This window comes from Elgaria multicarinata, chromosome 3, assembly GCF_023053635.1.
Source record: "Elgaria multicarinata webbii isolate HBS135686 ecotype San Diego chromosome 3, rElgMul1.1.pri, whole genome shotgun sequence".
NCBI lineage: Eukaryota > Metazoa > Chordata > Lepidosauria > Squamata > Anguidae > Elgaria > Elgaria multicarinata.
In genome coordinates, this window is record NC_086173.1 from 254,725 (window position 1) to 315,921 (window position 61,197).

Here is a 61,197-nt window from a genome sequence, read left to right on the forward strand (position 1 = left end):
AAGTAGCCTGACCATATCCACCAGAGAAGTCTGGACTCTTCCAGGAAAAGAAGGCCAACCGGAGTAACCAGAGTTGAGGGCCAACTCACTGGTAAAACGGGGGACGCCCGGCCCTGTAGTTCCCAAGGAAATTGGAAGTCTCACAAGACTTCAGGCGAGACTTCCCAGACGAGATCTCGCAAGATTTAGAGTGCACTGAAGACCCGGCTGGCTGGCTGTTTCTGTGCCGCCGCCGCCGCCACAGCAGCCATTGTGGTGGGAGCAGCAGCAGCAGGCGGCATGGCAGATGACGACCAGCAGCATCAAGAAGGTAGGTGGCCGGGAGTGCAGCCATCCTATGCCCCATCTTCAGATGTGGGCTGGGGGCGGCTCAGTTGTCCAGCTCGGGCAACTGGGGCTTGGGCGTGGGCCAGCAGCGTGGCCATCCTAATTTTCTTCCCCCCTTCGCCTGGGAGCCAGAGGTGTGTGTTTCCAGTTTTCCCTGCCTGTGGCCTCGTTGTGGTTTCTATGGTGCTCTGAGGGGCTGCTACAAAGGCTGCTTAGGGTGGGTGAGTGATTGAGTGAGTGAGGGGACGGTAGGTGGGTGGATTTTCCAGAGGTGAGTCTTCTGGAGTTTCCCCCTCCATAAATGCCTCCTCTCAATCTAACAGTCTCCCTTAAAAGTCTTCTCTATTGCCCTCCTTTTTCTCGGGGTTGTGTGCTACCTCTTCATGGGGATAATGAAAATTTCCCCTATGATGTTGGGGTCCCACAGGGACCCCACATATCACTGCAATGCACTCTACCTGGGGCTGCCTTTGAAGACAGTTCGGAAGCTGCAGCTTGTGCAAAATTCATCAGCCAGATTGATAACTGGGACCAGAAGGTTCAAGAATTTAAGACCCTCTCTGGCCCACCCGACATGAACCTACCCAAACACTACATTCAACATCTAAGGTCCTCCTCAAGGTGCCTACTCTGAGGGAAGCTCAGGCCTTCTCTGTGGTGACCTCCCAACTGTGGTGGTCCCCCAACAACCTACAATATCTGCTCTCCCTTTCTAAAATCCCTCCTGGGTGACCATTAAACGAATCTCAAATCCATTTATGTGCCTTACTTTTGCTATCCAGAAAAAAATGGTCACCATATCTTTCCCCATCAGAATCTCCAATGCTACCCTTCTTTTATTAGACATGGAGATAAATATGCCCAGTTTGAAGGGTGGGACAGGAATAAGGGACTTTATAGATAAGGAGCAAGTAATTACTGAAAGTAAGTTAAAAGAAAAGCTAAACGGTATTAAACCTACCTAGTTCCAACTGTGGCAAGTAAGAACTTTTCTAAACTACAGGTTTGGCCAGGGAGAAGGTCTTCGCCCCCTCACTTATGTTTGAACACTTATGTTTAGGCCCTAAGGGAGAAGATAAGGGTTTGCCCTCAGCTATGTATGATTTACTGCTAGATAAAGTGGGAGGCTCCTCTCTGACACTGAAAAACATATGGGAAGCAGACCTACCCATGCATATAAAAGATGACATGTGGAAGCAAATATGGACAAACCCTCCACTTAGAACTAGATGGTCCCATATTCAGGAGGCAGCCCTAGAGGTGCTACTAAGATGGCATAAAACCCCAATCCAACTTTCACACATAATGAGCCCTATCTCCCAGTTGTGTTTGGAGAGGGTGTGATGAGAGGGGCATCTGCTTGCCCATGTAGTGGGGCTGCAAAGCCCTAAAGCAGTTTTGGGAACTAGTTTTCAAGGCAATCTCAGAGGCCACAGGCTCTGCCCGAATTCTGCCTGAACCTAGCTTGGCTTTGTTGTCCCTGCTGAATGTCTTAAATCCATTCCTCATTCACAAAGAACTTGTAACTTGTAACAGCAGCACATTTAGAAATTTCTGAGCATTGGAAAGACCCAAAGGACCCCATGCTAAATGGATAGAAAGGGAAAGTGTGGGACATAGCTCTTTCTGAAAAACTAATGTATCGTTTTAGGGTCTTGTGGGGTCAACTGAAAAAGGGTCCTTTTGATACAATATGGTCCCCGTTTGTCAATTATGTTAATGGTACTGCTGGTAGATCTAGGCCCCTGTTCACTCCACTCCAGGCCACCTCAACTATTGAATCTTGATTGTAATTAGACTTGGCCGAAATATTCTTGAAAGTATGCATTTTCATCATGAAGGAAACCACCATACTTGTAATGTCATTAATGTAATTTTATCTTATTTTGAAATAAAGTTTTTAAGATAAAAAAGTATGTAAAATTTGGCACCACCATCATCTTTATAACCAATATTCTGCTCAATAGCGACAGGTTCATTTTGTTCCATGTTTTAATATCTGCTATTATTTGGTTCCAGATTCTTCCATAATTTAATTGGAAGGATTTGTTCATATTTTTTTAAAAAAATGGACTTCTAAATAATGACATGTGAACTAATGGGATTTTTAGTTGATTAGACATGTCAATTTGATCTTTGGGAGATATGTTGTAACATAGTAAATCTGATTATGTGTAGTTGACTTTCAGTCCTGATGTTTTCTGGAAACGTTCTACTTCTTTGATGAGTCTTATGCTTGTTTTTGGATTTTGTAGCATAAGTACCATGTCATTAACATACAGCTTTTGCTTCCTTTAAAATCAGGAATTCAAGTATGATGTGGTCACCTTCCCCCAGATTTCAGTATCAAGTCAAGGATCCTCTACTTTCTTCCTCCACTTTCTGTAGGAGAAAGTTATCAGTCACACATGTCAGGAATTTCTTGGAAGGGCCACTTTTGGTAGAATTTGTCCCCAACAGATAACAGGGTAATTGAAGTCCCCCATCACTACTACCTTGAAACACTGGCAATTTGCTTTTCAAAAGTTTCATCCTCGTCTTCTCCTTGATTGGGTGGCCATTAGTAGACTCCGGCTATCATGTTCCTTTTATTCCTTGCCCCATTTATTTTAATCCAAAAGCACCCTTGACTTTCCTTGTTGTGCAACATGTAAGTGTGCAAGTCCCTGCCTGTCAGACATGCCTGTATACAATAGTGATGCACTTCCCTTCTTGTTAACGAGTGTCTTTGGTTTTTCTTTATATGTTTGAAACAGTTCTTTGTGCATTCTCCTGTTTTGTGACTCGAGTAGACAAATGCTTATCTGCCAACATTTTATAAAAGGAATTAAAGTGCTCCAATACAGGGCCTGAGGTGGAATAGTGGATGCCCCCCTCCCACCCCATGCCCAAGTCACTGTGCATAAGCCAGACAATTTATTTTGGCACAAGACCAGCTGACAAAAGCTTGCTTTGCTATAATAAATTTAATAAATTCAAGATGCCAGAAGACACGTTGTAGTTTTTGAACCCAAAAGAAAAAGTGGTCCCTCTGCTTCTTCACATCTGTTCACCTTTCTCTAGCAATTACTAACCCCTCATATCAAGGAGGACAGTGCACCCACCAGACCCTGACCTTGTGGGTGCAGTGTAACTATCAGGTGCAGTCCAGAAAGATGCTTTCAAAGTCAAGGAGATCCAGACACACTCTATCAAATCAAGTCAAGCCACACTACGCATTCCCATATTACCTTGCCCTCTAGTCCAGACATTGCTGCTCACATCCCTTTTTGCTGCAGGATCGCTTCCGTCCCCTTGACCTAGATAAGGGGCCTGAGCCAGCTTGGAACAGGTCTCTGGCACCCATTGACCATGTCAGCAGTCAGCACTCTTGCTCTCCCCCTTGCCAGGAGCCTCACTGCCTTTATTGGCAAAGTGTTGTCATTGGCTGGGCGCCTCTCTCTGCATCATCAGGCACTAGTTTGCAGTGGTGCCGTTAAACAATTTTAGGTGTTGGATATAATAGTCTTATATATGCCTGTCCAAGACTTGAGATGTGTTGGAGGAGCCCTTCTCCGTATCCCACCAGTGCAACACATATGCTGTGATGGGACAAGAGAGAGGGCTTTCTCTGTGGTGGCACCCCCAATGTGGAATGCCCTCCCCTCGGAGGCTCAACTGGCGCCAACGCTGATTTTATTCCGTTGCCAAGTGAAAACATGGCTTTTTAACAAAGCCTTTGATGGTTAAATTCTCTAAGATGGCACATTGTTTTAACTGTTTTAATTGTTTTTACTGCTTTTAAATTATATATTGTTTTAACTTGGTTCATGGTTTAATTTGTTTTTAGCTGTGTATATTTATTGTTTTATACTGTATGCTTTTATCTGTATGCCGCCCTGAGATCTTAATGATATAGGGCGGGATACAAATATTTTAAATAAATAAATATAGCTTAAAATGCATCATTTCACTTCAATCATCAGCGACACCTTCCATACTGCACAGTTGCTACATTCCTGATGCTAGAACAATAATATTTTTAAAAGATTCCACCCATGTGCAGAGTTTTACATTTTAAACTCACATAAGATGCAATTCTATGCATGTTTAGAAAGAAAAAGCGCTACAATACTCGGCATGCCCTGCCCCAGCCAGCTAGACTGGTTAGGCGATTCTACGGGGTGGTGGGACTAATTTCTGTCTAAACATGCATAGGACTGTGCCTATCATCATATAACACTAGCATGACTACAGGAATAAAATAAGATTTCCTTCTGCTGCCCTGATGTGGAACACACTTACTTAAGAGTAAGCAACATTTTGTTATAGTAAAAAGATAATATATATTTAATTAAAATCTAAAAATAAGTATGTACAGAGCCTTCCCATGGAAAACTTGGCTGTTCACTGTTGTGACTATTTGATTGGAACTGAAATGCAGCTGTATGACTGAAGGAGTGATACTCAGTATATGTTTAGGGACAGTAATCATTACTGTACTTTTTATAGACTTTAAATACGGTTAAACTGCCGCAGTTATCTTGTTATTCTATTTCTGTAACGCTTTCATCTCTAATCCCTTCTCCTGCCTTTTCTCTACCCTCCCTTCTTTTCTGGCTGAAACCCCATGCACACTTATCTCAGAGTAAGTCCTATTGATCACAGTGGGGCTTACTTCTGAGTAGACATACTTAGGATTGTGCTGCAACCCAAAATACACACACACACACACACACACACACACACACACACACACACACCCCTGCCACGTTTACCAAAATAACAGCTTGCTGGTTACTGCATCATATTTGCTTGGAAAAAAAAGGGAGCCTGAACACCCTAAAATAAACAGGAGCAGTTAAGAATTGTTTTAGCAAGGGCTCCTGTAGCTGGATGCAGAAAGGTGCTGCTGGATCTTCTTTAGCCAGGAAGGGCCTCTCTGGCCCTTGCAATTCTTTTATCCCTCTTTCTTTTCTCTCCGGATCCTGCTGCTGGAGTCCACATTTGGGGGTGCGGTGGGTGGGGGGGCTAAAAAGAGAAGACACCTAGAGCATTCCCCCACCCCCACCATAACAGCAGGGACTTCAGGGCTGGTTGGGGGACAGAAGGGCATCAGCTTAGCAGGGGAGACAATGGTCCGATCTGCAGCTCTGAAGGAGGATCCCCACTTATCGCCAAGGAGGGAATGATATGGGGCAGCAGCAGGAGAAACAGCCCCGCTTCCCACCCAGCTGGCTGGCCTGTTGCTGCTCTGGACGGCGGCTCTGGGCCCTCGCTCTGTCTCTCTGTGTTCCCTCCTCCTTGCAGTGTAGGCCATCACTCCCGCCTTGGGCACCAACTGCCCTGAGAGATCAGAAGGGCTGGGTGGGGTCTCCACCTGCAGCGGCACCCCATTGAAAGGAGCTGCCACAGGCCCTCCTGAGCAGGGGCGGGGAGAGCTGCGGGGTTGGCCAGCCCTGTCCTGCCCCTGTGCCTTGCGTAGGCAGCCGCACCCTCCTTTTATTTATTTATTTATTTATTTATTTATTTATTTATTAAATTTATATACCTCTCCATAGCCGAAGGTCTCTAGGCGGTTTACAAAAGTTAAAAACAATAGACATTAAAAAAAGTATACAAAATTTAAAAACCATCAAAAAATATAAAAACAACAGTATAAAACAGTATCCATTTTAAACAACAACAGTTCTGGGGTCCATTAAAAAACAAACAAACTTAGCATATGTTGTTAAATGCTGTTAAATGCCTGGGAGAAGAGAAAGGTCTTGACCTGGCACCGAAAAGATAACAATGTTGGCGCCAGACGAGCCTCATCGGGGAGATCATTCCATAATTGGAGGGCCACCACTGAAAAGACCCTCTCCCTTGTTGCCATCCTCCAAGCTTCCCTCGGAGTAGGCACTCGGAGGAGAACCTTAGATGTTGAGCGCAGTGTACGGGTAGGTTCATGTCGGGAGAGGCGTTCCGTCAGGTATTGTGGTCCCAAGCCATGTAAGGCTTTATAGGTTAAAACTGGCATCTTGATTGGGCTCGGAAACGTATAGTCAGCCAATGCAAGTGGGCCAGAATCGGTGTTATATGTTCGAACTTTCTGGTTCCAGTTATCAATCTGGCTACTGCATTCTGCACAAGCTGCAGCTTCCGAACCGTCTGCCCCACGTAGAGGGCATTGTAGTAATTTAATTTCTAGGTTACCAGAGCATGGACGACTGAAGCTAGGTTATCCCTGTCCAGATAGAGGCGTAGCTGGGCCACCAAACAGAGTTGGTAGAAGGCACTCCATGCCATCAAGGCCACCTGGGCCTCAAGTGACAGAGATGGTTCTAGGAGAACCCCCAAGCTACGAACCTGCTCCTTCAGGGGGAGTGCAACCCCATCCAGAATATGTTGAACACCCACCATCTGGCCAGAAGAAGCACCAACCAGTAGCATCTCAGTCTTGTCTGTATTGAGTTTCAGTTTATTAGCCCTCATCCAGTCCATTGGCACAGTGAGGCACTGGTTCAGCACATCCACAGTCTCACCTGATGAAGATGAAAAGGAGAAGTAGAGCTGCGTGTCATCAGCATACTCCAAAACTCCGGATGACCGCACCCAACGGTTTCATATTCATGTTAAATACCATGGGGGACAAGACTGACCCCTGCGGAACCCCATACTGGAGAATCCACGGGGCTGAGCAATGTTCTCCAAGCACCACCTTCTGGAGCTGACCAGCCAAGTAGGAGCAGAACCACTGCAATGCAGTGCCGCCCACTCCCAATTCAGCCAGATGTTCCAGAAGGATACCATGGTCGATGGTATCAAAAGCTGCTGAGAGATCAAGGAGAATCAACAGAATCACACTCCCCCTGTCTTCCTCCCGACATAGGTCATCATACAGGGTGACCAAGGCTGTTTCCATGCCAGCCAGGCCTGAAACCTGACTGAAATGGATCCAGATAATCAGTCCCATCCAAGAGTGTCTGGAGCTGGCCCACAACCACCCGCGCAAGGACCTTGCCCAGGAATGGAACATTTGCCACTGGCCTATAATTGCTAAGATTTTCTGAGTTCAAGGAAGGTTTCTTCAGGAGTGGTCTCACTGACGCCTCTTTCAGACGGCCTGGGACCACTCCCTCTCACAGAGAGGCATTAATCACTTCCTTGGCCTAGCCGGCTGTTCTATCCCTGCTAGCTTGTATTAGCCAAGAGGGGCAAGGATCCAATATGGAGGTGGTTGCACGAACCTGTCCAAGCACCTTGTCAACATCCTCAAGCTGTACCAACTGAAACTCATCCAAAGAAACTGGACAAGGCTGTGCTCTGGATACCTCACTAAATTCTCCTGCTATAACATTGGCGTCTAAGTCCTGGTGGATGCAAAAGATTTTATTCTTTGCCCCCCTCCCCCACTTCCTGGCCAGACCGGCTTTGACCCGATGCTTTGGAAGGCTCCTGCACATTTCCTCTCTTCTGCGCTTTCAAAAGGAAGAGCAGCTGGGCAGGAGCACAACTCCTTGCTTCATTCTGCAGTGAGCCCACAGCCCACTAATCTACAAGGGATGCAGAATGCAGCCTTTGCTGGAACGAGGCCCAGGTGGGTATTGGGCAAAGGACACTCAATGGAGCTACGCTCGGCTCCCAGTAGAGCAGGGAATCACGTTTTGAGGCTGGGTGGGTGTGCTGGTGTGTATGCTATAAGAGCAGCACCGGGCTACAGCTTTTCCCTGCAGCTCAGCCCACTGCTCGTTTCTTATTTGTCAAGAAGGCCAGGAATGTGAGCCGTTCAGGAGGGTACTTGTGTAACTGGCCTGTCCAGCCTATCCTGCGTCCTTCATGTTGGGAGACTGACCTGGAACAGAACTTGCTGCTGGTGGAACTTTTTTCTGCCTGCAGGCAAGAACATGCAGCAGCAGTAGCAGCTCATATATCAGGCTGGTGCCTGGATATAATACAAGGCTGCTGGCTTGAAAAACAGGAGGGGTGTGTCTTCCCTGTGGAGAGAAAACAATATCCAGAGCAGCAACTGCAGGCACTACATGGCCAAGGCTGAGCTGGCTCCCAAGGCAGCCTTTTTGCTGCCTACAAATTGCAGTGCTCCCTAGATTTAAGATTTTGACAAAAAGGAGCAAAAGTTTGGGGGCTGCAAAGCAAAATCACACTCACACACATCCCCCAGCCCCAAATACTGTTCCAGATTGCTGTGCGGTGTGTGTGTGTGTGAGAGAGAGACAGAGACAGAGAGACTGTCAGGAAATCAGTTTTTCCCAGACCAGGGCATGTGGGGATGACCCTCCTCATGTGTCATCAGAACATAAGAAGAGCCCTGCTGGATCGGGCCAAGGGTCCATCTAGTCCAGCACTCTGTTCACACAGTGGCCAAATAGCTAATTGACCAGGAAGTACTTTCTTTGATCTGTCCTGAATCTCCCATCGATCAGCTCCAAGTTCTAGTATTATGAGAGAGGGGGGGAAATGTCTCCCTATCCACATTCTCCACACCATGCATAATTTTGTACACCTCTATCATGTCTCCCCTTACCCTCCTTTTTTACAAGCTAAACAATTCCAGCTGTTGTAACCTTTCCTCATAGGTGAGATGATACAGATCTTTGAACATTTTAGAGCTCATCACACTTTTTTCTCCCCGGTAGGATCCGCGGTTTCCACCTTCTTTTCATTAGTGCGTCAAGCGCTGGTCCCTTTCACGTGCCTTCCTGATATCACCATTGTACCAGTGAAATCTCTTTTCACTTGGGGGGAATCCGCACGTCGTACCGAGATCGCTTCTAAGCGACCCCAGTGCGGCGTGAAAGCGATCGTGTAACTTGCCTTTGGAAGAGCCGAAGAAAAGACGTCTTTGCCGCCGCCGCCGCCACCCACAGACCTCCTCGCCAACCGGTGAGGAGAGCTCGGCTGAAGAAGGCGGGGTTGAGAGCAGAAGAAGCTCTCCACCCCGCCTTCTTCCACCGAGCTCTCCGTCCCAGCCAGCGAGGAGGGAGTTGGGTGGCGGCAGCGGTGGCGGCGGGGGGAAAGACATCTCTTCTTCGGCTCTTCCAAAGGCAAGTTACACGATCGCTTTCACGCCGCACTGGGGTCGCTTAGAAGCAATCTCGGTACGACGTGCGGATTTCCCCTTGTTCGCTCTTCTGCCACTGTGCCCCTTCTCCTTCCCCCTCCAGTTCATTGGTTCTTGTGGTTGATGGATATTGTGATGGGCATGGGCACCTTCTCCACCCTCTGGTTTTGTTTGCTCGTGTTTTAGCATTTCATTGGCTGGGTGCCGTTTCTGCCTTTAGAGGTGAGATGATGCCTTTAGAGGTGAGTCTTCTGTGTGGGGTCTTCATGCACCCTCTCCCCCCTTCCTGGTTGAGTGGTTCTATGGACTGGAGGAGAACCGCCCACACCCTCCTCTTTCATCAGCAAGACCGCCCTTCAACACACATGCCTTCAAGAAGTGAGGACAGCAATACATGGGAACGGAAGGGCAGTTTTATCCTGTGTGGAGAAAAGATACCACACTTTCCCTGCGCTAGAAAAACATGGAAAATGGAAGGGAAGAAGCAAGATGACTGCAGGACAGGAACGACGTCATGTGAGGATTGTGGGGCAAAACGGTAAACAAGGCAAAACGAAAGTGCCAGAAAATGCTGGTGTGGTGGAGCTGTTAGTTGCCACTTTCTGCACTGAGCTATCCACCACAATCTTTCTTGTTCAATCATCACCAGCTCAGATCCCAATAGTTTATACTTGAAGTTGGGGGTTTTTTTTGCTCCAATGTGCATCATTTTATATGTGCTTACATTGAACTGCATCTGCCATTTAGGGCATTTTTACATGAGGCTTTTCAACCTGGAACTGTACCACTGGTTCTATTCCCTCTTCCATCATGGGACCTTTACACTGACTGGTTTTATCCTGGAATTTTCCATTTCTTTTCTTTTCATGGTGAGCCTGCACCTCTTCTGAGTTGTTGCCAGTTGAGCCTTTATACAAAGGTTTGACTCGAGCATTTATCTCTGTGCCATGACTGACACAGCCTTCTGGTAGCCCAGCCTCACTGTAAAAAACTTCCTAGGTCTAAGGGAAATCTCATGCTCCCAGAGGTAAAGCAAGTGGAAGGAAAATGGATTTTAGTATGAATTGGATGCAGTTGAAATTAATGGGACTTACACAACCCTGCAACCCTCTCCAGTTCACGCTCCAAAGCCTCCAGGCAGAGTGAAGGGAACGGGGGTAGCCTAGGCAACAGGGAATAACCAGAAAAGTATACAGACAGAGTTTTCCCAAAGTGAGTTCAGTAACAAGAGAAGCTACTTCCTAGGAAAAAGCAGTGCAAGACCAGGAGTGCCCCATGTTGATTACTAGGGAGGGCGAGGTGTCCAACTACCACCAACTGATGAACTGCAGGGGGAGGTACAAAGGAGATCTGAGCATGCATCTCAAGGAAACAAAAGTGATATGCTGGTGCGCAGGAGAGGAGAGGTGTAAAGATGGAGGAAATGTAAAAGCGCAAAGGTGCAAGGGCTCAGGCTTTCATATGCTGTGGAAACAAAGGCGGATAATTCGAGGGCAACCATGTAGGTGTGGTGGAGCTCTTAGACAGTTAGACTTTGAAAAACATTTAAAATGATTTTAGAAGTTAAGCTGAAATAGAGTAACGGTCTTCTTGAAAATTTTATATTGAAGGGCATGGTAGAAATATTTTAAATTAATAATAAAAAGTGACTTTTTTAAAATAGTGAACAGCTTCATTGAGTCATGTGTACAAACATAAAGAACAGTAGCAAAAAGGAGGGAATCATGTCAAGGAATATATACCACCAGTCTCTTTGTTAAATCTAGTTATTTATTACAGAAATTGCTTATCTAGAACAATAAATCCTCTGACATGTTTGCTTAAGAAGAGACTCTCTTGGAATGCCAGACTGAAGAATGTATCAAAGATATGGCTGATATGTAAATTCAAACAGGTGGGTGCAAGATGTACTAATGGTCCAACCCATCTGAGACAGGGCAATCGTGTGATATAAGCATTAGGGGTGCTCCTCTCCCACCATTGCCCTGCTTCACTTACAGGATTTTATGGGGTTCCAGAGATGGTCATCTTTCACTCGTAACCCTACTGTGTTTTTCCACAGGTTCTCTAATTGCAGAAAATCTATCAAGGATAAAAACCCAGAATAGCTGCAAAGTGCATTCTGATTTCTGGTGCTAGGAATCCTCCATGCTTGGGGAAGGCTGGCTGGCATGCGGACAACAGGTTCAAAGAGTTCAGCTGAACACCCTAATCTGCCACCACTGCCTCCATGTTGCAGTAGCTAGCTGTAGGAAAGTAGGCTGAGTTAACAGTTGCATAGAAAAGGGAATTTCAGCAGGTGTCATTTGTATATATAGAGAACCTGGTGAAATTCCCTCTTCATCACAGCAGTTAAAGGTGCAGGAGATATACTAGAGTGACCAGATTTAAAAGAGGGCAGGGCGCCTGCAGCTTTTACTGTTGTGATGAAGAGGAAATTTCCCCAGATATACAAATGACACCTGCTGAAATTCCCTTTTCAATACAACTGTTAAAGATACAGGAGCCCTGTCCTCCTTTTCATATGGTCACCCTAAGGAAAGAGCAACAAATTCAGCTGCTTCCTACCCCACTCCTCCTCCGGAAGGCTTTTTTCACCGGTGCAGCTGCTGCCCCCCCCCCCCCAGCTTGCTTGCTCGCTCTTTCACTCATTCACTCACTCAGCCGCTCCCTGCTCTCAGCTGCTCTGCCTGACCTCTCGAGACAGTTGCTGAACAAGGTGGGAGCAACAGCCAGGAAGCAGCACGTGGTGGAGATGAGGAGGGGACTGTTTCTGTAAGTAGTAAGATTGCCCGGAGGTGTGGATTGGGGCCCTCCCCCCTTCGGAGCTGCTGCCCTCCGCTCCTCATCAGCCCTGCAGGTACTGTAATGTTTGGGAGAGAGAGAGAGAGAAGCTGTATGTTTACGTGTCTCCTCTCCTCATCGCTGCCCCACTGCCCACCTCCAGCGAGAGAAGGGGAAGGGGGGAGAACTGCAATGCCCCCCAGGACCTCCTGGCTAAGGAGGGTTCATTCAGCAGCACCTTTTTCAGAATGCATGCTAAAACAATTCCTATCTGCCCTTGCTTACTTTAGGGAGTCCAACCCCCTTTTTTCAAGCCGTTCTTTTGGTAAATATGGTATGCGTGTATCTTGTGTCACTTTAAAACAGAGCTGCAGCACAATCCTATGTATGTCTACTCAGAAGTAAGCCCCACTGAGATCAATCAAACTTACTCTGAGGAAAATGTGCATAGGATGCAACCTGAAAACAAGAGGATGAAAAAAAGATAGGAGAAAAAGAATTGTAGAAATAGAATAGCCAGGTAACTGGGATATTTAACCATATTTAAAGACAATAAGTACAGTAAAATTAGTGCTCCTCTACTTCAGGCCAATCAAATAATTACAACAGTGCAGTACAGATTACTTGTTAATTTAAAAAATACAGTTTACTTCAGTTTTCGTTTATTTCGTTTGTTTGATGAATGAAAAAAAGTCCTTTATTACTGTATATTCAATTAATGTTTACCTTAAAAAATAATAATTCCTGGCCGAACCACCTAATGAAATGTGCTGTGCATGCCTGGCTGCTATGTACAAATGTCACTCACATTACAGCAGGTTGCCAAAGAACAAATCCCAGCGAAGGAATAGGCAGAAAGCTGTGATCTGCTCACAACTGATTCATGAAAATTAGCTAATATGATTCTCCTTTTTGCTAGAATATGGCCCAGTTTGCATGATTGTGGGTGGAGAAAAAAGCCACATTTTCCATGTCATGTGTTCCGGTGACATGCAGGGTGATTATTAGCATAATTACCCTCAGCAGCATGGCTTGTCATGTCATGCGACACCCGAGTAGTGTAGCTTGTTGCCATGGGTAACAAGCCACCCTGAAATCATGTGAACCAAGTCAATGTGAGCCTTTTTTATTTTTAGAGTGTTTGGGTGGAAAAAAAGCAAAAGAGTTACTTGACTTTCAAGGAAGAGCTGCTACTAAATGCACCTTTCTCTGCATTTCTGTCATTTTCAGGCCCACCAAATAATTGCAGTTAGATTACAGGCTGAACTCTGCTTGTGTCAAAAGAACCAAGACATTGGCAACCCATATTCATTGCTCCCACTTTCACCAGTTGGACAACAGCACAGATTGAGATGGGAACTTAGAGTGGAGCACTGGCAAAGCTGCTTCTTCAATTGTGTGTGTAGCAAAATAAAGAGGCAGCTGGACAACCATCTCTCAGGGATGTTTTAGGGTGGATTCCTGCATTGAGCAGGGGGTTGGACTCGATGGCCTTGTAGGCCTCTTCCAACTCTACTTTCTGTGATTCTGTGAATACTGCTGTGGAAGCTTCAGAGTCACTCCAGGAGAGCAAGGCCTAGGGGCAAACTGCAAATTAAGCAGCAAAGCTCACTCCCCACATTGACCCTGCCCGAGGGACATTACTTTTCTCATTGTCATCTTGCTATACTCTGTTCCCACCAGCAAAGGCAGAAGTGGGTGGGCTCTAGAATGATTCCCTAAAACGGTCGACTTCCTCTTCCTGGTGCACCCTTCAGCTCCCCGCTCCCTCCAGTTCAGAATTCTTGCTCCCTTGTCCTCCCTGTTTTAATTCCATTCTTGAGGAAATGTGTAAAAAGCCTGTCTCTAGTTCTTCATGGTTCCAAGGAAAGCTGAAAATGTGCCAGCAGTGACTTCAGCAGACAGAATAACCTGCTTAATTCCCTTTCTGTACTGATGACTTCTAGACCCTAGTAATAATATTGACATAAGATATTTGCTAATATGCACATTGCATTTTGAAGATTTTTGTTCAACACAGACCTCAGATGTATTTTTTTGGGGGGGGGGGTCTTTTTAGTGGCATGCATGCACTGTGAGAAATAAGGGCGAGACAGTCTCTCCCAAGAAGACTGCCACTTACATGAAACACAGGAGCCTTAAGGCAAAAAAGGTCACCCAGGGTCCAAACCCAGCTGAAGAGCAGGTTTGAACCTGGATTTTGATACAGTCCTGTTAGTCAACCATTTTCCAAGTTAACACGACTCTCCTCTCCTCCAAATGCCTTTCCACCTGTAGGCTTTCCTTCAGAATGAAAAATAGGGTTTGAGTGGAGGCGGGGAAGCCAGAGGGGAAAGAGTTAAGAAGAGGCAGCTGTACTGGATGTGCCAACTCGTTTAGATGTGGGAAGGCGCGCCAGTGCGGAGTTGATGCTGCTGCTGCTGGTGCTGCTGCCGGATTAAGCACCGAGAAGGGGGGAGGACCAGGGCAGTCGGATCTCCTCCCTCTGACCTTCCTCTGGCTGCCCTGTTCCTTCCTCTGTTGTTGTTTTTAAATATATATATATATATAAAAAATGGGGGGGGAATGGGGCAGCCAGAGCCAGCTGCCCAATTCCTCCCCCCTCCCCGGCGCTTGGCCCGGCAGTGGCAGCTAGCTCCCAGCAGCCTCGTTCCTCTCCTCCCACCCCCATTTTTAAAATTATTCATTCATTTATTTATTTTCAGTGCAGAGGCTGAGTTGGAGCTCCCAGTCCTCCCCCTTCCCTGTCCAGCCCAGCTGATGGTGACCAGCCAGGGGGCGCCATCAGCACTACAACCACAAAAGTTGGGGTAAATGCTCAACTCCTTTTCAGCGGAGTTTTTGGGGTTTGCCCCCAGATGGCTTCACAATGGCGGCAGCATCATGTAGATGACCCGCTGCCACTCTGAATCCACCCTGGGGCAAGCCCTTCAAGGCAAGCCCTTTATTAAGGAAAAAAACTAAGGCTTTTTAGGAGGCTTCCCTCTCCCTTTCTTCTTTGTCTTCTTTGGATGAAGAAAGGAAGAGGGAATACACCTGAAAAGAGTTTTCCCTTGATAAATAATCAAGTCCAAATGTGTTGGAAAAAACCAGGACAGCTGTCTCTTGTTTGTTTTTGGTCTTCAGCTTTACAGCTGTTTTTCTGATCCCTATTGCTATTGTTGAAAGTGTTAAGAAAACCCACCCACCCCCATTCAACCTAAATTTCTCTCTAATTTTAACCCCTTTCCATGGCTATCTTTGTTAAGAGGAGCAGGAGCAGTCACTGCTAGGGGACTATACACTTGATGAATTGCAAATGGTGCGTCAGGAATAAAAATGTGGACCGTACAGTGATAATTACCAATGATAATTCGATAGTTACCAAATACGTTTAAGGCGCTACGAGATTCCCTGTTGTTTTTACCATTAGGACGTTTCTCCTAATGTTTAACTGAAATTTGTTTCTCTGCATTTTCCACCTGTCCCCTGGTTTTAGTCCTGTCCCCTGGAGCAATAGAGATTAACCCCACTTCATCTCCTGCATGACCGGATTTCAGACATTTGAAGACCACTTTCATGCCTCCCATTAATCTTTTTTCCTTCAGGCTAAGCATACCCAATGTGTTCAATCATTCCTCAAAGGTCTTGAGCCTTGTTTCGGCATTAAACAGGGTAGCTAATCATGTGAGTAGACTTTCAGGGCTGTGTATGTTAGCTGCCCTCCCCATGTCACTGTAAACAACAACAACAACAACAAATTTATTTCTTACCCATCTCTCCATTTTGATCGAGGCAGAGAACAACATTAATATAAAGTACATAAAATACTGATTAAAAACATAGTATACATTGTTAAAACATCCTAAAAACATCCTAAAAGCATCCTAAAATTCTACTGGATAGGCCTGCCAGATCAGTTTTTATAGCTTTCTTAAATGCCAAAAGACTGTTAAGTTGACAAATCTCCTCCGGCAGGCCATTCCACAGTCTGGGAGCAGCAGAAGAGACAGTCTTCTGGGTAGGGTGACCATATGAAAAGGAGGACAGGGCTCCTGTATCTTTAACAGTTGCATAGAAGAGGGAATTTCAGCAGGTGTCATTTGTATATATGGGGAACCTGGTGAAATTTCCTCTTCATCACACCAGTTAAAGCCGCAGGTGCCCTGCCCTCTTTTAAATCTGGTTAGTATAGTTCCTGCAGCTTTAACTGTTGTAATGAAGAGGGAATTTCACCAGGTTCTCCATATATACAAATGACACCTGCCGAAATTCCCTCTTCTATGCAACTGTTAAAGATATGGGAACCCTGTCCTCCTTTTCATATGGTAATACCTGTCAGCATAATTTTGGCTGGCTGAAGGAAATTTCATTACATGCCATCCCCTTATCAGAACAGGAATTCTAATCTCTGTGTGCTCTTCAAACAACCGGAAGCAGAACTCCTTTTCCAAACAGAAAGGTCAGAGCTGAGGAGCTGTACACAATGAGGTGATACAGGGCGAGGGCGGCGTGCATAAGCTCATCTCACACTTTTTTCTATCCTGTTCACGCTTAACACCTGAACAGTGCTTAGGTTTTCAGGTTCCTCACCATCCTGATGGTGCTCTTAGGGACATGAAACAGCTTGTCAATGTCCTTCTTAAAATGTGATGTCCAGAACTTGGCACAATGCTCCAGATGTGGCCTGACAAGCACAGAACAAGTGAACTTACTTTTTGTGATCTGGACACTATGCTTCGGATAATGTAGTGTTGTTGTTTTAACTTTTTAAAAACACTGCTTATGATCAACTAAGACATTTAGATACTTTGCACACAAGTCTCCCCCATTCTATACTTCTGCCTTCAGTTTTTTGTACTTAAATGCAGTCCCTAAAGGTACTTAAATGCATTGCTTTCTGGTGAGTTTTATCTTGTTGATTTTAGACAAGTTATTTCTGTCTTGCTAGCTAGTTCTCCGAGCTTCATGCCACCTGCAAATTTGAGAAGCATTGTTCTACACTCTTATCCAGGTAATTTATAAAAGAGTCTTAAGGGTGCAGAGTAGAGCTGGGTGGCACTCTGCTCCAGGCAGACAGAGAATCATTCATGAGCGCTCACTGGGTCAAGTTGCTCAACCGGCTGGTAGGAATACATGGATTTGGTTAAATGTGTTCCATCTGTGTGTCATGGATTGTCAGGCATCTTTCGTTGTGTTATCTGCTTATTGCGTGAATTGGATTTTCTTTTAGGGGTGTATGGGGAATTTTGTTCCACTTGCAGGAATGCTTGTTAGTACCAAATCTGCACTTGTGCTAACATGTTTTAGTGCAACTGCAAATCTCCCCCCAAAATAAAATAAAAAAACATTCTGGAAGTCTGCAGAATCTACAAGTCCCAGAAAGAGCTGGTCCACTACAAAATCCACAGGTTGATACAAAGAAATCCAAACTCATTTGAATCAGTTGAGGATTTCTCCAACAGTTAGATCCAGCTAACTCCTTTTAAATTGGGATCTCAGTTTCTTAGCATAGTCTACAGGAAGTGTGAACATTGGAATCTGTTGGCTGGGAAGTCTCTTTGCTAATAAATATGCTTTTGAGCAAGCACCAATGATTAGGAGCTCCATCACACCAGCAAGTTATTGCACTCTTGCCATGTCCAGTAGTTGTTTTTGCAGCATTGTCCCTGTCCTGCGCTCATCCCACCTCTTTCCCTCGGTTTTCCATCCTATTTTGAAGCGGGGAAAGTCCAGTTCTTTTCCCCTCCATGCGCAATAAAGCTGCTCTTCCATCCCATGTATTACTGACCATCACGTTTTTTGTTGCGAGCGTGAGTGTGTTTTGTCTTGCTGACAAAAGAGGAGGGTGGGGCAGTTCTCTGCTCAACTGCTCAACCAGGAAGGGGGAGGGAGAGAGGGCATCCAAACACTCTGCGGAGACTTGCGAAGCTGCCTGTGCCTGGGACTCAGCCCCATTCAACTCTATGGTTCTTACTTCTGAGTAGACATGTCTAGGTCTCCTGACCTTGTCAAGTCAACATTGAGCACAAACTTCTCCAAAAACTAATTGTAATACTTTCTCTTCAGTTATATTGTTTAATATGATCTTAGTGGAAAGCATAGTGTGTTGTTTTACCGTAATTGTTCAGTTTCAGGCTGCTGTACAATTGTATTTGCGCAGAAGTAAAAAATAATTTTAAAATATATATAAAAAATTAACTGCAGGGGGAAGGAGAATGTAGTGGGGGATTTTGCTGGCATAGTAGTGGCAAGGTGAAAAGAGACATGAACTGAAACAGCGCAACAGCGCACAGACGTGGACGCGCCCAGCTCTAGACTTGCTAAGGAAACGGAGGGGGAAACCGCGGACTCAAACCGTGGGTGGGGGAGGGGGAGTAGGTGTGATGGAGTCCTAGATCTGGCAGGGAGAGGAAAGCACTCCCATCTGAAGAAAAGAATGACCTCTAAGAGATTTTGAATGTCATACTGGTCCAGATCCCATTCAGTCATCCAGTTTGCCCTGCAGACACAGGTCGTAGAGATATCATTACAAGGCTTGATATCATCAGTAAGCAGATGATATAAACCATACCCTTGCCCGTCGAGTCTCGGCAGTTCTGCTTCTGCTCTGGAAGGTATGCCTATAGCAACAGGAAGGCACAAGAGCTCTCCTTTTCTCTGTCCAGGAAACAGTTAAGTCATGATGGCAGGGAGAGGCAGCCACAATCAAGCTGCCCTTTGCACTAGGCCCCTGAACATTGGGTGGGCAGTCTAACGGCATGGCTCAAAGAACTAGAGCACTATGCTCAGCTGTGCTCTTTCCACAAGATCGCAGATACTAGGTTTTAAGCCTGTCTTTTTTAGCTGTGTAATTTAGGCTAGCCCTTATTTGACATGCCCTGGTGCTAATCAGAAGTGCCTTTTTATTTATTATTTATTTTTATTTAAAACATTTATATCCCGCCCTATATCAATAAGATCTCAGGGTGGCGCTTTCTAGGAGCTTCAGGAGATCCTTTCCCCTTTAAATTGTGTGTTCCATTCACTGCTTAATGTCAATGACAAGAACACTGAGAGTGTGCTGATGTTGAGAAGTTGTCTCATCATCAATAATGCAGCAAAGCTGCCACCATGTGGCAGGTAAAAGGCCTGACAATGCTCCACAAGTCAGCAGGGTACCAGGTGACCCATTTAGAACTCGTCTCTTGGTAAAGTATATTCAGTATTCTCAGACCAAGCTTATGTAAATACACTTTGGAATGACTGGGTCTAAAATAAAGGATAACTATATTGTTACTAGAATACCCTTCTGTGTGATGCTGCCTTACATTCCAAAGCCCTTCTCAAAATCCACTTTTTTAGGAAGCCTTTGGCACAACTCACTAGTCCTCACCCCTCATTGAAAAGAAGCCCCAGTACAGGAATTAAATGTATATTCTTCCCCCTATTATCCCCCTCCTCCATTTTCCTCCCCTCCATCCTGTGCCCCCACATCCCTCACAGCCTGCATTAAATGTTAGATTGTAAGTTCCTTAGGAACTTTACTTTGAGTTACTTCTCTGTAAATCAAAGGTTTGCAACTTGTCACTGTCCAGATATTTTGTCCTACAACTCCCATCAGCCCTCTCTGGGCCCATTCAGAAGACACCTTAAACCATGGCTTTCATCAGGGTGGTTAAGCCAGAAAGCCAGGCCGTGTTCAGAAGATAGCTTAAACTATGGCTTTAACCATGCTGAATAAGGCTTTTGGAAAGGCGGAACACAAAAGATGCTATTTATTTGTCTCTCTGCTCCTACGCATCACCTAAAGGGATAACCACACAGAGGAATTAAGGAAGAGGGCAAAGGCTAGCTCAGAAGCCCCCCTTCCCGCCCCTTCAGTCTAGGGGAAGTCGAGGATTCTCTAAGAAGATGGCCAGCTGGGCTGCCACCGTGTCCAGGTCAATGGGGTTGGCATACTTCAACAGGTTGGTGCCCTTGAGGAAGTAGTGTTTCAGGAAGTGCTGGCTGACACATTTATGCAGCTTCTGGACTATCCGTAGGAAGCCTGTGTGGAAACAGCACCAGTCGTTGGAGCGAGGGTACTTCTCACAGGTCCAAAAAAGCACCATCTGGAATCAAACACAGAAAAAACAAAACACTACTGAGCACAATGGAGTAAATTCAACAAAAATACAAGAAATGCTGCATGGAATGAATCAGCCCTGCCCAGTATAGCAGAATCACACAGAAGCACTGTTTCATGGCCCTCACTGCTGCTTGCTGACAGGGTGGGGGAATATAGTGAGCTTGGGCAAGGAAAGCAAGTTATAACCTGCTGGAGCCTTTTAAACCGGGCATACCCTGGAGAAGTTAAGGTAGTCAACTCACTAGAGAAACATAGCAACTAGAGTTTGCATGATGCGGCTAATTCATCATGGGTGACTACTCACGAGGAGTTACATGCTGGAAAGGGGCAGCTCCAGACAACAGCCAAGCTGCAGCATTTTGCACTAGATCCAGCTTCCGGAGCAGCTTCTTATCCACATGGAGCACGTTGCAGTAATCCAACCTTGAGGTTACCAATGCCTGTACCACTGTGGCCAAGCTATCCCTGTCCAGGAGAGGCCGTAGTTGGCAAACCAGCCGAAGATGGTAAAAGGCACTCTGAGCCGCAGCGGCCACTTAAGCCTCCAGCGACAGAGGTGGGTCTAAGAGTACCCCCAAACTACGAACCTGTTCTTTCGGACTTGGGAACCACTCACCCACAGGGCTTCCGTCTTGCCAGGATTCAGTCTCAGTTTATTGGCCCTCAACCAGCCCATTACTGAGTCTAGACACTGGTTCAGGACCTGCACAGCCTCACCTGATTCAGTTGTCACAGGGAGATATTGTCATCAGCGTATTGATGGCATTTAGCTCCAAATCCCCTAATGACCGCTCTCAACGGCATCATATAGATGTTAAATAACATTGGGGACAAGATGGTGCCCCGCAGCACTCCATAGCTCAATTGCCATGGGGCCGAGGACTGGTCACCCAATGCTATTCTCTGAAAACGACCCCGTAGGTAGGACTGGAACCACCATAACACAGTGCCTCCGATGACCAGCCCACGGAGTCGATCCAGGAGGATACCATGGTCGATGGTATCAAAAGCCGCCGAGAGGTCGAGCAGGATTAACAGGGTTGCATTCCCCCTGTCCCTCTCTCGATAAAGGTCATCCATCAGGGTGACCAAGGCTGATTCAGTCCCGTAACCAGATCAGAACCCAGACTGGAATGGGTCCAGATAATCAGGATCCTCCAAGAGTGCCTGCAGTTGCTCTGCCACAACCCTCTCAAGTACCTTCCCTAAAAAAGGGGTGTTTGCGACTTTGCGGTAGTTGTCTAATACCACTGGGTCCAGGGTGGGCTTCTTCAGGAGTGGTTGCACTACTGCTTCCTTAAGGAGAGCAGGGCCATCGGGCCGGGGGGGGGAATCACGGGGGGGAGATGGGGGCCGGGGGAAAGACCGGACCCAGCAGGAGAGGGTGGGGAGAAGAACGGGGGCAGGCATCAGGGACGGGAACAGGGCCTGGCGAGCGGGGACAGGGGACGGGCAGGGGGAGCGGGGAACCCTTTATTTTTTAAAAAAAAACACTTACCTTTTTCGTGGGTGCACTCCTGCGCACATAGCCCTTTAAGCTTAAAAAAACCGGAGCACGCGACGGGGCTTTCCCTTGCCCCGTTGTGTGTTGACGTCTGGCTAGGGGCAACGGGGCGCGCTAGCTGCAGCGCGGCGGCGCCCCTACTCCCGACCGGATTATCTCGTAGGTCTAGCAAGGCCCTAAGTGACTTGTCCAAGTAAGCTCTACGGCTGAACAAGGAACTGAATGTGTCTCTGCCATATCTAAACCCAGTGCTCTAGCTGCTACAACACACTGGATCTCATTGATAATTTAATAGCCCAAATAAGTTACATTAAAAAAACCCATTAAATTAACATTAAAAATAAATAATTGAGCCCTTTTAGTCAAACTGTATTTGCATTTGAATGAAGCCATTCTGTGGTGTTGGGTTACCACAACAGCAGTTATTAACAAAATAAGATAGTGGTTCTCTCCAGTCCTGGGTCTCCTTTTCTGCACTGAATACTTTGTGTAGACCCACATCAGGTTCAACTATATGTTATGGGAGAGATTTCCCACAAAACATGAAGTTTGGCTCAAAGCCAAAATGACAGGAAGTTCCAAATCTCAGCAGAAGAATAACTAGTCAATAGCAGGAACATGACGTGATGACCCGTCATGAAGAACAGCAATCTGAACCACTCCTGCTGCACAACTTTGTAGGCGACCAAAATAATCCACGATGACCAACAGACAACATGATAACCCGGGATGTGTTAAATAACTTTCTGCAGACTGTTTTGAGCAAATTAATATACAGTATATACAGAGCTGTTTCCATTACTAAAAGCAAAGATTACATTTGGATGAAATGATAACCCACAATATGTTATCATGATGTATGTTGGGATTTTTTAATCCAGGTTGGCTTATTTGCTCAAAACAGTCTGCAGAAAGTTATTTTTTAAAAATAAAGGGTTCCCCGCTCCCCCTGCCCGTCCCCTGTCCCCGCTCGCCAGGCCCTGTCCCCGTCCCTGATGCCTGTCCCCGTTCTTCTCCCCACCCTCTCCTGCTGGGTCCGGTCTTTCCCCTGGCCTATGAGCGCTGTGCCCAGTCCGTGGCTTCTACTGGCTACTCGCAAGTAAGCGAGCAGCCGGGAAAAGCCACAGACCCTGCTAGACTTTCCGCAGCCCTGGCCTCAGCTACGGAAAAGCCGGGCCATAACTGCATCCGGTTATCCCGGGTTAAGGGAGGACTTAGCCCGGCCTGACCCCAGGATCCCCTGTGCGTCATCTGGATGCACAGGAGGGAGACCGGGCCTCACACCAGGCTAACGCCTTGTCTAACAACGGCCTTAGTCTAACTTACCTCTCAAGGTTATTATGAGTATAAAGCAGAGTTATACTAACCTGAGCTTCTTGGAAGAAGTTATATTTTTTTTAAAAAAAAATAACCTCATATTTTTAAAGGTGTCCTTGTTTTTACTGTGCATAGCATCAGTCTGTAAAATGTGTGATTACAGATAATTCATTACTGTGCATAGATCGTGAATTTAAAAAGGCTCATTTGGCAGAATCTAGGGGATTCTAGAACCTATTTTATTTGGAAGGGGCCATAGCTCCCAGCACAAACTTTACAGGTAGAAGATCTCAGTCAATAGGATCTTGAATTAGCAGGAGTGGGAAAGGTCTGTTGAAGGAGTCAGGCTAGACAGGGCCTAAATGGACCAATAGTCTGACAAAGTTATAAGGCAGCTTTATTAGGGTGACTATATGAAAAGGAGGACAGGGCTCCAGTATCTTTAACAGTTGTATTGAAAAGGGAAATTCAGCAGGTGTCATTTCTATATATAGGAAATTCACCAGGTTCTCCATATATACAAATGACACCTCTGAAATCCCCTTTTCAACACAACTGTTAAAGATACAGGAGCCCGGTCCTCCTTTTCATAGGGTCACCCTAAGCTTCATACACTCCTCTGGAATGGAGCACAGATTGTTTTTAGTGCAGCTCCTTGCAAATCATTCGCAAGGAGCAAGTCCCCCCAATAAAGCAGGAGCTCCCGCACTACATATCTTTATCTACCCATTCCAGCCTCCCTGCTCTTGTTGGCTGTACTCACCTTCAGGTGGAAGGATGTGAGGATTGGCTTATTTCCCACACACCAGACATCCTCCTTCATTTGCCGCAAAACCCGGAAGCACATCATGCGACAACCACCATCCTCATCAAGTCCTGCCATTAATATGCGCTCAGCTCGTGAGAAGCTCAGGTGCCAGTGGTAATTGGAAGAGGCCAAGAGATCAAAGCCAAAAGACTGCAGAAAGAAGTAGAAAAAGTCATGCTGGAAAGGATGGGGAAAGTTGACTGAGGATATCTTAGTCAGAGTGTAGCACCAGAGACAAGTCAAGCATCTCTGTAAAACTGCATTTGTAATCCCAAATTTAATCATTTATTTTAGTCAACCCTATCCCAAGGGAGGGTACTTATACTCTGAAGCAGATTTAAAATGACAAAATGTACAATGAAAATATTCTGAATTTAAAGAAACTCATACACACTTAGCTTATTGCCCTTAGCTCATTGCCTCTAGAAGATGATATGCTCAGGCTTAGGCTTTGGTAAGTCTCTACTAGAAGGAGCTCTATACATATCTGGAGAGGCTTCCACAAGTGTCTTTCTATTTGCCTCCATAGGTTATTAATTGGTCCACTGGTGGAGACAGGAGAACATGGGACTGGTTTTAGTGGCTGCAAGGGGAAAAACCAGAGAAGACACTGTCACTATATTGTAGAGTAAATTGAATGGAACATGGGAGTGGCCATCTTCCCTGACCCTACTAGCAGGTATTGGATTGGTGCCATTCTCCATATTTTCATGGGCTGTGTACATTTCCTCTCTCTCCCGAAATATGGAGGGTTGAAATGCAAATACGACTCACATTCTTCACTCTAGTTCACAGGAGATGTGCTGCTTGACCCCACCCTCCCATTTCATTTCTGGCATGGCTGGAGGAAATCAGTGAGAAGATAATCCCTGATATTAAGTAACATTAACTGCGGCCAGATTTACGCCAAGCAGGATAGAACGCATTGAAAGCAGTTTGGAAACAGTATATGGAATGAGTCATGGGTCCCAACCGTTGTCAATACCATTATAAATCCTCATTGCCAAATCCTGCTGTCAAGTGCCTCTTTTTGCTTCTCTTTGGAATAAAACCACAGCCCATGAATATCATCTCTCCTGATACCTTAACACACTGTACTTTTTCCTGGCAAGGCCAGGGCTTGAAGCATCGGGGCCACTTGCTTTTCTGAGGCCAACATGTTGGGATCTCAATCGTTGGAACCAGCTCAACCTCCACCTGGGAACTGGGTGTCTCGACAGCAACATGGACCACTGAGCTGAAGCCTTCTACAATGCTGACTTTGTCTGGGGAAGGGACATCAAGAGCATATTGTCAGCAGAGGATAGCCCACAGCGCAAGCAAAGCAAGTTATAGTAGAGCTATTAGCATTGACATCAAAGGGGAGAAAAGCATTGCTCCATATCAAAACCACTTTGGGGTCAAATTAAGGCCCTGAAACCAGGACAAGCCTGAGTCTAGGGATCTATACACCCTAGAGCTACACAGAATAGCACTCTTCAAATACTTGAAAGGTTGTCACACAGAGGAGGGCCAGGACCTCTTCTCAAACATCTCAGAGTGCAGGACACAGACTAATAGGCTCAAGTTACAGGAAGCCAGATTCCAGCTGGACATCAGTAAAAACGTCCTGACTGTTAGAGCAGTATGACAATGGAACCAGTTACCTAGGGAGGCAGTGGGCTCTCCCACACTGGAGGCCTTCAAGAGGCAGTTGGACAGCCATCTGTCAGGGATGCTTTAAGGTGGATTCCTGCATTGAGCTGGACTTGATAACCTTATAGATAACATAAAAGGTAACAAAACTGCTTAGAAGGGCCACCCTGTGAATTGGAGGCCCATAATTGACTGGGAAGATCAGTCAATTAATTAAATTGTCAATTAATTGGTGGGGAGATCAGGAAACCATAGTGTCCAGTATGTGTTCTTCTTTCCACATCCCCAAAGAAGTCTTGATGTGAAGCATTGATTGTCCTTTTGGAGCTATTGCTAGCTCCATCACACATTTATCACGCTCTTGCCATTCCTGGCATGTGTTTTTGCAGCCTGGTTCTCACATGACATTGTTCCTGTCCTGCGCTCATCTCACCTCTTCCCCTCCATTTTCCATCTTATTTTGGAGCAGGAAAAGTCCAGTTCTTTTCCTTCCATGCACAATAAAGCTGCTCTTCCATCCCATGTATTACTGTCCTTGTGCTATATCGGACCATCACGTTTTTTGTTGGGGGCATGTGTCTTGCTGACAAAAGAGGAGGGCGGGGCGGTTCTCTGCTCAACTGCTCAACCGTGAAGGGGGAGGGAGAGAGGGCGTCTGAATATTTCACGGAGAAGGTGAGCGAGGCTGCCAGTGGCTGGGACTCAGTCCCATTCAGTTCTATGGTTCTTACTCCTGAGTAGGCATATCTAGGTTTCCTGACCAGAGCAGTGTCAACTTCCAGTTGCTATCCCAACGTAGTCCACAAACTTTTCCAAAAACTAATTATAATACTTTCTCTTCGGCTATATTGTTTAATAGTGTGTTGTTTTACTGTAATTGGACAGTTTCAGGCTGCTGTACTATTGTAATTGTGCAGAAATAAAAATAAAAAAATATAAAAAATTAACTGCAGGGGGAAGCAGAACTGGGGGGCTGGGGGGGGGAGATTTTGCAGGCACAGTAAAAGATACATGAGCAGAAATAGCTCAACAACGCACAGATGTGGAAGTGCCCAGAGCATATTGGCAAGGCAGAAAACATGCTAACCAAGAAGAGTCTTTTCCACAGTATGAGCTCAGCAGCATTCTTTACTTTCAGTGTGAAATCTCCCTTCTCTCTATTTCTTCTCATCTGACAGCTGTTCTGCGCTTCAGACACAAAAAAGACAAGAGCATGCGAATGAAATGTCTCTTTGCATTCTCTCTTAGGGATATGCCCCTTACGTAAATAAACTCGTGACAGATCACTTGAACGCTTGCTAAGGAAGCTTTCCGCTAGCCTGGTACTGTAGTCAGAAGGACAGTTGCTTGCAGATGTGTCAGAGAAGGCAGGGGAACGCTGCTGCAGCTGGAGAGGCTGTGGCGGTGTGGGAAGGCCACAGGGAGTGCCTGCAATTGGTCGTGGAAGCAAAGCCCTGCCACAATAAGCAGTTCCTTTCACACCACCTACAGTGAACTCACCCATGAGATTGCAAGACACAATCGATTTCTCCACAAGTTCTCGGAAGACAGTAAGGACTTTGGCAGGCACAAGGTCACCCTCAATGTTCACCTCTGCCTCATGCCACTGCTGGAGGCTCTTGGAGAACTGTTCCACTTCCAGCCACTGCTGCATCTCTTCCGGGTCTCTGACAGGAGACAGGAGTTTTGTTCCGTGGACCGTGTAGTAACGCCAGCGTCGTTTCTGGCCCTCTTTGTATCCAGACAGGCCAAGTAGTGGCACAGTGAAGAGCAAGTGGCTGGGCGCTAATACCTACACAAATTCAGAAAGGTTGGAACAGGAAACTGGAAGGGGATGGCAATGGAACTCCAGAAAGCAGTGAGAAAGGAACAGCAGCAGCCTATGTCAAGTTCCCCATGAGGTCAGCAGTCAGGCAAAGTCGGCTAGTATTGTGATGGAGGGGTGGAGGGATGTGGGGATTAAGGCTGAGAGAACAGTGGCTGCTATAAAGTGACCCGGTAAGGACGTGGCTTAGATTTGGATATACGTTTAGGATTCCGGCCTTCGCTACTACTCTACATCTGCTAACAGTGGACATGTGTTAACATTATTGAACCACTCCCTCTTGGCATAGACACATTCAGGGTTTTGTCAAGCAGAATGGTATATCTGCTATCTACAGTCAGGAATAAAAAGTAAGATTACATACTAATGCTAACATGCAATAAACAAACTGATCACACAGACAATGGGCTCCATTATAACAGCATTCTACCGCACTCTCATCGTGCCTGGTTTGCTGTTTTGCAGCGCAGTACTGACATGATGTCGTGCCTGTCCTGCAGTCACCCTGCCTCTTCCCCTCCATTTCCTGTATTTTCCTAGAGTGGGGAAAGTCTGGTTTATTACCTCCATGCGGGATTAAAGCACCCTTCCACCCCCATGTATTGCCATCCTCGTACGTTGGAGGTGTGTGCTTTGAAGGGAGGCCTTGCTCACGAAAGAGGTAGGCAGGAGGTTCTCCTCCTCCAGCATGGTAAAATGCTAGACAACAAAGCCACGGTGAGGAGGGGAAGGTGCCCATCCATCACAATGTCCAACAATGACAATAACCAATGAACTGGAGGGGGAAGGCGAAGGGGTGGGGTGGAGTGGGAGAGCAAACCAATACAGTGGTGATACCACAAACACATGTAAAAGGGACCATTAGCTTGACACATTAACGAAATGGAGGTGGAAATCACGGAGGCAAATCAGGAAAGAAAAGTAGGTGTGATGGAGCCCAATAACTAAAGGCTGTGGTAATGGATCCAAAAACCTAGCCCTATTCTCTTTTGCAGTTATCAAACACATGTCCAGATACAGAAATTGTGGTTCACATCACAGACTTTGGATTTATTTATTTTTTCAGTAACTTAAGTGTCATGTCCCTACTTGAGGAGCCCTTGGAGACAATTGGGGCACACCCAATTCAGGTACGCACAGACCACCTGAGTCTTGAATATCTACAAACAGCTTGCAAGTTAAACCAGCGTCAGATTCGGTAGTCCTTTATCTTTTCCCACTTTAACTTCACTGTAACCTACATTCCCAGTAAAAACCGGCAAGCAGATGCCCCGTCCCAGAAGCCAGAGTACTCCCTGGTTCGGGATGAAAACTCAGTATCCACAGTTTTATGCTCTGAAAACTTTTTGGCTATCCAGATCCCACTGTTCATGGCTGACCAGGTCCATGACCAACAGCAGCAGGATCCTTAAGCTCAGACCCATCTCCTTCAGTGCCAGAATAACCAATCTTCAGGAAAGTTTCTCAGTCCAAAATGGATTGCTATCCCATTATGTTCCACCAGATGTCTTTATGGTCCACCAGGGGCCCTCTGAGCAGAAGTACTTCAATTATGCCATGACAGCCAGGACATTTTGGCCTATACAAAAGACTCCACTTGCTTACTAGGTAATTTTGGAGGCCAAAAGGTACAGAACGCTGCGTTGCAGCATGTGATATCTGCCAGCGATCCAACCTGGAAAGCCTGCAGATCTTTTGCTCCCCCTAGAAACCCCTTCTTGGCCATGGAAGATGCTATCTATGGACTTTATTAAAAAATTGCCCATTTCCAGAACCTACAGCACCATCCTGGTGGTAGTAGACCTGTTTTCAAAGATGGCCCACTCCATTGCCTGCCCTGGAATCCCCTCAGCCAAAGAGACAACTCAGTTGTTCAATCGAAATATCTTCCAACTACATGGTCTGCCAGAACACATTGTTTTGGATCATGACACTCAATTCACAGCTCATTTCTGGCAGTCTGTGTTCAAGTCCTTGGACGTGTAGCTCTATCTCTCTTTGGCCCATCATCTTCAATCTGATGGGCAAACTGAGTGCACTAATGCTACACTGGAGCAATACCTCCATTGCTATGTGAACTTACAGCAGGAGAAATGGGCAGAGCTCTTGCCTTTAGCAGAATTTGCATATAACAACTCCCTACTCTCTTCTACTCACCAGACCCCTTTCTTTGCAAATTATTGCTACCATCCCTGTATGGGATGGCTGTCAACCATCGACCCATTCACAAGCTCGATGCCCATTTCATTGGACACTTTCCCATTGTTGCACAAATCAACGCAGTAGTGTTCCGCCTAAAATTGCCCTCATCTCTACCTATTCACTCAGTTTTCCACCGCTCACTTCTGGTTCCTGATTTACCAACCCATCTTTCTGGGGATCGTCCATCACCACCACCACCCATTACAGTGGATGGGGAGGATGAATATGAAGTGGAGGACATACTGGATTCCCAGCTATACTGAGGCTGCCCCCAATATTTCATAGACTGGAAAGGTTATGGGCCAGAAGACTGTTCTTGGGAGGATGCCATGAATGTCCATGCTCCAAATCTGGTCTGGCAGTTCCATTGCTAAGATCCAGGAAAACCTGCCCCCTTGAAACTGTCTGGGAGGGAAGGAAGCCCCTACTTCCTGACTTGGAGCAGAGCAGAAGCAGAGAAGAGCAGCTGGCCTAGATGAACTAGAAGCTAGAAAAGAAAGCCAGCTCCCAGAGAGTGAGCGATCAGAGCGAGTGAACAGGGGGAGCAAACAGGAGTTTGACAGGGGGAGTGTAGGGGAAAAGGAGACCAAGGCAAGCGGGAGAAGAGAGGCCTCAAGGAAATCCAGAAGGTTGCCAGTTCAAAGAGACCATGTGCTTGCCATGTGCTCCTGAGTGCTGAGTGAAGAAGGGAAGGGGTGTGTGGGGACAGTGTGTGGCCTGATTGTTCTCAGCAATCAGTAGCCTGATTGCTGTTGATTGTTGTTGGCCTCCCAGTGACCTCATTCTACTTCCTGACTTGGAGCTGAGCAGAAGCAGAGAAGAGCAGCTGGCCTAGCTGAACTAGAAGCTAGAAAAGAAAGCCAGCTCCCAGAGAGCGAGCAAACAGGGGGAGCAAACAGGAGTTTGACAGAGGAAGTCAAGGGGGAGGTCTCTAAGGGCAAAAAAAAAGAAAAGAAAAAACCAAAAAACACAAAACAAAACAAAAAAACAAAAAAAATATTTTCTCTCTCTCTCTCTCTGAAGACATACTCATATAGTTGCGCACCTTCAGAGAGGACAGGAAAAAGCACAGGCAATTTCACTATAATCAGAAAGGAAAAAAACAAAACAGAGATAGACAATATAGACGGAAAGGAATCTCTAGTGGTAGTGATCTGCAAAGTGTGTGCATTGTTCGTCTTCCTGCCTCAGATCGACATGGCATACACCTGCAACAAATGCAAGCTGGTGGCACTTTTGGAAGAAAAAGTGAGAGGACTTGAGCGGTGAGTACTCTTATTCCAAGGAATAAGAGAAGATCTTAGACAGAACGGTGGAACTGCAACGGCAACAAGAAGTACAAGAGATTGAAGAGCAACAGCCAACTGAAGCAGAAGTGGAGTATGCTGAGGGGAGGAAAGCCAATGAAGAGGAAACTCCCTGGAAAAAAGTGACAATTAGGAGCAGAAGAAGTAGAAGACATTTTGCACCAGTGGAACCATTAGAGTTAAGCAACCGCTTTTAGCTACTGGATGCTGAGATTGGAGGACAGTCTGCAGAGGAAGAATTACAGGAGACACCATGCAACAGTGAACAAGAGGCAGAAGGTCGGTCGACCAAGAAGAAGAGAAGAGTAGTCATTGTGGGAGACTCTGTGCTGTGTGGGATTGAAACCCAAGTGTGTCGTGAAGACCCATGGACTCACCAGGTATGCTGTCTCCTTGGAGCACAGATTAGAGATGTGACTGAAGGGTTACCAAAGCTCATAAAGCCCACAGACATATACCCTTTTCTTCTCATCCATGTGGGAACAAATGATGTTGCCAAGCGGAGCTACAAAAAAATAATGTCAGACTTTGAAGCTCTGGGAAGGAAACTGAAGAACCTTGGGGCCCAGGTAGTTTTCTCATCCATCCTCCCAGTTCTTGGAAGAGGATTAGAAAGGGAAAGAAAAATACTCTGGGTGAACGACTGGCTACAAAGGTGGTGCCAACATGAGAGTTTTGGATTCTGGGACCACGGGCTATGCTGCTTGGAAGATGGACTGCTGGCAAGGGATGCGTTGCACATCACAAGGGCTGGAAAGAATGTGTTTGGCCACAGCATGAAGAACTTGATCAGAAGGGCTGTAAACTGAATCCTATGTGGGTGGGAGACATAAACTTTGAGGCAACAATGGATGAAGGCCCATGCACCACAGTACAGAGAACAGCTCCAATAGTGCCCAAAAATAGTGTCCGCAATAATGTAGGAACAAAGCCAGACTATAATACATATGGTCTTCGATGTCTATATACTAATGCCCAGAGTATGGGAAACAAACAGAATGAACTGGATTAAAATAAATGGGGCAAGGAATAAAAAGAACATGATAATCGGAGTCTACTACCGACCACCCAATCAAGGAGAAGACGAGGATGAAACCTTTGAGAAACAAATTGCCAGTGTTTCTAGGAAGTCTGATGTAGTAGTGATGGGGGATTTCAATTACCCTGATATCTGTTGGAAGACAAATACTGCCAAAAGTGGCCCTTCCAAGAAATTCTTGACATGTGTGGGTGATAACTTTCTCCTATAGAAAATGGAGGAAGGAACTAGAGGATCGGCAATCCTTGACTTGATATTGACCAATAGGGATGACTTAGTGGATAAAGTGGCAGTTACAGGAACTCTGGGGGAAAGTGACCACGTCATACTTGAATTCTTGATTATGAAGGAAGCAAAAGCTGAGTGTAGCCATACGGGTACTCTGGATTTTAGGAAAGCTGATTTTAATAAACTCAGAACTATGATAAGTAAGGTCCCGTGGCAAGTGAGCCTAATGGGAAAAGGAATGCAAGATGAGTGGGGGTATTTAAAAAAGGATATTTTAAGGCACAATTACAAACAATTCCAACAAGGAAAAAAGATAGAAGACAATAGAAGAAACCAATGTGGCTCCACAAAAAGCTTAGAGATGACCTGAAAACAAAAAAGGATACATATAGGAAGTGGAAGGAAGGCCAGGCTACAAAAGAAGAGTACCGACAGGAGGCACAGAAGTGCTGAAATGATGTCAGGAAGGTTAACGCTGAGAATGAGCTGAGATTAGCGAGGGATGCTAAAAGCAATAAAAAGGCCTTCTTCAGATATGTGAGTAGTAAAAGACAAAGGAAAGAAATGGTGGTTCAACTGATAACAGATGACAAAGAAAAGGCTGCAGTGCTCAATTCCTACTTTGGCTCAGTCTTCTCTCAAAAGCGGGTCTATGACCCCCCTGGAAAATGTGAAGCACAAGTTGAGGGGGCAGGATTGCAGTTTGTGATTGATAAGGAACACCTACTCTCTTTGAATGAGTTCAAATCTCCAGGGGCTGATGAATTGCACCCTAGAGTAATGAAGAAGCTAGCGGAAGAACTCTCAGAACCGCTGTTGATTATCTTTGCAAAATTATGGAAGACGGGTGAGGTGCCGGACGACTGGAGGAGGGCTAACATTGTCCCTATCTTCAAAAAGGGCAAAAAGGAGGAACCTGGGAACTACAGACGAGTCAGTCTGACATCCATGAAAACAATGCAGTGATTACTAAAAGCCAACATGGATTTGTTAGGAACAAATCCTGTCAGACTAATTTGATCTCATTTTTTGATTGGGTAACCTCCCTTGTGGACTGTGGGAATGCTGTGGATGTAATATAACTTGACTTCAGCAAAGCTTTTGACAAAGTGCCCATGATATTCTGATTAACAAATTAGCTAAAAGTGGGCTAGATGAAACAACTATTAGGTGGATTCACAGTTGGCTACAGAATCGGACTCAAAGAGTGCTTATCAATGGTACCTTTTCAAGTGGGGAACCGCAGGGCTCAGTCCTGGGCCCAGTGCTCTTCAACATTTTTATTAATGATTAGGTGCAGGGAATGCTTATCAAATTTGCAGATGACACAAAATTGGGTGGGATAGATAATACCCTGGAAGACAGAAGCACACTTCAAAGTGATCTTGATAGGCTGGAGTGTGGGCTGAAAACAACAGAATGAAATTTAATAGAGATAAATGCCAAGTTCTACATCTAGGAAATAGAAAACAAATGCACAGTTACAAGATGGCTCAGCAATACTACAAATGAGAAGGATCTTGGAATTGTTGTAGATCGTAAGCTGAATATGAGCCAACAGTGCGATATGGCTGCAGGAAAGGCCAATGCTATTTTGGGCTGCATTAATAGAAGTATAGCTTCCAAATCACGTGAGGTACTGGTTCCTCTCTATTCGGCCCTGGTTAGGCCTCATCTAGAGTATTGCGTCCAGTTCTGGGCTCCACAATTCAAGAAGGATGCAGACAAGCAGGAGCGTGTTCAGGGGAGGGCAACCAGGATGATCAGGGGTCTGGAAACAAAGCCCTATGAAGAGAGACTGAAAGAACTGGGCATGTTTAGTCTGGAGAAGAGAAGATTGAGGGGAGACATGAGAGCACTCTTCAAATACTTAAAAGGTTGTCACACAGAGGAGGGCCAGGATCTCTTCTCGATCCTCCCAGAGTGCAGGACACGGCATAACGGGCTCAAGTTAAAGGAAGCCAGATTCCATTCGGACATCAGGAAAAACTTCCTGACTGTTAGAACAGTACGACAATGGAACCAGTGACCTAGGGAGGTTGTGTTCTCTCCCACACTGGAGGCCTTCAAGAGGCAGCTGGACAACCCTCTGTCAGGGATGCTTTAGGGTGGATTCCTGCATTGAGCAGGGGGTTGGACTCGATGGCCTTGTAGGCCCCTTCCAACTCTGCTATTCTATGATTCTATGATAAGAGCAATCCCTCATCTTCTAGAATTTCTCAACAAGGTAGGAATGAACCTATTCCAATGTGCTATCTTGTTTTGTTCAATTGTTTAGTTTTAATGTTTTTTATTGCAAATTCCTTAACATAAAAATTTAACATAAAAACTTAACATAAAAACCAGGGTAGAATTTCATGAAAAAGCAGGGTAGAAATTCATTAAAACAAATGCTTTCTGCTGCAACCTCAAGAATACCTACAATCCCTAACACACACAGCCTGTATTTGTTTTCATAACCATGACCTAATTCATATAATTCTTGTAAGCTGCCCAGAAAGCTTTGGCAGTATAGAAATCTAATAAAAGAAATGAAATAAAAGAAATAATCACTTCTCAGCTTTCTATAACAATCCTGAAAAACAGATGATCAAAAAGAAATAAAATTGGGTGGAGGTCTTCACTGGAATGGAAAAGACTTCAGTACCTGTAGCAAAAGAATTTTACTCATCCTTCCACAAGTTCACAAAAGTTTATTCCAGAATAAATCCTTTACTTTAAGGGGCTACAAAATTCTTTCCTGGAACAAAAAAAGACGCCTACCCTCCTAGAATGTGTTGCTATTTTGCAGAATGATATATTGCTGAAGTTGCTGCATAAGTACGCAAGATATAAGTCAATGCTAATTTAATAATAATAAAAAAACTATTTCCAATCCAAAATCTGAAGACATTTGACCATACCAACAGGTTTAACTATGCATTACTCCCCATCTTTGGGGTATTTTGTGAACCGCCCAGAGAGCTTCGGCTATTGGGCGGTATAAAAATGTAATAAATAAATAAATAAATAAATAAATATTTAATTGAAGAGGGTGATTTTAATTCTTTGCTTGCAAGACTGTTGATTCTATGCGCTGGGAGGAACCTTATTGAGAAGCTGTTCAGAGGAGATTCAAGGAATTTTCAGCTACAAACATAAATTGGAACTTCTTCACTGTCCTATACTTCCACCACCCCAGGAAGGCACAGCCTGTTTGTGACTCCTTAAAAAACAACATTCATTGGAGATATGTGCTCCAGTGCTGGACCAAGGGAGAGTGCAGGGACTCCATAAAAAAGTGAAAAAGTCAGCAAAGTTGTGGGCACATGACTGTGGGGAGAGAGCGGTTAGTGTTCATTGCTGCTTTAAACAATATATTGACTCCCACTAGCGTAAAAATGTATAGTACAGAAGACAGTTTTTAGCTGCTTGCTTATGTTGATGTGGATGCAGCATAGTATTTCTTGACATGTGAGAAGGGTTGCTAGCTGTAATCTGCCCTGAAGACAGTGACCTGGTTTACATTACACAACAGCCCCTCAAGGAGCTATGGCATGTACCATTTGACATTATGAATATGCAAACCCTATCCAGGAGTTGGCATGGCTTGTTGTGTCATGTGATCTTGGCTGACAGGGTTATTTCAGGGTTAAACCCTTGCATAACTCATGGGGTGTCATAGGGTTATGTGAGGATTATTTAATCCTGAATGTAATCCAGTCCAAGTCTTGATAATAACCTCTTGATGTTTCAGCACCAGTCCCTACTGCTGAAACAGCAAGCGTTTTTAAGACTAATGATTCCTCTCCTTCAGATTCTTGCCCTCCTTCCCCACGTGCTCTCACAAGCATGCGAAAGCCAATCCTAGGCGTGTGCAGCTCATGGAGGGGGAAGCATGGCATACCTCCCACACTGCACAACTGCTACATCCCTGATGCTAGAGGAATCATATTTTTTGAAAAGATTCCACACATATGCCAAGTTACACATTTTAAAACCACTTAAGGTGCATGTTTGGAAAGGAAAAAGTTGTGCAACTCTCAGCATGCTCAAGCCAGCCATGCTGGCTAGGAGATTCTTGGAGTTGCAGCATTTTCCTGTCTAAACATGCATAGGATTGTGCCTTTAACATGTCACACTAGCATAAATAAAGGCATGAAATGGGATTTCCCTCTGCTGCCCTCTTACTTACTTAGAAGTAAGCATAATAATAATAATAATAATAATAATAATAATAATAATAATAATAATAATAAATATTTCTTACCCGCCTCTCCCTTTGGATCATTTCGTTATAGGAAAGGATATGTATTAATTAAAATTTAAAATAAGTCACCATGTACAGAGTTTTCCCATGGAAAACCTAGCTGGTTCATTGTTGTGATTATTTGATCTGTCCTGAAATGCAGTTACACATGACTGAAGGAGAGGGACCCTAATCATTGCTGTACTTAATACAGAGTTTAACTGTGGGTTAAAAAGCCCAGAGCTGTCTATCCTATTTCTGCAACAGTATCATCTTTATCCCCTTCTCCTGCCTTTTCTCCACCCTCTATTCCAGGCTGAAATTCTATGCACATTTACCTTAGAGTAAGTGCTGTTGTTCTCAGTGGGGTTTACTTCTGAGTAGATATACTTAGGATTGTGCTGCGACCCAGTTTTTAAGGTGGTACAAGACACCACACACACACACACACACACACACACACACACACACACACACACACACACACACCATATCTAGGGAAATAATAGCTTGCTAGTTACTGCATCATATTTACTTGAAAAAAGGAGGCATCATATTGACCTAAAATAAGCAGGGGCATTGTTTTAGCACTTCTGTGCTGTTGGAAACCTGAAACTGGTTGCAGAAAGACATTTGAAGAATCCTTTTCAGCCAGGAAAGTCCTGGGGTCACTGCAATTCCTCCCCCCCCCTTTTTTTCTCCCTTTCCAGTCCTTATGGCCTGCAGCAGAGGAAACAGGGAGGAGAACACACACACACCCTGCTTTCCTCCTGTTTGCACAGCTGTTGCTGCTCCCGCCTTGTGCTCCAACTATCACGAGAGGCCCAGCTAACTCTTGTGAGTTTCGTCTGTGGCTGGGGCACAAGGCAAGAGCTGCCAGGCAGGCAAGAGCAAGGGGGCAGCAAGGGAGAGAGGGGCTGGTCAACTGAGCCAGTGAGTGGGCTGGCTGATGGCAGTGACTCCAGCCCTCATCTGCAAATAAAAGTATTGGCCTTCCTGGCAGGGATGGGCTGAGGAAAGCAGTAGAATTCACCACTCTTCCCATTCTCCTTAAAAGCCCCAATTCGAGAGGAGGGAGCAGAGGTGGCCCCAAACATTAGAGTGTGCCTGGACACACCTGGCACACAACTTGTTTACACCAGTGAAGCCAGAATATTCTGAGTTCTGATGGATTCTGAAGATGTCCTGCACAGAAGGAAAGATGAACAAGGTTTTCAAACATGGAGCTGCCAGCTAAATTCACCATAAAAAACCAAAATTAAGTTCATGTAGCTGCCTCTAGGAATGTAGGCTAGTCCAGGTCTTGATAGTTTTTAACTGATACCCTAAAATCAAAAGAAGTGAGCATCAAGGGAGGAGAAAGGAAGGGGTTTCAAAGAAAGGCCTGTATGGCACAAACTTGTTTCCCGTTCTGACAAGTATCCTACATCTTAGCCTGTCATTGTATGGCATCATGCAGGAATGCACCAAAGTGCTTGAATGGCACATGATTGTAATCTGCATACTTCCAATATCATCATTAAACGCAAGCTTTACCTTTTTAAAATCACCATTTGACAGAGAAGAATTACATGTACAAGTAAAGAAAAAACTCTTTCTCACTAAAAGCTCCATCACACCTAGGAAGAAATGCTGGTTACTGTCGCTTCTCCGTCGTCACTCAGTTACTTAGAATCATAGAATAGTAGAGTTGGAAGGGGCCTAAAGGCCGTCGAGCTCCTTGTTTACAAGAAGTAAACAAGGAGCACGAGGCCCATTCAGTCCGGCTTTGTAATCACGCCGCTTCTCCCACACACAGCAAGAGAGAGCAGCAACCGGACTTTTTCTGTTTTTCCTTGTGGCACAAGGAAGGCCAGAAGGGGCAGAAGGCACTCGAGAGGCAGACAACGTCATGTGAGGGACCTCCAAGAAATCTGTGAGTGCCCAGGAACGAGCGTGCAATAAAACGTTCATCGGATGAAGCTCTAACACCAGTTTGCACAATGTAGAAGTAGCAACACAATGGTGTAAAACTCAGAGGTGTGAGCAAGCCAGAATCATAACATACACAACGCAATTGCATCAGGGCATTCCAAAGGAGCCACCGACAACACAACAGCATGTGTGAAAATGCTATGCAGTTGTATGAGAAACTGACAAGAAGAACATAAGTGGACAAAATATCCCAAATTAAAACGTTGCCAAAGCACATACTGAGACCACTTTACACAAGACTACAGATAGGATTAAAACAGCCCAATTTATTGTTCATATTGTGCAACTGGAAACAACTTCTGCAGGATCTTTGGCTTTAGTATAAGCAGCCCTATGTGTCCAGTAGAGATGATGAATTCTATGCTATGAAAAGCCCTGGGACAATAGACCAAGCAAATTATGCATAGTGCAGACTGACCAGTATCCTTAAATGCAAGGAACCCTCCATTTGGGAACTCCCAGATGGTAAAAGAATTAGAAACAGGGTGCTCTCATACATTTCAGGAAGACTTGGATGAGTGAGAAGTTGGGATAGCTAATGGAGTGGTAGTGGTAGTAATCAGGGGACAGAAGCGGACAGAAGGGGATTTGAATAGAATCTATGCAAGGGTTTGTACCTGGATGGATGGGTGCAAGGGGGGATTCCCCAGAAGTAGAGCTGACCACTTGGCTAGCAAGGCTGGCTGATCCTGAGAGAGGAAGCAAGGAAAAAATAGACAGAGGAGAAGCAGAAAAACTGGTTAATTGTCTAGCTAAAAATGTAGTTTGTGTTAATGCAAATAGCTAAATAGGATGAAATCCAAGAAGATACCAGATGGATGTTTTTGCAGCTGGAGATGGAACTTTTTCAAAGCACCCCGAAGAATAGAACTAGACACATTGCCTAACCTTGCCCAGGTCACTCCTTCTGGAAACACGGAGAGCACTGCTTTCAACTGGTGTCAATGTGTGAACTTAGCCTTCTAGGGAGTTCCCATGTTTCCTCTACCTCCTCTCCTCGTACTACCTATCTGCAGGGCAGGTAAACAGGGGACCAGTGGAAATGGAGAGCCGGCACAGCCGTCATCTATACACAGCTTTATCTGAAAAAAAGCCTGAAACATCGCAACCCTCTCCATTTATTGAACTGTTATTTCAAGGTATTTCCTGCAGAGGTTCATTCTTACTATCACTACCTAAAAAGCCTTGGCCTTAAGAGAGTGTGGATTTTGTTTGGTGTTGGCAACCGGAAGCACCACATATCTGTGCACAACATCGCAGAGGTTCTAGGGGAATCAAAAGCTCTTGCCCTAAAAGGCTTCCACGCTTTCACCGGATGTGACACTACATTGCCATTTTCTGCTAATGGAAAATGAAGTGCCTGGAATTGCTGGATACAATCTGAAGATGCTACAAGCTCATTTCTTGCACTTTCAAGCCCTATGCCATATCTTCAGCCCAGAACTTCAGCAGAAACTTCAAACTTATGTTGCTCTGCTTTCCAGTACAGAATGTGCTGGCATGTCCATCAGCGAAACCAGGAAAATGCTGTTTACATCAAAAAGTAGACCGCTAGAAAATGTGCCTCCTACTGCAGCTGCCTTGCAAAAGCACGTTCTAAGGGCTGCTTATCAGGGTGGACATCTGTGGGGGCAATCTCATATTGCAAATCCGGTCTTACCTCCACCTTCAGAGTGGGGTTGGATAAAATCTGATGGTATATGGACACCCTTGTGGACATCTCTTCCAGCAATATGGGAGAGTTGCAGAGAGTTGGTCCGCTGCAACTGTAAATCAGGATGCCAGTCACGCTGCAGTTGCAAAATGCTGGCATCCCATGTACACTGCTGTGTAAGAACTGCAAGGCAAAGTGCTTGAAGTCTACTGGCCCAATAGCAGAAGAAGAACAATTTGAGGACACTGATGTTGTATTGTAATATTTAAGTGCCTAAACATCAAAGATGATGATTTCATTTAATTATTTCTTAAATGTAGTTTAATTTACATATACTTCAATATATTCCAATGTTACACATTAAATTTAGAAATGAGGAATACTGTAACAACAGTTAATAGTTCATATTTTTTGTTGTTTTCCCCTATATAAATTTAAAAAAATGATATATTTTAAACTTTGGATGGGGCTGTTAAATGTTTGATTAGTGAAGAAATTTTACAGTAAAAAAAGTATTTTTTTCATTTTTCTCATTTTTAAAGCAAATTTATTAAAATACCTACTTTAAAATAGTACCATTGAATTTTTTGAACAAAAAAAAATTATAAAACCCTCAACTGCTTATCTATGCCATTTTTAAGAAAGACTCTGCCACTTTGAAAGATGGCCGCCATATTGATTTCAAATTGGGGTTTTTTTGTGGGGGGGTCACTATCTAAAATGACTTATATAGGCGTAAACGTGAGCAAAGTAGCACCTTCTTACCACAAATTGATGGATGCTTACACGAACAGACCCAACTAGCACTTGCACTCCTCCTGAGTCATCTCCATGGAAAGGAGTGCAAATGTGGGGCTTGAAGCCTCATGGGGCCGTCCCCCATCCCAGTGCCCTGTTCCTCCCCCCGCCCCGAAGTCCTCCTCCTCCTCCTCTTCCCTGCTGCTGAAGAAAAAGGAGTCATGGAGGGCGAAGGCGGCTTTTATGTATTTTACCTTTTTGTTGTAATGCACAGCCTTCCTGTCTCATGGAGACAGCCCAGTGGCCTTCAGCCTGCTGGGCCGCCCCCTCCTTCTGTCCCGGCACACCTGCAACTGGCTTGAATTTTTTTTATTTTTAAAAGTTTTATTTAATCACAGCAATGTTCTGCTGGACCATGGTCAGAGGTGGAGGCGGCCCAGTGGCCTTCGGCTTGCTGGGCCGCCCCCTCCCTTTGTCCAGGCCGATGGTGACCAATCAGGGCTCATCACTTTTTATGATTTTTTTACATTTCCCCCCTTAAACTCACTTCCTGAAGCTTCATCCCACGTACCTGCTTCCCTCGGATTATCCCCGTAGCGCTAAGCTTTCGCGGTTGTTGTTGTTTTTGCTACCAGGCGACAGCGATCCTTTGCATACCAGGAAGTGAGTTTAAGGGGGGAAATGTAAAAAATCATAAAAAATCAACGGATGACCCAATTCAATTCAAATTTGGTATGCTTAAAGCTCTCCCTAATATCTATTACTGTGCCAATGTTGGTGCCTTTATCTTTAAAGCGTACACAGATGTAAGCATTTCTTTAAAATCCTGCTCCTGCGCCCCAGCGGCGGCTCGGAAGATATGCTCAAAAAGTAGGGGCTAAATACGGCAAATCTTTTTGCTTTATTGCACAATTAAGGCAGGATGCCTGGGAGTACTTCACAATCAAAGCAGGTTATAAGGTGGAAAACTTCTGAGTCCTTTGCATGCAATTCGCAGTGATTGCACAGTATAACACTGGTGTTGTAAAGCTCCTGGTATGCAAAGGATCGCTGCCACCCGGTAGCAAAAACAACAACCGCGAAAGCTTAGCGCTACGGGGATAATCCTAGGGAAGCAGGTATGTGGGATGAAGCTTCTAGTGTGAGATATACCATTAATTTTCTTTCAGCTGTCTTAACGTGAGGGACACAGCCTGCCCACCTAGAAATACATTCTGCCCCCTATTTTTTTTTCTGGTGCTGCTGCTGTCAGAAGGGATCTTGCAGGCCATCCAGCCCAGACCTCCCTGCCCTGCAGGGCTGGCCTTGCCATTGGGCAGAGAGAGGCAATCGTCTCAGGGGACAGATCTTGGGGAGGAAAAACCTGTGCGCCCTGCAGCCTGCTCTGTGCCCCCTAAGGTAGCCTGCTGCCTTCAGTGCAGTGGATGAGGTGGCCACGGTTTAGCACCAACAGATTCCTCTGGCAGGCCAGTTGCCTTGGCTTGGCTCTGCTGCCTTGCATAATCATTTTTCATGACCCCAAAACATCTCTTAGAAGAAAATGATCGATCTAGAATTGGGTAATTATTGTGCAGAAACTTTCTAAAGCAGTACTTATCTTTTTGTACTCTCCAGAACACCTGAACCTTGGTAGAAGGGAAATGGCATTTGCCAATAGCCTGTGCTACAAGCAGGCAGGGTGGTAGGTGAAGGGGGACTGCCTGATAACATCGGTTCTTGTTGAGTAATATCTCAGTCATCAGCTGAAGTATACCCCTCCCATTCTTCTAAGCTCTGTCAGGTATTTTTACAAAGCCAATCATCACCGTAGTTATCAGCATCAGTTAAAATTCCTCTAATACATGATACAGTATTACCACCGCTGTTATAAAACACTGGGTTTTAATTGCTGTAATGCAGAGGCCTCTGATGATCACTGGTGGCCTAATACGGGTGGTAAATGTACAACTCTGACATAAGCACCAGTTGCACCAGTGGGACACCAAAGGTGCCCTAATGCCCATTCAGACGGGATTGAGCTTTATATGTCGCTCAGAGGCTGCCAGAGCATGAATGGGGAGACTTTGGGTGTGTGAGAGGCTGCCCCAGGTGGTGAGCCACTGAACGGCAGGTTGTGCACCTGCCTGTGCAGTTCAGTTTTCTCGGACCCAGGTAAGGAATAGAAGACGGCTTCATGTTCCGATGAAGTGGTAATACTGCTTGAGCAACAAGATTTTCCTGAGCTCTGGTTTGTTCTTGTATCCTTTGGTTGTCCTTCAGACCTCACTTCTGGTTTCTAACGCCATTTGGCCTGATGGTTTGACTTTGGCTCTATGATCCTGGCTACTGGCTTCCCTACAGTCCCTGGCTCTTCCCAGTGTGCTTGCCCACAGTCTAGCTCTAACAAGGCCCCATAAAGTCTGCTGCAGAGGAAGGAGACAGAGGCAACAGGCCTGGTTTCCTTCAATTCTAAAGACTCTAATGAAAAGACGTTGCTCCCATTGGGCTCCAGAACTCACCCACTCAAGTCCAGGACCCTGTATGCTTACCTTCCTGTTCTCATTATGAATGCCAGAGTTGGAGATTGCTTGAAAACGGGAGTCCTTTGTGCTAATTTCTGTGGTTAGCTGTTGAATGATCTCTTGCACCTCATCCACAATTTTGGACACCGCTTGGTGCCTTTGGTTGACCTGTAAACATATTCCAAAATGTCTATCACATAGTTACAAACTATCCAGGGGACAAATCTACATGAGTGATTTGGTGCAAAGGGGGAGCATGGAGGTCCGTTATGACACATGACATCATCGCCAATCTGCAACCAACCAGATGCTTCCCTCTTAAAAAGCCTAATTTTCTGAAAGATCTTTTATATTTATTTAAAATGTATTTAAAATTTCTTAGCCACCCTTCAGGGCAGAAGCCCTCCCAAGGCAGCCTAACAACCATACATAAAACAGGATAAACACTAAAAGCAATAAAAGCATAGACAGTAAAATATCAGTAAAAACAGTAAAAGCTAACAATAAAAACTACAAGGACAATAGCAGCAAAATAGTATTCATTTATGAGAAGGCCATAGTAAAATTAGGGTGACCATATTTTGGAAACTAAAAAGGAGGATAAGATGGCCGCCCCGAGGGGGCGTGCCCACCAACATGCCCAGCCCCCAAGAGGGCGTGCCCACCCAAACATGGCCTTGGTCACATGTCTGATTTCACGGCACACAATTAAGACAAACCTGTTCTACATAACATCTTAATGTTAAAATCACTAAAATAAAGAACAAGTCAGACATTAAATATATCTGAACAGATGCCCATTATCGCAATGTCAGACAAGGATCTTTCCCTCCTTTTATCCAAATATCTCCTGAATTTACACTGCCTCAGTGTGCAGAGAACAGAAATCCCAATCAGGGACCCAAAGAAAACTGCCCAAAGAAATGATAGAAACAAGTCCCATTGATTTCAATAAATACTCCCAGATAAATCTTGGGTAATCTTATTCAATCTCATGGTCTCCAATATCATCTGTATGCCGATGATACACAATTATATCTTTCATCTCCAGAACTTTCTCCTGATGTTCATGATCGTATCTCGGCATGTCTTTCAGATATCTCAGCTTGGTTGCTTCATCGTTGTTTGAAACTTAACGTGGCAAAGACTGAATTGCTTGTTTTTCCTCCTAAACCTCCTCATCTCTCATTCAATCTTACTGTGAATGATGTTACACTTACTCCAGTCAAGGAAGCTCGTAGTCTTGGCTTTATATTTGATTCCTCGCTCTCCTTTATTCCTCATATTGAGGCAGTAGCTAAATCCTGTCGCTTTTTCCTGTATAATATTGCCAGGATACGATAATTTTTGTCTGTCTCTTCTGCCAAGACTCATGCATTGGTTATTTCTTGGTTGGACTACTGCAACCTTCTTCTCACTGGCCTTCCTTCTTCTCACATCAGTCCGTTGGTTTCTGTTCACCACTCTGCTGCTAAGATCATCTTCTTGGCTCGCTGCTCTGAACATGTTGCTCCACTTCTGAAATCTCTTCAATGGCTTCCAATTCACCTCAGAATCCAATATAAACTTCTCCTGTTGACCTACAAAGCTTTTCACTGTCTAGCTCCTTCCTATCTTTCCTCTCTTATCTCACACTATTGCCCTGCTCGTGCTCTTCGCTCCTCTGATGCCATGTTTCTTACTCTACCCCTTCTTATTGTTTTATTATGATTTTATTAGAATGTAAGCCTATGCAGCAGGGTTTTGCTATTTTATTGTTTTACTCTGTACAGCACCATGTACACTGATGGTGCAATAATAATAATAATAATAATAATAATAATAATAATAATAATAATTTAGGACTGCAGCCTCTTCACATCTGTTCACCTGACCCTAGCAAGTGCAAGCCTCTCCTGTCAAGGATAACTATGCGCTCACAGAACCTGGCCTCATGGATCATGCAGCCAGCAGCAGGTGCCCTCCAGAAATATGCTTTCAGAGAGTACAAGATCCAGACACACTCAAACAAGTCAAGCCAAGCTACACTATGCTGGGATAATTCTGGGACAAGACAATACTTTACAACCAACCAGACATAACAGTCATAAACAAAAAATAAAAAACACATGTACCTCATTGACATAGCAATACCTAATGACAAAAATGTTGCAGAAAAGGAAGAGGAAAAGAGAGGAAAATATACACCACTGGCTATGGAAGTTGAACTACGGCAACAGGGAAAAGTTACAATTATTCCGTTAGTCACATTAATCACCAGCATCACATCATTTTTAAATAATTTTTTTTTACAGAAAACCTTCAGAAATTAGGTCTACCAAAACACATGGACATATCCAGAAACCAGCCAAATTTAAAACAGGCAGGTGGGACGGGCCTCTCTTTTTTATCTTAAAGTGTGAGCAGGCTGACATGGGTGAAGGCTGTCCTTCAAGTAACTTGGTCCCAAATGTTTAGGGCTCTGAAGGTCAAAACCAGCACTTTGAATTGGGCTTAGAAACACATGTGGCCAGATCACCTCACACACCCCACCAATACCCGGGTGGCTGCATTGTGCACTGGCTGAAGTTTCCAAATTGTCTTCAAAGGCAGCCCCATGTACAGTGCATTACAGTAGTCCACCCTGGACGTGACTGGTGTATGGATAACTGAAGCAAGGTGAATCCTCTTCAGATAGGGCCACAGCTGGCATACCAGCCTAAGCTGGTGGAATGCACTCTTGGACACTGCAGCCACCTGGGCTTCCCCAGGGAGCTCAGAGTCCAGGAGGACTCCCAAATATACTTGGTCTTTCAAGGGGAGGGCAACCCCATCTAAGACCAATCGTAAACCTACATCTTTTATTCCATCTCGGCTCCCAGGTGGTTCCCTGGCAGAACGCCCCTGGCCCTCCACATTAAATTCTAGGCATGCCCCTGTGATATGGTCAAGGGACAGCCCCCCTCCCCCCATTTACTCTTTCCCTCCATAGGCACCACTGTCACCAGCAAGAGGAACTCACCTGCCTTTCCCATTCATAAAAGCAAGCTAGAAACTCTCTCTTTCTAAAGCAATAAGTGCAGAATTTCAAAGGGGAATAAAATCGCTTTTGCACATTTATGAATGGGGAAGGCAGTGGGAGTAACTAGCTTGCCATTCCCATTCATAAATGTATTATAGTGTATTATAGTGAGCTTGTCTATAAATGCCTTTCTCTGCATTGTGACATACCCTGGATAAATTGGGGTGTTTATTTTAGGCCACTGTGGGGAGAACCCTGGTCTCTGTTGGTTCTGTGAACATATGCTGCAGTGATGTAACCAGCTTCAGTTCTACCTCCTGCGCACAATATTAAAAGTGGACGACACATTGCAGGTCTGCTGCAAGCTATCCTCCCAGTACAGAGATAGAAACAGAGATAGAAGCAAAAGCAACAAGGCTTTTGCTTCTCTCTCTGGGGACATCTAAAAACAACTTCTCAGTGTAACTCAGGATATTATTACCTATCCAGACGGTGAGATGGTTCTCTCCTGTGGGCACATTTGGCATTTGGAAAAGTGCCACTGTCCACCACAAATTGGATGCTGTATGGGGTGGGGCCCATTCACAAAAATAATGGGAGCACCTCCCTTATCTCTGTGTGTGTGTGTGTGTGTGTGCACTGCCTCTTGGGGGCTGGCCATGTTGGAGTGTCTGCTTCTTTGATTTCCAAAATATAGAATCATAGAATAGTAGAGTTGGAAGGGTCCTATACGGCCATCAAGTCCAACCCCCTGCTCACCCTTCACACAGAGTATAGCAAAAGCTTCAAAGTACAGCAAAAGCTACAAAAGTAGGAATGAGTGAATTTAATTTCAGATACACTGAATCTCTCACTTGTTCTTTATTTCAGTGATTTTAACATTATGTACATTATGTAGATCAGGCTTGTCTTAATTGTGTGCTGTGAAATCAGACATGTGACTAAGGCCATGTTGAGGTGGGCACACCCCCAGGAGGGCTGGACAGGTTGTGCTCCTTTTTGGTTTCTACATTTATTTATTTATTTATTTATTCGGCCTAACCAGGGCCGAATAGAGAGGAACCAGTACCTCACGTGATTTGGAAGCTATACTTCTATTAATGCAGTCCAAAATAGCATTTGCTTTTTTTGCAGCCACATCATACTGTTGGCTCACATTCAGCTTGTGATCTACAACAATTCCAAGATCCTTCTAGTTTGTATTATTGCTGAGCCAAGTATCCCTCACCTTGTAACTGTGCATTTGGTTTCTATTTCCTAGATGTAGAACTTGGCATTTATCCCTATTAAATTTCATTCTGTTGTTTTCAGCCCAGCACTCCAGCCTATCAAGATCGCTTTGAAGTGTATTTCTGCCTTCCAGGTTATTAGCTATCCCACCCAATTTTGTGTCACCTGCAAATTTGATAAGCATTCCCTGCACCTAATCATTAATAAAAATGTTGAAGAGCACTGGGCCCAGGACTTTGCCATTCATATCTGTCCAAAGTAACCGAAGGCCACAAGAGCATCTGCATTGTAATTTGGATCCAGTTTGGAGGCTCAGAATTACTACACATCTCTGTGCATTTGTTCATAATGGTTTAGCACAGATCTGAGATTGGGTATGCAAGAGCTTTAATATGGCACTTTGCATGTTTATCTTTCCCAAAACGAAAGAGCTTAGGCACTGCCAAATTTTATCCAATAATGTAAGTAATGAATCCCATCTAGAAAGGTCACAATTTTGAAATTTCCAATCCTGGATTCTGAATCTAAGAAAACAGTAGAATCAGAGAACTGTCCTTACCTTATTCTCAATGTATCGTTCTATGATTTCTTCTGTGAGTGGCTTCATGGCAAAGACTTGTCTTCTATGTATCTCCAGGGAAAGGCCTGCTGGTGCAACAATCCCAAGATTTTTCACTTGTGGCGTTTCTCGTCTGGTACATCAGGGGGGAAAATTGCCCTGCAGAAGAAGGAAAGCAATTCTTCTGATTCCACTTCACAACTCTTAAACCACCATCATCCTTAGCAAGTATAGCCATTTTCAACCTGGACCCACATTTTGTTTGGTTTTTTATATATTTTAAATGGCAATCTTTATATTAAACATCAGACGATTTCCCCAACCATGCTGAAGCTTCTGGATTTTCTGATTGCCGTCAACACTCCCTTCTCCAGCCAAGCTCTGACCCAGATCATTTGTAAATAAATAAATAAATCAGTTTCTACCTATCCCTTTCTCTCTGCAACTGCGTGGCTATATTTACACCCTTTGGAGCTGCAGCCCACGGCCCGTGTTCCTATCTCTCCTTTCTCTCTCCTGCTATGTTGACAGTAAATGCCACGCCACTTGGGCCTTGCCTGCCGTTTGCTTTGCTTCCTTGACTGTAAACACAGATTAAGCTGCCTCTTGTTAGCTGCTAGCTGCCCCAACACGCACGCACACACCACACAAAATGCTCAGAAAGGGGAAACAATTGATTGCGCCTTTTATCAATCGAACAAGAACGAATGGCTTTTTGCAAAAGGTTGCGTCATGGTGACAGGGAGGCACCACACACACACGAGGACAGCTGCGCTTGGCTTGGCAGCACACGGCACTAGCCGCCACTTCTCTGCTTGCCCTGACAGGGCCACCATGGACTGCAAGGGCCTAAACAGCAGTGCCAAACTAGAAGCACAAGCCCTATCAGAAGCCGTTAGGATCGCAGCAGGCTGCACGTTTCCTGCTTCTACCACCCAAGTCATCTGGACTGATGTCAGCCGGCTCTTTTGCTCATGGGACGCAGTTATGGAGACTGCAGGGCTGCACCTGAAGGGGATGGATGGGTGGAGGAGAATCCGTAGAGCTGAAAGTTGGACAATTTCTGGCTTCTTCAAGCCTATACAGCTAAGCCCTCCTGCATCATATTTGGTTGCCCACTGAAGGATCACCCCATATTTTCCTTGTTAGACATCACCACAACATACCCAAACTGCAGTCTCCCCCTCCTTTCCAGTCTTTGACCCCAGAGTACCCTCTGGCACCTTTAAGAACATGCTCTGTTTTTGTATTTGTTCAGCTTGGTCTTCTGGTCTTTTTGTTTGTTTGTTTGTTTGTTTGTTTGTTTGTGTGTGTTTTTTTTAGTACATTTGTATTTTGCTCTTCCTCCAAGAAGCTCTGAGTGGTATTCAGGGATCTATCCCAATTCTGTGGTGTAGCTTCAGCGGAAAGCAGTTTGCCCAAGCCAGCCTCTCTCTTCCTCCACCATTTTTTAAAGAAAGCAAAAGTGTCCTCATGAAAGCAGAAAAGTTGAATAACTTAGGGTGAGCATATTTTGGAAACCAAAAAAAGATGACACCCCAACATGGCCAGCCCTCAAAGGGGGGTGCCCACCCCAACATGAACAGCCCTCAAAGGGGTGTGCCCATCCCAACATGGCCTCGGTCACATGTCTGATTCTATAGCTCAAAATTAAGACAAGCCTGTTCTATATAATATCTTAATGTCAAAATCACTGAAATAAAGTACAAGTAAGATATTCAATGTATCTGAAATTCAGTCATTCTTACGTTTGTAGCTTTTGCTATACTATGTGTGGTACAGTCTCCCCTTCCTTCAAATAACCGCCCAGAGAGCTTTGGCTATTGGGCGGTATAAAAATGTAATAAATAAATAAATAAATATCTTTTCTTACTGCAGATCCTTCCCTGGATGACCATAGTCTCACCTTTCTAACACTGAACTCTCTTTCTCCATCACCTTTCTCATATCCATTTTTAGTTAGGATCCATATTCACAGATTCAGCACACTGCTACCACTGAACAAAGGAAGGAGTTGACAAGTGCAGAAAAATCAAGTACAGCAAACTAGCATTCGGAAAGGGTATAAAATGCTACTGCCCTGCAAAAGTTAGCCATGGAACAAAATGGACTAAAGGTTTGTGGCAGTCACTCCTCACTAGCACCTCTTAAAATAGGCATGGTGTGCTGCTTCTCCTCCCCAGGGCTGGCCTCCATATGCAAGCATCCCATGGGCCCTCTGGTTCTGGCCAGCCAGGCGTTTGCCCTTCAGCCATGGCTGATGGCCCCATACTGCTACCCACGGACTGCCGTGCCCACCAGCCTGTTGAGCATGCCTTTGGGCACCTGAAAGTACATTGGTGTTCTCTGTTTAGTCTGCTGGACTTTGAGTCCAACATCATCCCAGATGTCATGATGTGTTGCTGCATCCTGCACGTCTGTGAGTCTTGTGGGGACGTGTTACTGGAGGGCCACCCTAACCTGTTTCGCCCAGGTGATGACAGCGATGCTATCCCAGTGGATGGAAGAGGGACTTGGCTGTGCCCCAAAGGATCAGGGAGTAGATCTGGGCACACTACCCCCATGCGTGAGGATCAGAAGTGGAGTGAGCATGACTGAACTGGGATTGCTTCCTGAGTGGGAGGGCCCTTAATACTTCCCTTCCCGCAGTGAAGTGCAATGCTTTGAGAAGCCCTAACCACTGTGCCTTAGCCCACCATGAAGGCGCTCTGCCTTCCTTACTAATATGACAACTCTTTGCAATGCCCACGTGGAATAAAGATACTTCCAAAAGTGCTTGTGTGAAGGGAATGGGTGCCTTGGGCTGCTGCTAGAGGAGTGGGGACTCGGGGAGGGCTGGCTGGCTGGCTGGGGCATCGTGGGTCACAGGTGGTGCTGTGGCTGGCTGCGGTGCCCACATGCACCTTTTGGCTGGGCTTTGCATAGGGCTTGGGGAAGGGAAGGCTGGCAGAGGGGCAGGTGGATATGAAGAGGGGTGGCTGGGCAGGCAGGCTGGCATGGCATGGCGTCGCCAGGGTGACTGGCTGAGCGGCCATGCAGCGATGAAGGGTCATTGAGGGTGTGGGGAGCCTTGCCTGCCACCTTTCCTGGCCAGTCTCCATGTGAGCCAGGCCGCTTGGCAGGGAAAGGAAGAGGCCTGTCAGGGACTGCTATGTGGGGTGGCCTCTCTTCCTCCTCCTTCACACAGAGGCCCATTGCACTGGGGAAGTGGGTAGGAAGGAGGAATATTTTGAGGAAATTTTCCCCCTTCTTTGCCCACCCCACTCTGGCAATCCAGGCTGTTTGGGAATCACAATATGGGTATATATTGCTCTGGCTCTTATTAGCTATGATGGGTTTTAAGGTTGATAACTGAGGAGGACAATGTGTGTTTGTGGGGGGAGGGGTTGGGGGCTGGGGTGTCTTATCATGAAAGAAAAGCATTACCAATTTAAAAAAGAAACTTTAAGAGTTGGGAAATCCCTTGAGCCCAAACAGTGCTCTTCTATTTTGCCATGGCTAGGACATGTAGTTTTATCAAACTATAGGAGGTAGCCACTTGTTTATTGACTGCCTGGGGTTGGTTGTAGTTAAGGAAGATTTTCTCCGCCCTCAGTGCTTAGAGCAAAGGGAGATCTAATCTATCCCCATAGAAATAAAGCTTCCACCCACACATTTTCTTTTGTAGAAGTCTGTAATCCAGTGTTTGGGTGCAGGATCTTCCTCATTAAGATTGGGACACTTCCGTTGGTTTAGAATGCAATGCTAAGATTTTAGTGTTGGGTTAATAACGCATGCTTACTCCAAAGCAAGTCCTACCAATTTCAAATAACCTAGAGAGCTCCATCACACCAGTGATTCAATGCACTCTCGCCACATCTGGTAACTGATATTGCAGTGTGAGACTCACATGACGTCGTCCCTGTCCTGCATTCATCTTGCCTCTTTTCCTCCATTTTGCGTATTATTTTGATGCAGGGAAAGTTCTTTCATTCACATAAACTGAATTGCGCTTTTAATCAGAGTGTAACAAACACCATGATGGCACAGGAAGATTTGAACAAGGGACTTAAGTCTATGAATTAAATATCAGCTCCCAGCTTGATAAGAAATTATTATTATTATTATTATTATTATTATTATTATTATTATTATTATTATTTGCGTTTTTATACCACCGAACAGCTGAAGCTCCTTAGGCGGTTCACAAAAACTGGGCGGTTCACACAAAAATGACCAGTCTTCACATCAGTTTTTTAAATTGAGTTTTGCTTTATACATTTGCTGTAGCAACATTGCCCTTCTAAAGCTTCTCAGCTAATAGCATACAGCTCTATGAAGGAAAGCATCTGCTACCCCTTCCATGTTACAGTACAATCCAACAGTGTAACACTACTGTGCAAATGTGCAGAACCTCTGATTCTGCCCAGAACATTACAAAGAGTTCCATGTGGCAATTTCATGTTACTTTCCAATGGTGGGGAGTATATAAGTCACCTTCCAACAGAGATGCAACTAAGAGAGGTGGAGGAGAGAGGCAAGAGGCAAAGATATACTATGGACTTTCTTGTGTCCCTGTGAACCTGAATGCAAAGCAATGCTCCCACAATAGCTGTGTGACAGCGTTGCTTGGAGGACTCTGACAACTTGGAGAAGAGATGGTTGAATCTTGTGTCATACGTGTGCTGCATTAAAGTATACTGATTAGGGCTGTGCACCACCTCAAATCGTAATCCTGAATCCTAAGTGGATCAGGATGATTCAGATGTCCGAATCATGGTTCCAAGGCAGTTCGGGGGGGGGGGGGTGTCTCTGGATTGGTCTGGAGTGGATCAGACCTTTCCGGATCGATTCGGATGACATTTTAGGTCAAATTGCGTTTCCCCCCCATAGGGTTTCATTGTGATTTACAAATGCATGTAACTTTTTTTTATTTTTAAAGCTAAAAACATGAAACTTGGGGAACTTAGAGATTGCTTTGTGTATGTCATGTGTGTAAATTTTCAAACATATATGTTCAGCGGTTTTGTCGTAATTATTTTTTAAAAAAACTTCAAAAAGGGAGGGGGAGCAATTTGCAGGGGGTGATTATTATTATTATTATTATTATTATTATTATTAGTAGTAGTAGTAGTAGTAGTAGTAGTAGTATCCCACCTTTTGCCCAATGCTGGGCCTCAAGGCAGCCTTACAAAGTTTAAAATATACATGGGGCAGAGGGAAACAAAACCATAAACAATTAAAAAATACACAACAAAATTATAAGACATTAACATAGATGGAGGGCTGGATTATTCTCCAAAGGCCTGCTTGAACAAAAAAGTTTTAGCCTGCTTCAGAAATCCCATCCAGGAGGGAGACAGCCTAGCTTCCCTGGGAAGAGAGTTCCAGAGCACCGGAGCAGCCACCGAGAAGGCCCTCTCCCATGTTCCCACCAAGCGTGCCTGTGAAGAAGGTGGGACTGAAAGAAGGGCCTCTCCAGAAGATCTCAAAGCACGGGCAGGCTCATAAGGGAGAATACGTTCTTTCAAATAACCTGGACCTGAACCATATAGAGCTTTATAGGTCATAACCAGCACTTTGAATTGTGCCAGCAAACAGACTAGAAGCCAGTGGAGCTGGTTTAACAGGGGAGCTGTCTGATCCCTGTAACCAGCCCCGGTCAACAATCTGGCTGCAGCTCTTTGAACCAGCTGGAGTTTCCGAACACTCTTCAAAGGCAGACCCACATAGAGCGCGTTACAGTAATCCAATCGGGATGTAACTAAGGCATGTGTCACCGTGGCCAGGTCCGACATCTCTAGGAACGGGCGCACTAGCTTTAACTGTGCAAATGAACTCCTGGCCACCACCGAAATGTGGGCATCCAGGTTCAGGGCTGAATCCAGAAGTACACCCCAGCTGCGGACCTGCGTCTTCAGGGGGAGTGTGACCCCATCCAACACAAGCTGAATCCCTATTCCCAGCTTCATCTCCCAATCATGCTGATTAGTGATCACACCACCACTTTATCTCCCCAATTCTGCTCAAGTTTCTAGCAGCCACCAATCACAATGGTGGAGGAGGGCTTAAAGAGAGATATCAGAAGAGATCTTTCTCATTCTCTCACTGTGATGTTGGTGAGACAGAGTGTGGGTTTGGAGCTCTGTGGTGGGTGGTAGATTTTGGTAGAGTTTTGCTTTGGTCTTCTTTTCTCAGTTCTCTCTCTCTCTTGCATTTTTCTTCTTCTCTTTAGTTTATATTAAGTTAAACTTTAGTTTGTTCCTCCTGTTGAGTGTGTTTGTTTGCTTTCTTCACCCCTTCCCCCTCGTTCCAGCCAGGTGTTCTTTCCTTCCTTTGTATAACCGTGTCTTTGTCAATGTGTTGATTCTTTCTTTCTGTTCATCGTTCCAAAACAAACACACACACAAATTTGTATCCTCTCTCTGTGCATGTGTGTTGGTGGGCTGCCTGTGTTACTGAAGCAGGCTGTGTACACAAGCACACACAATTGTGACGGCAAAGCAGCATTATAAAGATAAGACTGCATTATAAAGTGTTTTCTGACTGCCAATATTAAATCATAATATGATGATGATGATGATAGAAAGGGCCTGCAGGAAGTGCCTCCCAGTGAGGTGGGGATTGTCTATCTTGGCTCATGGCAGCGGAGTCTCCCGGTGCATCTTCAGCCAAGCTGGCAGTGGGTTACTGGGAAGGACTTTGGCTGAAAGAAAGGCTTTCAATGTAGGACCTCCCTTACTTAGTCTGGAGAGCAGAAGTAGAGCAGGGAGACATTAAGAAAGAAACACACACACACACACACTTAACAACAGGAACAAACTAAAGTTTAACTTAATATAATCTAAATAGAGACGAAGAAAAGAAACGCAAAAGAGAGAGAGAGAACTGGGAAAGGATGACTAAAGTGACCTTGATGACACCTTACTAGAGCCGTCTTATGGGGAAAAACTAGACTTGCCCACTGGACTCTCCCTCGAAGCTGAGGAAGAGTCTTTTGAGATGCTCTCCTCCCTAAATTCTGTAGTATAGGGACTACCTTCACAGAACATGGCAAGTGTGTGTTGGCATCTCTTCAGGGTATTTTTGTAAAGCAAACTTAAAAACAGCACAAATGCCCTGTCAGACACATACACACACACCCTCGCACATGGTGACCAACATGCACACCCTGTCTTTGTAGAAGGCCTCCATCCTGTGTGAGAGGCCATCCCTCAGCCTTGTCACCACATCTGGTAGATGTAGGTGCAGGCTGCTGGTGGTTAAGTGCCCTGGCATTTTACCCCTGCTCAGACATGCCTTACAATGGTGACAGACAACAAAGTGGGGATCCACTGTGGTCCCACACCATGCTGGTCTGTCGCTTCTGTGGTGACACAGTTGGCCTGCCTACACTCTCCAGTGTCACCACAGGAGCAGGGGCAAGAGTGGAAGAGGGGTTGGATAGTGGAGAGAGAGGCTCTGCCTGCTGCTCCTCCTCACCCACATTCTGGAGGGTCTCCTCCACCTGACCCTCAACCACGCGGAGGACCTCCAGTATGTCTGGCGTAAGGACCCTCAGCGGGCTCCCCTCAACGATTAGGGAAGGAGATGGTGATACTCCTACTTCCGGGGCACTGCTGCTGCTGCTGCTGCTTCCACCTGCCTCTGCCAACGGGTCACTTTGCCCGGCCTCAAAAAGTGACCTGCGCATACAGAATCAGGCACCTTTGCCTGCTGCTGCTACCCCAGCCAAGAAGGGCACCTGATAAGTTTCACTGCAGCCTGCCTACTAGTAGTGCTGGTCCCACCACTCCCATCTCACCCCTGCCACGCACAGCCTGAATGCATCTGCTGCTGCTGCTGCTGCGTTTCATTTTGAATATAAAAGTCTTTATAAGGCAGTCTTATGTTCTTTATGTGCTGCTTTGCCCTCACAATTCTGTGTGCTTGTCTACACAGGCTGCTTCAGTAACACAGGCAGCCCACCAACACACACACACAGAAAGGAAAATGAAACGCGGTGGTAGCAGACACATTCAGGCTGCGTGTGGCAGGGGGCAAGATGGGAGCGGTGAGACCAGCACTACTAGTAGGCAGGCAGGCTCTCTCGCCTGCAGTGAAACTTATCTGGCGCCTTTCTTGGCTGGGGCAGCAGCAGCAGGCAGAGGTGAGTATCCCCACCTCCTTCTCTAGTGGCTGAGGGGAGCCCGCTGAGTGCCAGCCTTGTTGTGTAGCTGGGTCTAGTGGGTTTTACCAATGGACCTATTGCATACTTGTGCATGGCAATCGCGCCAGCCAGCCTGCCTGCGAGCCCAACTGTCCAGTTTTTCTCCTGAAACATGAGGAAGTAGTATCTGGACTTTGCTCATTGTTTTCCATCATCGTATGACTGGCTCTGCTTAGAGTTCAGAAACTCAACTCTGAAGGGAGAAACCCAAAGGCCTAATCTTCCAAGTACAATCCGATTAAGGGGATGCGAAAGCATCTGTAACTGTCAACGGTTTTCGAACCACTGTGCCCGCCTTGCTGGGTTGGTTTGCTTTTTTGGCTGCACGATTGAAAATTGAGACAATCTTGGGCTGACTGCTGCTCTCATTATCGCTGAATGCTGCTTCTGACTGTGTCTCTGTGTGGCTGCCTCACTGCCCTGTGCAGTGACCTTGCCCAGTTGTCCAATATTACATTTATGCTTTGCTTCCTTAGTTACAGCCACATTAGTGACTGGTCTACTAGTCCCTAACTTCCATTCCTTCACTGCTAATTGTAATTGGAGTCTGAACGGGAACACCCTCAGGCTCTGCTAGCCCAGCTTTTACAACACAAAAGCACACTGAAAGGGAGATTAATTTGCACTTCAATGGATAGTGTCTGATCTTCTCTTGAATACACAGACCTTCTCTCTTTGCTAAGAGAGACAGCTTGAACTGTTCCTTTGAAAAATCCAATTTTGGGAAATTAATTACAACAAAACCTGTGAACAGATCATTCTCAAAATTTCCACAGATGAGAACCATGAACCCATTTATAAGCTCAACAACATTCATGTTGATATCTTGAAAAATGAAAAAGTTATAGCACTTTGGATTACCTGAAAAATACAATTTTAAAAAATTAATTGCAAAAAAACCTGTCAACAGATTATTCGTAAAATTTCCATAGATGAGAACCATGAACCCATCAATAAGCTCAACAAGATTCATGTTGATATCTTGAAAAATGAAAAAGTTATAGCACTTTGGATTACTTGAAAAATCCAATTTTAAAAAAATAATTGCAACAAAACCTGTCAACAGATCATTCTTAAAATTTCCACAGATGACAACCATGAATCCATCTGTAAGCTCAGAAAATGTTATGTTGCTATCTTGAAAATGAAAAAGTTATAGGCATTTCTTTCTCCCAATGGAACTCTATGGAGAAACGCATCCGAATCGCAATTTGGAGTACTGAATCTCGTGTGGGCTCCGAGGTGGATCAGGGGAGGTCCAGATCAGTCTGAGGCGGATCGAGCCTGATTCAGAAGGTCTGGATCAGGCTCTGAAGCAGATCGGCAGGTCCGTGCACAGCCCTAGTACCGATGTGTTGTTTTTGTATTAAGCAGTAAAATTTGCTGTACAAAATACATTAAAAATACCTCCACACAATGAAGCAAAGTCATAACAATTTCCTTGTCACATGGAATTCTAGGCATAGTTTAACAGAATTTTCAGCACCTTGAAATGACAGTTCTATGGATTGTTGAAGAAAGACATGATAATTAACTAGTGTAGCCTACTAATTTGGTATTTTACAGTAGGTATTATAATACCTGTTTGCATACTGAAAAGAATGCCAATAAGCAGACTAATGAAGAAAATGGGAGGGAAAGCATGGACTGTAGGAACTGACACTGAAAGAGCTTCTGGTAGAAGCAGTGTCTACGTATTGATTATTTAAGATAAATGGCAGCCATATGAAAATATTTGTGATGATTATATTTTAGGGTGTTTGTAATCCTACACTCATGTTTTTCCTGAAATAATTTAAAACTGGTGCATACCAACAAATTCCTAGCTCAGCTTTCAAATGTAGTTTCAGTCCTTCAATCTCCCTGCACAGCTAATTCAGGATATTGCTAGCAACAATTCAGAATACATATCTCTGCAAGGGTACTGATTCACACTGACTATTCTAGCTTCCCAAATCCTCTGGGATAATGCTACACCAAATAGAACTGCTTTCCACCTTGACATTCCTTGCAGGAATGGAAATAAATATCTCTTCTCAAAGATATCATTCCTTGTGCTGGCAGCAGGCTTTTATTGAAAAGAAATGGATGTGGGAAGAGAGGAAAAGGCACAAAGCAAGTCAAACACATATTACACAAATTTTACATATTGTGCAAATCAAAGGCAATTTACAAATGTTCAGGCTGAAATCCCAGCTACATTTATTTGGAAGTTAAGTCCTATACAAGTAAAATTATCCTAAACATATTTACATAGACATGTAAGATTATCACCATATAGCCTTCAGTAACATTCCCAGGGTAAGGGTTTCCCCTAAGTAGGTTTCTGTTTTCATTCTACTGGATAATGTTCTTCTCCAGAAGTGAAGCCAGAAGACGTGCACAAGACCTTCACACTACTTCTACCTCTGAGAAACAAATTTTGCAGGATTTTGTATTGTTTCAAAAACTTGTCCAACAAAGGTGAACAGTGGAACCAAGTCCATGAGGGGGAGCCCCTCTAAAACCACTGTGGCACAAACACTTTGAAAAGAAATGGAACCAGCATGTAAATCCAGCACACAGAACGAAGTGAAATCTTCCCATTCCAGAATAGGATGATGGACACAAGTACATTTGATAGCAAGAGGCCCTTTCACATGTGTTTTCAAAGTGTATGTGCCCATAAATGTTCCCTGTATTCAAAGTACCCCGAATCTTGCATTAAGAAATACAGATCATTTAGAATCATAGAATAGTAGAGTTGGAAGGGGGCTATAAGGCCATCGAGTCCATCGAGTGCTCAGTGCAAGAATCCACCCTAAAGCATACTTAGCAGATGGTTGTCCAGCTGCCTCTTGAATGCCTCTAGTGATAGAGTTGATAAAAGCACCCTCAGCTTAAGGTGTCTGCAGAGAAGTTTTTTTAAATAATAATAATAATAATTGAGGATCAGTTCTGAGCAAATTCAATGCAAGCCAGAGGAAGTAATTGCTCACTGATCTACCCATTTGATGTTATTTGGAGGGGGAATCCTACACTCAGAAATACCGGACTTTTGTTCCTGCTCCTGCAGTTCCATGGAATTATAGCCGCTGCCCCTTTTCGGAGCACCCCAGATTTTCGCTTCTTTGTGTGTCATCACACAAGGTTTTGATGGTGCATTGAGTGCCTCCCAAACTGGGGAGGCTGTGTGTGAAGTTTGGTCTCAATGCTGCCTACTTCCAGCCCTTGTCGTGATGTTGCTGGAAACGCTGAATGAACCTCTCCCTTCTCATTGGGCTATTGTGGAAGGTTAAACAGGCTGCTGCAATGTTGTCAAGGGGTGAAACAGGGCCACTGCTGGGGCGGGAGGATGACTCAGGTTACGCACAGTAGCTTCGTAAGCTATGCACAGTGGCTTATTGGTCTGAACATGTGGATGATAACAGTAGCTTATTTTCAAAATAAGCCACTGTGAGTAACGTATTTTATTTATTTATTTATTTATTTTAATTTATATACCGCCCCATAGCCGAAGCTCTCTCTATATTAATCCATCATGGCTTAAAGTGATGTCTGAACACAGCCAAACACACAGAGAAAAGAATTTCAAGTTGTATGTACACTTTTACAACAGACTAAGGAAGAATAGATGGGCTAATGAAAGGTGGCGTTTAAAGGAAATAGATCTGCAAGGCAGAATGGCGGAACCAATGAATGAGCAATGTAGTTTCATTCCTAGAAAAATGAATTCCCATTCAGGAAGAAGAAAGCAATAGGATGGTGTGTGTGTGTGTGTGTGTGTGTGTGTGTGTGTGTGAGAGAGAGAGAGAGAGAGAGAGAGAGAATTGGTCCTCCTCAGTTTTGGTTCTCGCTGTGCACACTAGCTGTAGCCCCACCGACTGCTGACATTATTATCCCTTATGGAATGTGGCCCGCAATGGAAAAAAAAGGTTTCCCACTTCTGCTGTACAGCTTTTAAGCACACTCTAGAACACTCAACACACCTTTAGAATTTTACCCACAAGTATGAAAGATATACATTTAAGGACAATGAAGCCTGGGATACTCAAGATTCTGCAAAAGCTGCTGCATTTAGACATAAATTCCTGCACTCCCCTTAAATTACACAAAAGTGGGGGTGGGGGTGAGGGAAGGAAGACAGAGAAAGACTGGCAGTATGCAGTGGAGGATGCAGGACATATGGACTGTAATGGCTCAGATGTGCACCTGACCAGCCTCATTCTTCCTGCCCCCCATTGCCCTCTTCACATTGGCTTTTGAGTGTGTTTTCAAACTTATACAATGATGGCCATTGTAACAGAAACTAATCAGTATCTGTGACTGATTAGGCAAACATCACACACCAGCAAAAGATTTTAGTGGGGAACTTGGTAATAATCACCCCATCATGGGGTGAGAACCATCTCTTCACCATGAGATTAGAGCTGTGACAAGGAACTTCAAGCGACTACCATATTGCTCTCCTTACAGGCCATGCAACAAGTCATGCCCATTCTATCTCTTGGCATGCTTTTTCATCTATATTATATATATAAAACTCTTGGGTATGTAGGTATGTTTCCGTGAAGATTCCAGCGTTGCTAAGCAACTGCAGTCCCGGGCCCCCACTGTTACAGCTCAGTAACTCAAACGCAGGTGGGAGTGGCGTCCCTAGATGGCGCCAGAGGGCAAAAAATGCAGGTTGCTTACCTGTAACTGTAGTTCTTCGAGTGGTCATCTATGCATTCACACATATGGGCTCTGCGCCTGCACAGAGCCCATATGTGTGATGCATAGAGACCACGAAGAAGAACTATAAATGCAGGTTGCTTACCTGTAACTGTAGTTCTTCGAGTGGTCATCTATGCATTCACACATATGGGCTCTGGGCCTGCACAGAGCCCATATGTGTGATGCATAGAGACCACGAAGAAGAACTATAACTGCCAACAACAAAACTCCACATCACAATATGACTCATCCCCGGTGTAGAGCTTGGTTTAGGTATGCTACCGTTTGGCCACGCCCACTTTGCCTTCAGGAATTCTAGAA

The 61,197-nt window shown here is 45.0% G+C and overlaps 1 protein-coding gene across 1 annotated transcript; it reads right to left on the bottom strand.

Moving 5' to 3' along the window:
• Nucleotides 1-19,992: 19,992 nt before the first annotated feature.
• On the bottom strand, nt 19,993-48,074 carry MAB21L3 (mab-21 like 3). Its single transcript, XM_063123014.1, has 7 exons — nt 47,994-48,074; nt 43,231-43,371; nt 38,928-38,999; nt 27,008-27,299; nt 24,956-25,137; nt 23,828-24,022; nt 19,993-20,226 (listed from the first exon to the last, which is right to left on the bottom strand). Exons 1-7 carry the CDS (start codon nt 48,039-48,041, stop codon nt 19,993-19,995), a joined length of 1,164 nt encoding a protein of 387 aa, XP_062979084.1. The 5' UTR covers nt 48,042-48,074.
• Nucleotides 48,075-61,197: the final 13,123 nt, after the last annotated feature.

Coding starts and splice junctions, on each gene's coding strand:
- MAB21L3 (XM_063123014.1), bottom strand. CDS start 48,041: ATGAAGCCACTCACAGAAGAAATCATAGAACGATACATTGAGAATAAG. Junction 25,138..27,007: donor TGTGTCTTGCAATCTCATGG/GTGAGTTCACTG, acceptor TCCCTTCCCCAG/ACAAAGTCAGCATTGTAGAA. Junction 20,227..23,827: donor TCACATCCTTCCACCTGAAG/GTGAGTACAGCC, acceptor GTTTGATTCCAG/ATGGTGCTTTTTTGGACCTG.